Source organism: Aegilops tauschii, chromosome 5, assembly GCF_002575655.3.
Source record: "Aegilops tauschii subsp. strangulata cultivar AL8/78 chromosome 5, Aet v6.0, whole genome shotgun sequence".
Classification (NCBI taxonomy): domain Eukaryota; kingdom Viridiplantae; phylum Streptophyta; class Magnoliopsida; order Poales; family Poaceae; genus Aegilops; species Aegilops tauschii.
The window spans coordinates 257,610,592-257,682,510 of record NC_053039.3 but is presented as its reverse complement, the minus strand read 5'-3'; the positions used below and the strand labels follow the sequence as shown (position 1 = coordinate 257,682,510).

The 71,919-nt window shown below is 45.4% G+C and overlaps 3 protein-coding genes and 1 pseudogene across 7 annotated transcripts; 3 read left to right on the top strand and 1 right to left on the bottom strand.

Moving 5' to 3' along the window:
- Positions 1-34,586: 34,586 nt before the first annotated feature.
- On the top strand, positions 34,587-36,888 carry LOC109768995 (putative pentatricopeptide repeat-containing protein At1g77010, mitochondrial). The gene has a single exon (XM_020327739.4). The coding sequence runs from the start codon at positions 34,661-34,663 to the stop codon at positions 36,725-36,727; it is 2,067 nt and encodes a 688-aa protein (XP_020183328.1). The 5' UTR covers positions 34,587-34,660; the 3' UTR covers positions 36,728-36,888.
- Positions 36,889-37,663: 775 nt separating this feature from the next.
- LOC109769031 (probable staphylococcal-like nuclease CAN3) lies at positions 37,664-41,671 on the top strand (annotated as a pseudogene).
- Positions 41,672-47,965: 6,294 nt separating this feature from the next.
- Positions 47,966-51,697, top strand: LOC109769023 (probable staphylococcal-like nuclease CAN2). Of its 5 annotated transcripts, XM_020327764.4 has the most exons (8): positions 47,966-48,416; positions 48,738-48,852; positions 49,212-49,319; positions 49,448-49,635; positions 50,151-50,207; positions 50,278-50,437; positions 50,522-50,590; positions 51,342-51,697. In XM_020327764.4, exons 2-8 carry the CDS (start codon positions 48,805-48,807, stop codon positions 51,534-51,536), a joined length of 825 nt encoding a protein of 274 aa, XP_020183353.1. In that variant the 5' UTR covers positions 47,966-48,416; positions 48,738-48,804; the 3' UTR covers positions 51,537-51,697. The 5 variants fall into 5 exon arrangements, with proteins under 5 accessions (XP_020183353.1, XP_040245568.1, XP_040245566.1 ...); XM_040389634.3 differs by lacking the exon at positions 50,522-50,590 and having other exon boundaries at positions 48,155-48,416; XM_040389632.3 differs by having other exon boundaries at positions 48,155-48,416; positions 50,278-50,590.
- Positions 51,698-60,036: 8,339 nt separating this feature from the next.
- On the bottom strand, positions 60,037-62,185 carry LOC109769014 (putative pentatricopeptide repeat-containing protein At3g08820). Its single transcript, XM_020327757.4, has one exon. The coding sequence runs from the start codon at positions 62,152-62,154 to the stop codon at positions 60,211-60,213; it is 1,944 nt and encodes a 647-aa protein (XP_020183346.1). The 5' UTR covers positions 62,155-62,185; the 3' UTR covers positions 60,037-60,210.
- Between the last annotated feature and the right edge of the window lie 9,734 nt (positions 62,186-71,919).

Genomic DNA, 71,919 nt, shown 5'->3' with positions numbered 1-71,919 from the left:
TGGCTCCCACATATTCTACAAAGATCTTTATCGGTCAAACCGCATAACAACATACGTTGTTCCCTTTGTCATCGGTATGTTACTTGCCCGAGATTCGATCGTCGGTATCTCAATACCTAGTTCAATATCGTTACCGCCAAGTCTCTTTACTCGTTCGTAATGCATCATCTCGCAACTAACTCATTAGTCACATTGCTTGCAAGGCTTATAGTGATGTGCATTACCGAGAGGGCCCAGAGATACCTCTCCGGCAATCGGAGTGACAAATCCTAATCTCGATCTATGCCAACTCAACAAGTACCATCGGAGACACCTGTAGAGCACCTTTATAATCACCCCAGTTACGTTGTGACGTTTGGTAGCACACAAAGTGTTCCTCTGGTATTCGGGAGTTGCATAATCTCATAGTCATAGGAACATGTATAAGTCATGAAGAAAGCAATAGCAATATACTAAACGATCAAGTGCTAAGCTAACGGAACAGGTCAAGTCAATCGCATCATTCTCTAATGATGTGATCCTGTTAATCAAATGACAACTCATGTCTATGGCTAGGAAACTTAACCATCTTTGATTCAACGAGCTAGTCAAGTAGAGGCATACTAGTGACACTCTGTTTGTCTATATATTCACACATGTACTAAGTTTCCAGTTAATACAATTCTAGCATGAATAATAAACATTTATATGATATAAGAAAATATATAATAACTTTATTATTGCCTAGGGCATATTTCCTCCAGTCTCCCACTTGCACTAGAGTCAATAATCTAGTTCACATCGCCATGTGATTTAACACCAATAGTTCACATCACCATGTGATTAACACCCATAGTTCACATCGTCATGTGACCTACACCCAAAGGGTTTACTAGTGTCAATAATCTTGTTCACATCACTATGTGATTAATACCCAAAGAGTACTTAAAGTGTGATCATGTTTTGCTTGTGAGAGAAGTTTAGTCAACGGGTTTGCCACATTCAGAGCCGTATGTATTTTGCAAATATTCTATGTCTACAATACTCTGCATGTAGCTACTCTAGCTAATTGCTCCCACTTTCAATATGTATCCAGATTGAGACTTAGAGTCATCAGGATCAGTGTCAAAACTTGCATCGATGTAACTCTTTACGACGAACCTTTTGTACCTCCATGACCGAGAAATATATCCTTATACTACTAAGGATAATTTTGACCGTTGTCTAGTGATCTACTCCTGGATCACTATTGTACCCTCTTGCCAAACTCATGGTGAGGTACACAATAGGTCTGGTACACAGCATAGCATACTTTATAGAACCTATGACTGAGGCATAGGGAATGACTTTCATTCTCTTTCTATTTTTCTGCCGTGGTCGGGTTTTGAGTCTTTACTCAACTTCACACCTTGTAACACAGGCAAGAACTCCTGCTTTGACTCTTCCATTTTGAACTACTTCAAAATCTTGTCAAGGTATTACTCATTGAAAAAACTTATCAAGCGTCTTGATCTATCTCTATAGATCTTGATGCTCAATATGTAAGCAGCTTCACCGAGGTCTATCTTTGAAAAACTGCTTTCAAACACTCCTTTATGATTTCAGAAAATTCTACATCATTTCCGATCGACAATATGTCATTCACACATACTTATTAGAAAGGTTGTAGTGCTCCCACTCACTTCTCTTGTAAATACAGGCTTTACCGCAAGTCTGTATAAAACTATATGCTTTGATCAACTCATCAAAGCATATATTCCAACTCTGAGATGCTTGCACCAGTCCATAGATGGATCGCTGGAGCTTGTACATTTTGTTAGCACCTTTAGGATTGGAAAACCTTCTGGTTGCATCATATACAACTCTTCTTTAATAAATCCATTAAGTAATGCAGTCTTGTTATCCATTTGCCAGATTTCATAAAATGCGGCAATTTGCTAACATGATTCGGACAGACTTAAGCATCGCTAGGAGTGAGAAAATCTCATCGTAGCCAACACCTTGAACTTTGTCAAAAACCTTTTTCGACAAGTCTAGCTTTGTAGATAGTAACACTACTATCAGCGTCCGTCTTCCTCTTGAAGATCCATTTATTTTCTATGGCTTGCCGATCATCGGGCAATTCCACCAAAGTCCATACTTTGTTTTCATACATGGATCCTATCTCAGATTTCATGGCCTCAAGCCATTTTGCGGAATCTGGGCTCATCATCGCTTCTTCATAGTTCGTAGGTTCGTCATGTCAAGTAACATGACCTCCAAAACAGGATTACCGTACCACTCTGGTGCGGACCTTAGTCTGGCTGACCTACGAGGTTCGGTAGTAACTTGATCTGAAGTTACATGATCATCATCATTAGCTTCCTCACTAATTGGTGTAGGAGTCACAGGAACAGATTTCTGTGATGAACTACTTTCCAATAAGTGAGCAGGTACAGTTACCTTATCAAGTTCTACTTTCCTCCCACTCACTTCTTTCGAGAGAAACTCCTTCTCTAGAAAGTATCCATTTTTAGCAATGAATATCTTGCCTTCGGATATGTGATAGAAGGTGTACCCAACAGCTTCCTTTGGGTATCCTATGAAGACACATTTCTTCGATTTGGGTTTGAGCTTATCCGGTTGAAACTTTTTCACATAAGCATCGCTGCCCCAAACTTTAAGAAACGACAGCTTAGGTTTCTTGCCAAACCATAGTTCATACGGTGTCATCTCAACAGATTTAGATGGTGCCCTATTTAACGTGAATGTAGCTGTCTCTAATGCATAACCCCAAAAACGATAGTGGTAAATCGGTAAGAGACATCATAGATTGCACTATATCCAATAAAGTACGGTTATGATGTTCGGGCACACCATTACACTGTGGTGTTCTGGGTGGCGTGAGTTGCGAAACTATTCTGCATTGTTTCGAATGAAGACCAAACTCATAACTCAAATATTCTCCTCCACGATCAGATCGTAGAAACTTTATTTTCTTGTTACGATGATTTTCCACTTCACTCTGAAATTCTTTGAACTTTTCAAATGTTTCAGACTTATGTTTCATCAAGTAGATATACCCATATCTGCTCAAATCATCTGTGAAGGTCAGAAAATAACGATACCCACTGCGAGCCTCAACACTCATCGGACTGCATACATCAGTATGTATTATTTCCAACAAGTCTGTTGCTCGCTCCATTGTTCCGGAGAACGGAGTTTTAGTCATCTTGCCCATGAGGCATGGTTCGCAAGCATCAAGTGATTCCAAAAGCCCATCAACATGGATTTTCTTCATGCGCTTTACACCAATATGACCTAAACGGCAGTGCCACAAATAAGTTGCACTATCATTATTAACTTTGCATCTTTTGGCTTCAATATTATGAATAAGTGTATCACTACGATCGAGATTTAATAAACCATTCACCTTGGGTGTATGACCACAGAAGGTTTTATTCACGTAAACAGAATAACAATTATTCTTTGACTTAAATGAATAATCGTATTGCTATAAACATGATCCAATCGTATTATGCTCAACGCAAACACCAAATAACATTTATTTTAGGTTCAACACTAATCCTGAAGGTAAAGGGAGTGTGCAATGATGATCTTATCAACCTTGGAATCACTTCCAACACACATCATCACCTCGCCCTTAACTAGTCTCTGTTTATTTTGCAACTCCCGTTTCGAGTTTACTACTCTTAGCAACTGAACCTGTATCAAATACCGAGGGGTTTCTATAAACACTAGTAAAGTACACATCAATAACATGTATATCCAATATACCTTTGTTTACTTTGCCATCCTTCTTATCCGCCAAGTATCTAGGGTAGTTCCACTTCCAGTGACCATTTCCTTTGCAGTAGAAGCACTCAGTTTCAGACTTGGGTCTAGCTTTGGGCTTCTTCATGGAAGTGACAACTTGCTTGTCATTCTTATTGGAGTTCCCTTTCTATCCCTTTGCCCTTTTCTTGAAAGTAGTGGTCTTGTTAACCATCAACACTTGATGCTCTTTCTCGATTTCTACCTTCGCCAATTTAAGCATCGCGAAGAGCTCGGAAATTACTTTCGTCATCCCTTGCATATTATAGTTCATCATGAAGTTCTACTAACTTGGTGATAGTGACTAGAGAACTTTGTCAATTACTATCTTATCTGGAAGATTAACTCCCATTTTATTCAAGCAATTGTAGTACCCAGACAATCTGAGCACATGCTCACTGGTTGAGCTAGTCTCCTCCATCTTGTAGGCAAAGTACTGTCAGAGGTCTCATACCTCTCGACACGGGCATGAGTATGAAATACCAATTTCAACTCTTGGAACATCTTATATGCTCCGTGGCGTTCAAAACATTTTTGAAGTCCCGGTTCTAAGCCGTAAAGCATGGCGCACTAAACTATCAAGTAGTCATCGTACCGAGCATGCCAAACATTCATAATGTCTGCATCTGCTCCTGCAATAGGTCTGTCACCTAGCGGTGCATCAAGGACATAATTCTTCTGTGCAGCAATGAGGATAATCCTTAGATCACGGACCCAGTCCGCATCATTGCTACTATCATCTTTCAACTTATTTCTCTCTAGGAACATATAAAAAATAAACGGGAAACTACATCGCGAGCTATTGATCTACAACATAGATATGCAAATACTATCAGGACTAAGTTCATGATAAATTAAAGTTCAATTAATCAAATTACTTAAGAACTCTCACTTAGATAGACATCCCTCTAATCATCTAAGTGATCACGTGATCCAAATCAACTAAATCATGTCCGATCATCACGTGAGATGGAGTAGTTTTCAATGGTGAACATCACTATGTTGATCATATCTACTATATGATTCACGTTCGACCTTTCGGTCTCAGTGTTCCGAGGCCATATCTGCATATGCTAGGCTCGTCAAGTTTAACCCGAGTATTCTGCGTGTGCAAAACTGGCTCGCACCCGTTGTATGTGAACGTAGAGCTTATCACACCCGACCATCACGTGGTGTCTCAGCACGACGAACTTTCGCAACGGTGCATACTCAGGGAGAACACTTGTACCTTGAAATTTAGTGAGAGATCATCTTATAATGCTACCGCCGAACTAAGCAAAATAAGATGCATAAAGGATAAACATCACATGCAATCAATATAAGTGATATGATATGGCCATTATCATCTTGTGCCTTTGATCTCCATCTCCAAAGCACCGTCATGATCACCATCGTCACCGGCGCGACACCTTGATCTCCATCGTAGCATCGTTGTTGTCTCGCCAACTATTGCTTCTACAACTATCGCTACCGTTTAGTGATAAAGTAAAGCAATTACATGGCGATTGCATTTCATACAATAAAGCAACAACCATATGGCTCCTGCCAGTTGCCGATAACTCCGTTACAAAACATGATCAATCTCATATAATAAAATTTAGCATCATGTCTTGACCATACCAAATCACAACATGCCCTGCAAAAACAAGTTAGATGTCATATACTTTGTTGTTGCAAGTTTTACGTGGCTGCTACGGGCTGAGCAAGAACCGTTCTTACCTACGCATCAAAACCACAACGATTTTTTGTCAAGTATGTGCTGTTTTAACCTTCAACAAGGACCGGGCGTAGCCACACTCGATTCAACTAAAGTTGGAGAAACTGACACCCGCCAGCCACCTGTGTGCGAAGCACGTTGGTAGAACCAGTCTCGCGTAAGCGTACGCGTAATGTCGGTCTGGGCCGCTCCATCCAACAATACCGCTGAATCAAAGTATGACATGCTGGTAAGCAGTATGACTATTATCTCCCACAACTCACTTGTGTTCTAGTCGTGCATATAACATCTACGCATAGACCTGGCTTGGAAGCCACTGTTGGGGAACGTAGCAATTTCAAAAAAATTCCTACGCACACGCAAGATCATGGTGATGCATAGCAACGAGAGGGGAGAGTGTTGTCCACGTACCCTCGTAGACCAAAAGAGGAAGCGTTATGGCAACGCAGTTGATGTAGTCGTACGTCTTCACGATCGACCGATTCTAGTACCGAAAGTATGGCACCTCCGCGATCTGCACACATTCGGCTCGGTGACGTCTCACGAACTCTCGATCCAGCTGAGTGTCGAGGGAGAGCTTCGTCAGCACGAAGGCGTGATGATGGTGATGATGAAGCTACCGGTGTAGGGCTTCGCCTAAGCACTGCAACGATATGACCAAGGTGGATTATGGTGGAGGGGGCACCGCACACGGCTAAGAGATTAGTGATCAACTTGTGTGTTCTAGGGTGCCCCCTGCGCCCGTGTATAGAGGAGCAAGGGGGAAGGCCGGCCGGCCCTTGGGGCACGCTGCTACCTCTTGAGCATGCGTTGGTTTTCCCTTGAAGAGGAAAGGGTGATGCAGTAAAATAGTGTAAGTATTTCCCTCAGTATTTGAGAACCAAGGTATCAATCCAGTAGGAGGCCACACGCAAGTCCCTCGTACCTACATAAACAAATAAGAACCTTGCAACCAACGCGATAAAGGGGTTGTCAATCCCTTCACGGCCACTTGCAAAAGTAAGATCTGATAGAGATGATAAATTTTTTGGTATTTTTATGATAAAGATTGAAAGTAAAGATTGCAAAGTAAAAATAGATTGGAAACTTATAAGATGGAAAATAGACCCGGGGGCCATAGGTTTCACTAGTGGCTTCTCTCAAGATAGCATAAGTATTACGGTGGGTGAACAAATTACTGTCGAGCAATTGATAGAAAAGTGCATAATTATGAGAATATCTAGGCATGATCACGTCCGCGACAAGTAGACCGACTCCTGCCTGCATCTACTACTATTACTCCACACATCGACCGCTATCTAGCATGCATCTAGAGTATTAAGTTCATAAGAACAGAGTAACGCATTAGGTAAGATGACATGATGTAGAGGGATAAACTCAAGCAATATGATATAAACCCCATCTTTTTATCCTCGATGGTAACAATACAATACGTGTCGTTTCCCTTTCTGTCATTGGGATCGAGCAACGCAAGATTGAACCCAAAGCTAAGCACTTCCCCCATTGCAAGAAAGATCAATCTAGTAGGCCAAACCAAACTGATAATTCGAAGAGACTTGCAAAGATAACCAATCATACATAAAAGAATTCAGAGAAGATTCAAATATTTTTCATAGATAATCTTGATCATAAACCCACAATTCATCGGATCTCGACAAACACACCGCAAAAAGAGTTACATCGAATAGATCTCCAAGAAGATCGAGGAGAACTTTGTATTGAGATCTAAAGAGAGAGAAGAAGCCATCTAGCTAATAACTATGGACCCGAAGGTCTGTGGTAAACTACTCACACATCATCGGAGAGGCTATGGTGTTGATGTAGAAGCCCTCCGTGATCGATTCCCCCTCCGGCGGAGCGCCAAAAAAGGCCCCAAGATGGGATCTCACTGGTACAGAAGGTTGCGGCGGTGGAAATAGGGTTTCGTGGTGCTCCTGGTTGGTTTCGGGGTACATGGGTATATATAGGAGGAAGAAGTAGGTCGGTGGAGCTGTGAGGGGCCCACGAGGGTGGGGCGCGCCCAGGGGGGCAGGTGCGCCTCCCTGCCTCGTGGCCTCCTCGGTTGTTTCTTGACGTCCACTCCAAGTCCTCTGGATCACGTTTGTTCCAAAAATCACGCTCCCGAAGGTTTCATTCCGTTTGGACTCCGTTTGATATTCCTTTTCTGCGAAACACTGAAATAGGCAAAAAAAAAAAACAGCAATTTGCACTGGGCCTTGGGTTAATAGGTTAGTCCCAAAAATAATATAAAAGTGTATTGTAAAGCCCATTAAACATCCAAAACGGATAATATAATAGCATGGAACAATAAAAAATTATAGATACGTTGGAGACGTATCAAGCATCCCCAAGCTTAATTCCTGCTCGTCCTCGAGTAGGTAAATGATAAAAACAGAATTTTTGATGTGGAATGATACATAGCATATTTCTCAATGTAATTTTCTTTATTGTGGCATCAATGTTCAGATCCGAAAGATCCAAGATAAAAGTTTAATATTGACATAAAAAAATAATACTTCAAGCATACTAACCAAGCAATTATGTCTTCTCAAAATAACATAGCCAAAGAAAGCTCATCCCTACAAAATCATATAGTTTGGCCATGCTTCATTTTCGTTACACAAGATGCTCTCATCTTGCACAACCCCGATGACAAGCCAAGCAATTGTTTCATACTTTAGTAATCTCAAACTTTTTTCAACTTTCATGCAATACATGAGCGTGAGCCATGGATATAGCACTATGGGTGGAATAGAATATGATGATGGGGTTTGTGTGGAGAAGACAAAAAAGGAGAAAGTCTCACATTCACGCGGCTAATCAACGGGCTAGGGAGATGCCCATCAATTGATGTCAATGTAAGGAGTAGGGATTGCCATGCAACGGATGCACTAGAGCTATAAATGTATGAAAGCTCGACAAAAGAAACTAAGTGGGTGTGCATCCAACTTGCTTGCTCACGAAGACCTAGGGCATTTGAGGAAGCCCATTGTTGGAATATACAAGCCAAGTTCTATAATGAAAAATTCCCACCAATATATGAAAGTGACAAAACAAGAGACTCTCTATCATAAAGATCATGGTGCTACTTTGAAGCACAAGTGTGGAAAAAGGATAATAGCATTGTCCCCTTTTTCCTTTTTTTTCTTCTTTTTTTCCTTTTTTGGGCCTTTTTTTATTTGGCCTTTCTCCTTTTTTTATTTGGGACAATGCTCTATTAATGATGATCATCACACTTCTATTTATTTACAACTCGATGATTACAACTCGATACTATAACAAAATATGACTCTACATGAATGCCTCTGGCGGTGTACCGGGATGGGCAATGAATCAAGAGTGACATGTATGAAATAATATGCATGGTGGCTTTGCCACAAATACGATGTCAACTACATGATCATGCAAGGCAATATGACAATGATGAAGCATGTCATAATAAACGGAATGGTGGAAAGTTGCATGGCAATATATCTCGGAATGGCTACGGAAATGCCATAATAGGTAGGTATGGTGGCTGTTTTGAGGAAGATATAAGGAGGTTTATGTGTGATAGAGCGTATCGTATCACGGGTTTTGGATGCACCGGTGATGTTTGCACCAACTCTCAAGGTGAGAAAGGGCAATGCACGGTACCGAAGAGGCTAGCAATGATGGAAGGTTGAGAGTGCGTATAATCCATGGACTCAACATTAGTCATAAAGAACTCACATACTTATTGCAAAAATCTACAAGTCATCAAAAACCAAGCACTACGCTCATGCTCCTAGGGGGATAGATTAGTAGGAAAAGACCATCGCTCGTCCCCGACCGCCACTCATAAGGATGACAATCAAAGAACACCTCATGTTTCAAATTTGTTACACAACGTTTACCATACGTGCATGTTATGGGACTTGCAAACTTCAACACAAGTATTTCTCAAATTCACAACTACTCAACTAGCACAACTTTAATATCACTATCTCCATATCTCAAAACAATCATCAAGTATCAAACTTCTCTTAGTATTCAATGCACTTATATGAAAGTTTTTATTATATCCATCTTGGATGCCTATCATATTAGGACTAATTTTATAGCCAAAGCAAATTACCATGCTGTTCTAAAGGACTCTCAAAATAGTATAAGTGAATCATGAGAGATCAATAATTTCTATAAAATAAAACCACCACCGTGCTCTAAAAGATATAAGTGAAGCACGAGAGCAAAATTGTTTAGCTCAAAAGATATAAGTGAAGCACAAAGAGTATTCTAATAAATTCTGATTAATGTGTGTCTCTCCCAAAAGGTGTGTACAGCAAGGATGATTGTGGCAAACTAAAAAGCAAAGACTCAAATTATACAAGACGCTCCAAGCAAAACACATATCATGTGGTGAATAAAAATATAGCTCCAAGTAAAGTTACCGATGGACGAAGACAAAAGAGGGGATGCCTTCCGGGGCATCCCCAAGCTTAGGCTTTTTGGTTGTCTTTGTATTTTACCTTGGGGTGCCTTGGGCGTCCCCAAGCTTTGGCTCTTGCCACTCCTTGTTTCATAATCCATCAAATCTTTACCCAAAACTCGAAAACTTCACAACACAAAATTTAACAGAAAATCTCGTGAGCTCCGTTAGCGAAAGAAAACAAAACACCACTTCAAGGTAATGTAATGAACTCATTATTTATTTATATTGGTGTTAAAACTAGTGTATTCCAACTTTTCTATGGTTCATAACCTCCGATACTAGCCATAGATTCATCAAAATAAGCAAACAACACACGAAAAACAGAATCTGTCAAAAACGGAACAGTCTGTAGTAATCTGTATCAAACGCATACTTCTGAAACTCCAAAAATTCTAAAATAAATTTCTGGACGTTAGGAATTTATCTACTAATCATCTGCAAAAAGAATCAACTAAATAGAACTCTCTAGTAAAAAGTTGTAGCTAATCTCGTGAGCGCTAAAGTTTCTGTCTTTTACAGCAAGATCAAAAAGACTTCACCCAAGTCTTCCCAAAGGTTCTACTTGGCACAAACACTAATTAAAACATAAAAACACATCTAACCAGAGGCTAGATCAAAGGTTTATTACTAAACAGAACCAAAAAGCAGGAAACAAAAATAAAATTGGGTTGCCTCCCAACAAGCGCTATCGTTTAACGCCCCTAACTAGGCATAAATGCAAGGATAGATCTAGGTATTGTCATCTTTGGCTTTTAATTTTTTAGCGGAATCATGATCGAATCCGGGAGGTTCTTTACGTTTCCCTTCATATTCGGAATTTTTTAGATCTAAAGAATCCAACCGCTTATTGCAAAGGGTAATCAATATATTCATGCGGTGAAGATTTCCGCTAACACACTTAAGAGGTTCAAGAGACTTTTGTAATATCTTAGTTACTTCAAAAATCTTTTCAAAAACTTGTGTCTCTTCCTGGGTATGTTGTGGCCCCTTTTGTTGAGGTAGTGTTCCCACTACCCCCTCTATGATTTCATGCGCAATACTGGGATCAATTTCAATAAAATTTCCTTTGGCAACGCAATCCAAAAGTTGTCTATGGGACATATTTAGTCCAACGTAAAAATTGCGAAGCAAAATTCTAAAACTCACCTCTAAGGTGCAATTACGATAAGATTCCATCATCCTATACCAAGCATCTTTTAAATTTTTCTCCTTGTCTTTGTTTAAAGTGGAGAACTTCAAACTCAGGAGACAAAGGAGCAGATAAAGGACTAGCCATGACGGCACAAAGGACACAAGAGGCAAGCGAAAAAGAGGCGAACGGAAAGAGAGGGCGAATAAAACGGCAAGGGTGAAGTGGGAGAGAGGAAAACGAGAGGCAAATGGAAAATAATGTAATGTGAGGGATAAGAATTTGTGATGGATACTTGGTATGTCTTGACTTGTGCGTAGACTCCCCGGCAACGGCGCCAGAAATCCTTCTTGCTACCTCTTGAGCATGCGTTGGTTTTCCCTTGAAGAAGAAAGGGTGATGCAGCAAAGTAGCATAAGTATTTCCCTCAGTTTTTGAGAACCAAGGTATCAATCCAGTAGGAGGCCACACGCAAGTCCCTCGTACCTACACAAACAAATAAGAACCTTGCAACCAACGCGATAAAGGGGTTGTCAATCCCTTCACGACCACTTGCAAAAGTGAGATCTGATAGAGATGATAATATTTTTGGTATTTTTATGATAAATATTGAAAGTAAAGATTGCAAAGTAAAAATAGATGGGAAACTTATATGATGGAAAATAGACCCGGGGGCCATAGGTTTCACTAGTGGCTTCTCTCAAGATAGCATAAGTATTACGGTGGGTGAACAAATTACTGTCGAGCAATTGTAGAAAAGTGCATAATTATGAGAATATCTAGGCATGATCATGTATATAGGCATCACGTCCGCGACAAGTAGACCAACTCCTGCCTGCATCTACTACTATTACTCCACACATCGACCGCTATCCAGCATGCATCTAGAGTATTAAGTTCATAAGAACAGAGTAACGCATTAGGCAAGATGACATGATGTAGAGGGATAAACTCAAGCAATATGATATAAACCCCATCTTTTTATCCTCTATGGCGACAATACAATACGTGTCGTTTCCCTTTCTGTCACTGGGATCGAGCAACGCAAGATTGAGCCCAAAGCTAAGCACTTCCCCCGTTGCAAGAAAGATCAATCTAGTATGCCAAACCAAACTGATAATTTGAAGAGACTTGCAAAGATAACCAATCATACATAAAAGAATTCAGAGAAAATTCAAATATTGTTCATAGATAATCTTGATCATAAACCCACAATTCATCAGATCTCGACAAACACACTGCAAAAAGAGTTACATCGAATAGATCTCCAAGAAGATCGAGGAGAACTTTGTATTGAGATCCAAAGAGAGAGAAGAAGCCATCTAGCTAATAACTATGGACCCGAAGGGCTGTGGTAAACTACTCACACATCATCGGAGAGGCTATGGTGTTGATGTAGAAGCCCTCCGTGATCGATTCCCCCTCCGGTGGAGCGCCGGAAAAGGCCCCAAGATGTGATCTCACGGGTACAGAAGGTTGCGGAGGTGGAAATAGGCTTTCGTGGTGCTCCTGGTTGGTTTCGGGGTACATGGGTATATATAGGAGGAAGAAGTAGGTCGGTGGAGCTGCGAGGGGCCAACGAGGGTGGGGGGCGCGCCTCCCTGCCTCGTGGCCTCCTCGGTTGTTTCTTGACATCCACTCCACGTCCTCTGAATCACGTTTGTTCCAAAAATCACGCTCCCGAAGATTTCATTCCGTTTGGACTCCGTTTGATATTCCTTTTCTGCAAAACACTGAAATAGGCAAAAAAACAGCAATTTGCACAGGGCCTTGGGTTAATAGGTTAGTCCCAAAAATAATATAAAAGTGTATAGTAAAGCCCATTAAACATCCAAAACAGATAATATAATAGCATGAAACAATAAAAAATTATAGATACATTGGGGACGTATCACGCGCCAAGGAGGGGAGGAGTCCTCCTAGTAGGAGTAGGACTCCCCCTTTCCTAGTCCAACTAGGAGGAAGGGGGAAGAAGGAAGGAAGAGGAAGAGGAGAAGGAAAGGGGGGGCGCCCCCCTCCCTAGTCCAATTCGGACTCCGTATAGTGAGGGGGCGCGGCTGCCCCTTGTGGGCTGCCTCCCCTCTTCCCTATGGCCCATGTAGGCCCAACTTTCCCCCGGGGGGGGGGATCCGGTAACCCTCCGGCACTCCGGTTATCTCCGAAACCACCCGGAACACTTCCGGTGTCCGAATATAGTCATCCAATATATCAATCTTTATGTCTCGACCATTTAGAGACTCCTCGTTATGTCCGTGATCACATATGGGACTCTGAACTATCTTCGGTACATCAAAACACATAAACTCATAATATCGATCGTCACCGAACGTTAAGCGTGCGGACCCTACGGGTTCGAGAACTATGTAGACATGACTGAGACACATCTCCGGTCAATAACCAATAGCGGAACCTGGATGTTCATATTGGCTCCCACATATTCTACAAAGATCTTTATAGATCAAACCGCATAACAACATACGTTGTTCCCTTTGCCATCGGTATGCTACTTGCCCGAGATTTGATCGTCGGTATCTCAATACCTAGTTCAATCTCGTTACCGGCAAGTCTCTTTACTCGTTCCGTAATGCATCATCCTGCAACTAACTCATTAGTCACATTGCTTGCAAGGCTTATAGTGATGTGCATTACCGAGAGGGCCCAGAGATACCTCTCCGACAATCGGATTGACAAATCCTAATCTCGATCTTTGCCAACTCAACAAGCACCATCGGAGACACCTGTAGAGAATCTTTATAATCACCCAGTTACGTTGTGACGTTTGGTAGCACACAAAGTGTTCCTCCGGTATTCGGGAGTTGCATAATCTCATAGTCATAGGAACATGTATAAGTCATGGAGAAAGCAATAGCAATATACTAAACAATCAAGTCCTAAGCTAACGGAATGGGTCAATTCAATCACATCATTCTCTAATGATGTGATCCCGTTAATCAAGTGACAACTCATGTCTATGGCTAGGAAACTTAACCATCTTTGATTCAACGAGCTAGTCAAGTAGAGGCATACTAGTGACACTCTGTTTGTCTATGTATTCACACATGTACTAAGTTTCCGGTTAAAACAATTCTAGCATGAATAATAAACATTTATCATGATATAAGGAAATATATACTAACTTTATGATTGCCTCTAGGGCATATTTCCTTCACGTCGGTGGTTAGGGTTTCTCCCAGAGCCACTTGCCCCCACTGGCGGAGGCGAGATGAGGAGGGGGAGGAAGCGGCGGTCGCTAGGGTTTCTCCTCTGAGCCGCCTCCCACCAGGAAGGCAATGCGGGGGTCACCGTGTGTCGTGGGAGACCACGACCACCTATGGGACCAAGGGCCCCTTTTGTTTTGGCGGGGGGATGGGCACGTTGCACAAAGAGCGGAGAAGCGTGGCGCAGCACGGCAGAGATCACACAGGTAGTTTTACCCAGGTTTGGGCCGCCGCAAGGCGTAAAACCCTACTCCTGCTTTGGTGGATTGATGGTGGAAAGTGATGGAGAGGTGCAGCGCTCTTGCCCGGCAAGGTTGCCTTGGGGCGAGAGGGGGTCCGAATCCTCTCTATGTTTGCCATGGGCCTCCTTTTATAGATTAAGGGGTCACCACAGTGGCAAATTAGTCTTTACATACTGATTAGATAGCAAATAATGCTATCATACCTAACTCTGTAGGCTGACAGAGCACATTAAATGCGCCGCTCAACGTCACATCATGGCTGGCCCGGCAGTCCCTGCCGGGCTGTTTTGCCAGCTTCGCGCCTGCCTGCTTGACACGTCTCAGGACGGGTGTCGCTTGGAGGTATTTCTGTAGGAAGTGGCTGCCATGTGGCGAATAGCAGCCACTAAAGGAAATATGCCCTAGAGGCAATAATAAAGTTATTATTTTATTTCCTTATATCATGATAAATGTTTATTATTTATGCTAGAATTGTATTAACCGGAAACTTAATACATGTGTAAATACATAGACAAAACAAAGTGTCCCTAGTATGCCTCTACTAGACTAGCTTGTTAATCAAAGATGGTTAAATTTCCTGACCATAGACATGTGTTGTCATTTGATTAACGGGATCACATCATTAGAGAATGATGTGATGGACCAGACCCATCCGTTAGCTTAGCATAATGATCGTTTAGTTTTATTGCTATTGCTTTCTTCATGACTTATACATGTTCCTCTGACTATGAGATTATGCAACTCTTGAATACCGGAGGAACACCTTGTGTGCTATCAAACGTCACAACGTAACTGGGTGACTATAAAGATGCTCTACATGTGTCTCCGATGGTGTTTTTCACTCCGTGTATCGGAGAGTATCTCTGGGCCCTCTCGGTAATGCACATCACTATGAGCCTGGCAAGCAATGTGACTAATGAGTTAGTCATGGGATGATGCAGTACGGAACGAGTAAAGAGACTTGCCGGTGACGATATTGAACTAGGTATGATGATACCGACGATCGAATCTCGGGCAAGTAACATACCGATGACAAAGGGAACACCGTATGTTGTTGTGCGGTTTGACCGATAAAGATCTTCGTAGAATATGTAGGAACCAATATGAGCATCCAAGTTTCGCTATTGGTTATTGACCGGAGACGTGTCTCGGTCATGTCTACATAGTTCTCGAACCCGTAGGGTCCGCACGCTTAACGTTCGATGACGATTTGTATTATGAGTTATGTGATTTGATGAACCGAAGTTTGTTCAAAGTCCCTGATGAGATCACGGACATGACGAGGAGTCTCAAAATGGCCGAGACATAAAGATTGATATATTGGAAGGTTATGTTTGGACAGCGAAATGGTTTCAGATAGGTTTGGACATTTTCTGGAGTACCGGGGGTTATCGGAACCCCTCCCCGGGGAGTTAATGGGCCTTCATGGGCCCTAGTGGAGAGAGGAGGCGGTGGCGAGGTGGTGGCGCGCGCCCCCCAAGCCCAAACCGAATTGGACTAGGGTTGGGGGGCGCCCCCCCTTTCCTTCTCTTCTCCTCCTCCTTCCCTCCTTCTCCTAGTGGGATAGGAAGGGGGCGAATCCTACTTGGACCGGGAGTCCAAGTAGGACTCCCCCATGGCGCGCCGCCCCTTGGGCTGGCCACCTCTCCTCCCCCCTTTATATACGTGGGAGGGGGCACCCCAAAGGGACACCAAGTCTTCTCTTAGCCGTGTGCGGTGCCCCCTCCACAGTTACACACCTCGGTCATATCGTCGTAGTGCTTAGGCGAAGCCCTGCGTCGGTAGCTTCATCATCACCGTCGCCACGCCGTCGTGCTGACAGAACTCTCCCTCGGCCTCAACTGGATCAAGAGCTCGAGGGACGTCATCGTGCTGAAAGTGTGCCGAACACAGAGGTACCATATGTTCGGTACTTGGATCGGTTGGATCGCGAAGACGTTCGACTACATCAACCGCGTTACTAAACGCTTCCGCTTTTGGTCTACGAGGGTACGTGGACACACTCTCCCCGCTCGTTGCTATGAATCTCCTAGATAGATCTTGCGTGATCGTAGGTAATTTTTTTGAAATACTGCGCTCCCCAACAGTGGCATCCGAGCCAGGTCTATGCGTAGATGTTATATGCACGAGTAGAACACAAAGAGTTGTGGGTGATAATAGTCATACTGCTTACCACCAACGTCTTACTTTGATTCGGCGGTATTGTTGGATGAAGCGGCCCGGACCGACATTACATGACCGCGTTCATGAGACTGGTTCTACCGACGTGCTTCGCACACAGGTGGCTGGCGGGTGTCTGTTTCTCCAACTTTATTTGAATCAAGTTTGACTACGGGCGGTCCTTGTTGAAGGTTAAAAGGGCACACTTGACGAAAAAACGTTTTGGTTTGTGATGCGTAGGTAAGAACGGTTCTTGCTAGAAGCCCGTAGCAGCCACGTAAAACTTGCAACAACAAAGTAGAGGACGTCTAACTTGTTTTTGCAGGGCATGTTGTGATGTGATATGGTCAAGACGTGATGAGATATAAATTGTTGGATGGGATGATCATGTTTTGTAAAAGTTATCGGCAACTGGCAGGAGCCTTATGGTTGTTGCTTTATTGTATGAAATGAAATTGCCGTGTAATTGCTTTACTTTATCACTAAGCGGTAGCGATAGTCGTGGAAGCAATAATTGGCGAGACGATAACGATGCTGCGATGGAGATCAAGGTGTCAAGCCGGTGACGATGGAGATCATGACGGTGCTTTGGGATGGAGATCAAAGGCACAAGATGATGGCCATACCATGTCACATATTTTGATTGCATGTGATGTTTATCCTTTATGCATCTTATGTTGCTTAGTACGACGGTAGCATTATAAGATGATCCCTCACTAAATTTAAAGGTATAAGTGTTCTCCCTGAGTATACACCATTGCTATAGTTCATCGTGCCGAGACACCACGTGATGATCGGGTGTGATAAGCTCTACGTTCACATACAACGGGTGCAAGCCAGTTTTGCACACGCAGAATACTCGGGTTAAACTTAACGAGCCTAGCATATGAAGATATGGCCTCTGAACACTGAGACCGAAAGGTCGAACGTGAATCATATAGTAGATATGATCAACATAGTGATGTTCACCATTGAAAACTACTCAGTCTCACGTGATGATCGGACATGGTTTAGTTGATATGGATCACGTGATCATTTAGATGACTAGAGGGATGTCTATCTAAGTGGCAGTTCTTAAGTAATATGATTAATTGAACTTTAATTTATCATTAACTTAGTCCTGATAGTATTTGCATATCTATGTTGTAGATCATTAGCTTGCGATGTAGCTCCCCGTTTATTTTTTGATATGTTCCTAGAGAAAAATAAGTTGAAAGATGATAGTAGCAATGATGCGGACTGGGTCCGTGATCTAAGGATTATCCTCATTGCTGCATAGAAGAATTATGTCCTTGATGCACCGCTAGGTGACAGACCTATTGCAGGAGCAGATGCAGACGTTATGAACGTTTGGCATGCTCGGTACGATGACTACTTGATAGTTTAGTGCGCTATGCTTTACGGCTTAGAACCGGGACTTCAAAAATGTTTTGAACGCCACAGAGCATATAAGATGTTCCAAGAGCTGAAATTGGTATTTCAGACTCATGCCCAAGTCGAGAGGTATGAGACCTCTGACAAGTATTTTGCCTACAAGATGGAGGAGAATAGCACAACCAGTGAGCATGTGCTCAGAATGTCTGAGTACTACAATCGCTTGAATCAAGTGGGAGTTAATCTTGCAGATAAGATAGTGATTGATAGAGTTCTCTATTCACTATCACCAATTTACTGGAACTTCGTGATGAACTATAATATGCAAGGGATGGCGAAAACGATTCCCGAGCTCTTCGCGATGCTGAAATCGGCGAAGGTAGAAATCAAGAAAAGCATCAAGTGTTGATGGTTGACAAGACCACTAGTTTCAAGTACAAGGGCAAGGGAAAGAAAGGTAACTTCAAGAAGAATGGCAAGCAAGTTGCCACTCCCATGAAGAAGCCCAAAGCTATACCCAAGCCTGAAACTAAGTGCTTCTACTGCAAAGGAAATGGTCACTAGAAGCGGAACTGCCCCAAATACTTGGCGGATAAGAAGGATGGCAAAGTGAACAAAGGTATATATGATATACATGTTATTGATGTGTACTTCACTAGTGTTCATAGTAGCCCCTGGGTATTTGATACTGGTTCAGTTGCTATGATTAGTAACTCGAAAGAGGAGTTACAAAATGAACATAGACTAGTTGAGGGCGAGGTGACGATGTGTGTTGGAAGTGATTCCAAGGTTGATAAGATCACCGTCGCATACTTCCCTCTACCTTCGTGATTAGTATTGGACCTAAATAAATGTTATTTGGTGTTTGCGTTGAGCATAATATGATTGGATCATGTTTATTGCAATACGGTTATGCATTTAAGTCAAAGAATAATTGTTATTCTGTTTACATGAATAAAACCTTCTGTGGTCATACACCCAAGGTGAATGGTTTATTGAATCTCGATCGTAGTGATACACATATTTATAATATTGATGCCAAAAGATGAAAAGTTGATAATGATAGTGCAACATATTTGTGGCACTGCCGTTTAGGTCATATTGGTGTAAAGCGCATGAAGAAACTCCATGCTGATGGGCTTTTGGAATCACTTGATGCTTGCGAACCATGCCTCATGGGCAAGATGACTAAGACTCCGTTCTCCGGAACAATGGAGCGAGCAACTACCTTATTGGAAATAATACATATGGATGTATGCGATCCGATGAGTGTTGAGGCTCGCGGAGGGTATCGTTATTTTCTGACCTTTACAGATGATTTGAACGGATATGGATATATCTACTTGATGAAACATAAGTCTGAAACATTTGAAAAGTTCAAAGAATTTCAGAGTGAAGTGGAAAATCATCGTAACAAGAAAATAAAGTTTCTACGATCTGATCGCGGAGACGAATATTTGAGTTACGAGTTTGGTCTTCATTTGAAACAATGTGGAATAGTTTCGCAACTCACGCCACCTGGAACACCACAGCGTAATGGTGTGTCTGAACGTCATAATCGTACTTTATTAGATATGGTGCGATCTCTGATGTCTCTTACCGATTTATCACTATCGTTTTGGGGTTATGCATTAGAGACAACTGCATTCACGTTAAATAGGGCTTCATTTAAATCTGTTGAGACGACACCATATGAACTTTGGTTTGGCAAGAAACCTAAGCTATCGTTTCTTAAAGTTTGGGGTTGCGATGCTTATGTGAAAAAGTTTCAGCCTGATAAGCTCAAACCCAAATCGGAGAATTGCGTCTTCATAGGATACGGAAGAAGCCCAAAGCTAGACCCAAGCCTGAAACTGAGTGCTTCTACTGCAAAGGAAATGGTCACTGGAAACGGAACTGCCCCAAATACTTGGCGGATAAGAAGGATGGCAAAGTGCACAAAATTATATATGATATACATGTTATTGATGTGTACTTTACTAATGTTCATAGTAACCCCAGGGTATTTGATACCGGTTCAGTTGCTAAGATTAGTAAACTCGAAATAGGAGTTGCAAAATGAACAGAGACTAGTTGAGGGCGAGGTGACGATGTGTGTTGGAAGTGATTCCAAGGTTGATAATATCACCATCGCACACTCCCTTTACCTTCGGGATTAATGTTGAACCTAAATAAATGTTATCTGGTGTTTGCGTTGAGCATAATATGATTGAATCATATTTATTGCAATACAGTTATTCATTTATGTCAAAGAATAATTGTTATTCTGTTTACATGAATAAAACCTTCTGTGGTCATACACCCAAGGTGAATGGTTTATTGAATCTCGATCATAGTAATACACATATTCATAATATTGATGCCAAAAGATGCAAAGTTGATAATGATAGTGCAACATAATAGTGGCACTGCCGTTTAGGTCATATTGGTGTAAAGCGCATGAAGAAACTCCATGTGGATGGACTTTTGGAATCACTTGATTATGGATCATTTGATGCTTGCGAACCATGCCTCATGGGCAAGATGACTAAGACTCCGTTCTACGGAACAATGGAGCGAGCCACTGACTTATTGGAAATAATACATACCGATGTCTGCGGTCCGATGAGTGTTGAGGCTCGCGGCGGGTATCTTTTTTTCTGACCTTCACAGATGATTTGAGCAGATATGGGTATATCTACTTAATGAAACACAAGTCTGAAACATTTGAAAAGTTCAAAGACTTTCAAAGTGAAGTTGAGAATCATCGCAACAAGAAAATAAAGTTTCTACGATCTGATCGTGGAGGCGAATATTTGAGTTACGAGTTTGGCCTTCATTTAAAACAATGTGGAATAGTTTAACAACTCACGCCACCCTGAACACCACAGCGTAATGGTGTGTCCGAACATCGTAACGGTACTTTATTAGATATGGTGCGATCTATGATGTCTCTTACCGCTTTACCACTGTCATTTTGGGGTTATGCATTAGAGACGGTTGCATTCACGTTAAATAGGGCACCATCTAAATCCATTGAGAAAACACCGTATGAACTATGGTTTAGCAAGAAACCTAAGATGTCGTTTCTTAAAGTTTGGGTTTGTGACACTTATGTGAAAAAGCTTCAACCTAATAAGCTCGAACCCAAATCGGAGAAATGCGTCTTCATAGGATACCCAAAGGAAACTGTTGGGTACACCTTCTATCACAGATCCAAACGCAAGATGTTCGTTGCTAAAGAATGGATCCTTTCTAGAGAAAAAAGTTTCTCTCAAAAGAAGTGAGTGGGAGGAATATAGAACTTGATGAGGTAGTTGTACCTTCTCCCGAATTGGAAAGTAGTTCATCACAGAAATCAGTTCCAGTGATTCCTACACCAATTAGTGAGGAAGCTAATGATGATGATCATGAAACTTCAAATCAAGTTACTACCGAACCTCGTAGGTCAACCAGAGTACGATCTGCACCAGAGTGGTACGATAATCCTATTCTGGAAGTCATGTTACTTGACCATGATGAACCTACGAACTATGAGGAAGCGATGATGAGCCCAGATTCCGTGAAATGGCTTGAGGCCATGAAATCTGAGATGGGATCCATGTATGAGAACAAAGTATGGACTTTGATTGACTTGCCTGATGATCGGCAAGCCATTGAGATTAAATGGATCTTAAAGAGGAAGACAGACGCTGATAGTGGTGTTACTATCTACAAAGCTCGAATTATCGCAAAAGGTTTTCGACAAGTTCAAGGTGTTGACTACGATGAGAGTTTCTCACTCGTATCTATGCTTAAAGTTTGTCCGAATCATGTTAGCAATTGTCGCATTTTATGAAATTTGGCAAATGGATGTCAAAACTGCATTCCTTAATGGATTTCTTAAAGAAGAGTTGTATATGATGCAACTAGAAGGTTTTGTCAATCCGAAAGGTACTAAACAAAGTGTGTGAGCTCCAGTGATCCATTTATGGACTAGTGCAAGCATCTCGGAGTTGGAATGTACGCTTTGATAGTATGATCAAAGCATATGTTTTATACAGACTTTTGGAGGAGCCTGTATTTACAAGAAAGTGAGTGGGAGCTCTGTAGCATTTCTGATATTATATGTGGATGACATATTGTTGATTGGAAATAATACATAATTTCTAGATAGCATAAAAGGATACTTGAATAAGAATTTTTCAATGAAAGACCTCAGTGAAGCTACTTACATATTGGGCATCAAGATTTATAAAAAATAGATCAAGACGCTTGATAAGACTTTCGATGAGTACATACCTTGATAAGATTTTGAAGGAGTTCAAAATGGATCAATCAAAGAAGGAGTTCTTGCCTGAGTTGTAAAGGTGTGAAGTTGAGTAAAGACTCAAAACCCGACCACGGCAGAAAATAGAAAGAGAATGAAAAGTCATTCCCCATGCCTCAGTCATAGGTTCTATAAAGTATGCTATGTTGTGTACTAGACCTATTGTGTACCTCACCATGAGTTTGGCAAGAGGGTACAATAGTGATCCAGGAGTGGATCACTGGACAACGGTCAAAATTATCCTTAGTGGAATAAGGACATGTTTCTCGGTAATGGAGGTAACAAAAAGTTCGTCGTAAAGGATTACGTCGATGCAAGTTTTGACACTGATCCGGATGACTCTATGTCTCAATCTGGATACATATTGAAAGTGGGAGTGATTAGCTAGAGTAGCTCCGTGCAAAGCATTGTAGACATAGAAAAATTGCAAAATACATACGGCTCTGAATGTGACAGACCCGTTGACTAAACTTCTCTCACAAGCAAAACATGATCACACCTTATTACTCTTGGGTGTTAATCACATAGCGATGTGAACTAGATTATTGACTCTAGTAGAACCCATTCAGCATTGGTCACATGGAGATGTGAACTATGGGTAAAGATGTGAACTATTGGTGTTAAAACTCATGGCGATGTGAACTAGATTATTAACTCTAGTGTAAGTGGGAGACTGAAGGAAATATGCCCTAGAGGCAATAATAAAGTTATTATTTTATTTCCTTATCATGATAAATGTTTATTATTTATGCTAGAATTGTATTAACCGGAAACTTAATACATGTGTGAATACATAGACAAAACAAAGTGTCCCTAGTATGCCTCTACTAGACTAGCTCGTTAATCAAAGATGGTTAAGTTTCCTGACCATAGACATGTGTTGTCATTTGATGAATGGGATCACATCATTAGAGAATGATGTGATGGACAAGACCCATCCGTTAGCTTAGCATAATGATCTTTAGTTTTATTGTTATTGCTTTCTTCATGACTTATACATGTTCCTCTGGCTATGAGATTATGCAACTCCCGAATACCGAAGGAACACCTTGTGTGCTATCAAACGTCGCAACATAACTGGGTGACTATAAAGATGCTCTACAGGTGTCTCCGATGGTGTTTGTTGAGTTGGCATAGATCGAGATTAGGATTTTCACTCCGTGTATCGGAGAGGTATCTCTGGGCCCTCTCGCTAATGCACATCACTATGAGCCTTGCAAGCAATATGACTAATGAGTTAGTCACGGGATGATGCATTATGGAATGAGTAAAGAGACTTGTCGGTGACGAGATTGAACTAGGTATGATGATACCGACGATCGAATCTCGGGCAAGTAACATGCCGATGACAAAGGGAACAACGTATGTTGTTGTGCGGTTTGACCGATAAAGATCTTCGTAGAATATGTAGGAACCAATATGAGCATCCAGGTTCCGCTATTGGTTATTGACCGGAGATGTGTCTCGGTCATGTCTACATAGTTCTCGAACCCGTAGGGTCCGCACGCTTAACGTTCGATGACGATTTGTATTATGAGTTATGTGATTTGATGAACCGAAGTTTGTTCGAAGTCCCTGATGAGATCACGGACATGACGAGGAGTCTCGAACTGGCCGAGACATAAAGATTGATATATTGGAAGGTTATGTTTGGATACCGGAATGGTTTCGGATAGGTTCAGACATTTTCTGGAGTACCGGGGGTTATCGGAACCCCCCGGGAGTTAATGGGTCTTCATGGGCCCTAGTGTAGAGAGGAGGCAGCAGCCAGGTGGTGGCGCGCGCCCCCCAAGCCCAAACTGAATTGGACTAGGGTTGGGGGGCGGCCCCCCTTTCCTTCTCTTCTCCTCCTCCTTCCCTCCTTCTCCTAGTGGGATAGGAAAGGGGGGCGAATCCTACTTGGACCGGGAGTCCAAGTAGGACTCCCCCATGGCGCGCCCCCCCTTGGGCTGGCCACCTCTCCTCCCCCCTTTATATACGTGGGAGGGGGCACCCCAAAGGGACACCAAGTCTTCTCTTAGCCGTGTGCGGTGCCCCCCTCCACAGTTACACACCTCGGTCATATCGTCGTAGTGCTTAGGCGAAGACCTGCGTCGGTAGCTTCATCATCACCGTCGCCACGCCGTCGTGCTGACGGAACTCTCCCACGCCGTTGGTAGCTTGCACGATGAACTCTCCTTCCGCTTTCGGTCTACGAGGGTACGTGGACACACTCTCCCCGCTCGTTGCTATGCATCTCCTAGATAGATCTTGAGTGATCGTAGGTAACATTTTTGAAATACTGCGTTCCCCAACAGCCACTTAGTCACTTTGCGGCTTGACACCGCACTAATTGATGACCTGCGTCGCTGTGAGGTGGATCGGTGGAGTTTTTTTGCCTCCATAAGCCCCGGCAGGTCTACCGGGACGGTTTGGAAACTTGCTTCCGGGGCAAACCCACCCTTGCCAGGCTCTTCTGCACGACAAGGGAGGTTTTCCCTTTGGTTGTATCCAGTCTCTCTGGTTAGTCTTGATCTTCTTGTGATGCATGTTGGTCCTCCGAAGAACTGATCCCTTATGCTCTCATCTGATCTTGGTGCTTGTAATCTTGGTCTTGTGCATGTGCACAGTCTGGACAACCGACCTAGGGTTTGTTCTACCGACAGGAGCCCTCGGGCCTGGCCCGAACGCCCTGCCGGGCATCGTCGGGGTAGGCCCTAACTAGTGCACAGGCAGGGGCACAGAAGTAGCAGGCCCCTTGAGATCTTCTCTGCTTCTTCATTAATCTTGTGTCCGACTTCAGTTTCCGGTTCTTTCACGCGTCGCAAAGCCAATCGTGGTGGGGCCATTCTTGTAATGGCCCGTGAATGACTTTAGCGCACGGGCGAGTAACTGCCAATTCACTCTTCCCACCACGCCCTTATCCTTAGCCACGTATGATGCATGCAGCGAGCGGGGTAGATAACGGAGGCGCATGGTGCGAGAGAGCGTCAAGGTGGGGGCCCGGTCTCCTCGAATTGGTGGAGGGGGACGGCGGTTACTCATTGAGGGATCAGCTCTCCTCCCCGTCCCGCCTATAAAAGGAAAGGCGAGGGAAGAGCGGAGGCATCCACCCTTACATCTCTTCTCCTCCATCTTCTGCCTTCTACTGGCTATGATGAAGGTAAAAGCCTGGGGCCAAGCCCCAGGCAGCAGCTTGGGGTTGGCAATGTTGAATGCTCGTGGTGATGCTTGGGGAGTGAGCCTGGTCTAAGCCCAGAGGAGGTGCGATGGGAGAGCTGCCCATGGTGCAGGAGATATCAAGATTTCCCATGGCGGCGAAATGCTTCTCTTCTCCGCCTCGACCGGCCGCCGGTCGGAGGGCGTGGCATCTTGTCGCGAGCTACCGCAGCTCATCAATCTGGCGGCCAGGTTCTCTGAGCCTCTGATGCTTGTCCGGGGTGCAGGGCTTGGGGCCGTTGGTAAAAGGAGGGGCGCCCTCCTGCCCGCCAAGGTCGGAAGCGGCGCGCCCCGAGCCCCCTGGCCGTCTTGGTCGTCGGCCGCTTCTCCGGGGAAGGCGTTGGGCTGTGGGGCCGGCGTTCCCCTGGAGTGGTGTTGATGAAGATGAAGCTAGGGAAGATGGAGAAGGCGGGAGGTAGGCCGTCAGGTCGGATTACGATTGCACCGACGCGTTCATCTCGTACTGGCGACCTGCCGCCTCGTCTTTCCGTTCTTCCCTTCCCTCCCAGCACTGTCATCACCGGCCTTCTCAGCTGCCCCCGAGGGGCGACGATTTCTTGGTGCCTTCGCCTCCTCTAGCAGTCTTCCAGCTGAGCTCCGGCGGCCTCCCTTGTCGGTGCTTGTGTCGGGGTCTCCGACTGGTCCTGGAGATGGTGACCAGGGCACCGCCGAGCCGCTCCGTGCGCTCCTCCTTCGCAGCCTTGCCACTCCCGATCTTGTGAGGCTGCGCTCGGCAGCCCTGACGAGATTGGGATGGCGTCTGCTCAGGCGCCCCCTCTGCCCCCTTTCCTTCCCTCCGCAATACCTGGGATAAGAGGGACAGGGAGAGGAGTTTACGGAGCACTCATCTTTTTTCAATCTTAAATCTGTAGGCACTTGCAAAATTTTAGCTCAAATAATGTAGTCTCTTAAATCCATGTTTGTGTCCTGTAAGGTCTGTACTTGTTTGATCAGCATGCTTAATGAAAAAGATAAACCTTGCCAGGGTCTCGTGCATGTATATGTCCATGCAGAGGTGAAATGCCTCTATATTTATAAATAAACGAGTTTCCCCCAGCAGGCCATCCTGCCGGTACCCTCTGTCTTGCTGCCGGGGAGTTAGGCCTATCGGGCACAGAGTGCAAAGAGGGACCAGCCCCCTGCCAACCTTTTTTTCATCAAAGTCCACTGCGACCATCCTGACCGAAGTAACGTTCGAGTCAAGGGATGGGAGCACCTAAGCTTCAAAAAGCGGCGAGGTTTTCTTATGCACAAGTATTTACTTACAGAACACGTATGGATAAGAGAAAGAATTTATCGGTTTGGCTTGCCGAAGACCACAGCGTAGGCTTCATCTTTCCATCTCCTCTTGGAGGCTAAGTCTTTAGCAGGAGCCTGCAGTTTATGCAGATGGAAATGATTCCAGATGCGTTTTTATCTACATGAACATGCGATGCTCATGAAATCCTTATGCATGCATGCAACTTCTCAGGGGGCCCCAGCGCTTCATTTATTCCTCTGTTGCTCAGGGTCTGCGCCTGGCTTTGTACAAGGGGTTACATGCATGAAATTGAGCCAAGGCCTGTACAAAAGGGTGGCTGCTGGGCAGGGCCCGACAGCTGCACCTTACGGGTAGAACTTGCGGAGATGCTCAATATTCCATGAGTTTTGCAATTGAATGACATCTCCAGTCACCAGATGGACTGCACCAGGTCTGGTGACTCGTACTACCCGGTAAGGGCCTTCCCACTTCGGCGACAACTTGTTTGCACCCTTGGCAGACTGAACGCGCATAAGGACAAGGTCGCCTTCCTCAAAACACCGGGCATGGATCATGAGGCTATGATAGCGATGCATGGCTTGTTGGTAGCGTGCAGCACACGTAGCAGCCCGGAGACGGTTCTCCTCGAGAAGCACAATGTCGTCACGCCGGTGCTGATCCCGTGCTACTTCATCGTAGGCAAGCACTCGAGGGGACCCATAATTGAGTTCCATGGGGATAATTGCTTCTGCCCCATAGACTAGGGAGAAGGGAGTCTATCCGGTAGCTCGATTTTGTGTCGTTCTGAGGGACCAGAGAACTACCGGCAGCTCATTGATCCATCTCCCGCCGCATTTCTTCAGCTTATCAAATGTTCTTGTCTTGAGTCCTCGCAACACTTCAGCGTTCACTCTCTCAGCTTGTCCATTGCTTCTGGGATGTGCAACAGAGGCAAATGAGATCTTACTTCCGAGGGCATTAACATATTGCATGAAGGCGCGGCTCGTGAACTGGGTGCCGTTGTCGGTGATGATCCGGGCAGGGACCCCGAAGCGGCATACCAGTCCTTTCAAGAACTTGATAGCTGACTGAGGAGCCACCTTTCTCACGGCATCTACTTCCGGCCACTTTGTAAACTTGTCGATGGCAATGAACAAGAATTTAAAGCCCCCGACAGATCGGGGGGAAGGGCCGAGGATATCGAGCCCCTAGACCGAAACGGTCATGACAAAGGGATTGTTTGAAGAGCTTGGGCAGGCAGATGGATGTTCTTGGAATGGAACTGGCAGGCTTCACATTTGGTGAGTAGCTCAACCGCGTCTTGGAGGGTTGTGGGCCAATAGAATCCTTACCCGAATGCTTTCCCAACTAACGCCCTTGATCCAATGTGGGAGCCCCACATGCCTTTGTGTATCTCTGCCTGCAGTTCCTTTCCCTCTTCCCGACAAATGCACTTCAATTTCACACCGTTGGGTCATCTTCTGTATAGTGTGTCATCGACAAACTGATACATACCGTCCCTCCGGGCTACTCTTTCAGCTTCTTCTTGCTCTTCAAGAAGTTCTCCAGTTTGGAGGAAGCGGACTATGTGCCTTGCCCAAGTTGGTGCCTGGGGTTCGGCAACAAGGACTAACGGCACCTCCCCGCTCGCGGGGGTGCGTTCCTTGACCGCGGGGACTAGTGGCCTGGCAGGAGGGTGTAGCCCGGCAAGTGATGGGGAGTTGTTTTTGGCAGGGTCCCTGCAGGAGCCCCGGAAGGCTCTACTGGGAGAGGCTTACCGGAGTCCAATTTCCTCCTCTTTCGGGCCATTGTTGCTGGGGATACGGAGGGCCGAGTAAGATGGAGAGCAAAAGTTCCTGGTTCCACAGGAAGTTTTTGCGCAGCACACTTTGACAGATGATCAGCAATGCTGTTTTCCGCACTGGGTATGTGCTCTATTTGTAATCCGTCAAAGTGCTCCTCCAATCTTCTCACTTCCTCAAAATATGCCTCCATCAATGGACTTTGGTAATCCTTGTTAACTTGTCTCACCACAAGTTGCGAATCTCCTCGAATGATCAGCTTCTTGATCCCCAATTTAGTGGCAATCATAAGCCCGACAAGGAGCTCTTCATACTTTGCTGTATTGTTGGTAGCCTCCTCCGGGGGAAAGTGCATTTGCACGATGTACTTCAAGTGCTCTCTAGTGGGAGCAACGAGAAGCACGCCAGCCCCTGCACCTTGTAGGGAGAAGGCACCATCAAAATACATAATCCATTCTTGGGGTGCTTCCTTGCCGGGGATAACTATCTCCAGCACCTCTTCATCAGGGGTTGGCGTCCATCCTGCAATAAACTCTGCCAATGCCCTACTCTGTATTGTAGATATGCTCTCAAACTTCAGGCCAAAGCTGGATAATTCCAATGGCCACTCCACTATTCTTCCGGTAGCCTCAGGGTTTCGGAGTATCCTTTGCAATGGAAAGCGGGTGACAACCATGATCTCATGGGCTTGGAAGTAGTGGCGCGGTTTCCTTGAGGCCATGATGAGGCCAAAAATCAATTTTTGCATGCCGGAGTACCTGGATCTAGCCCCATGTAGAAGGGAGCTAACGAAATACATTGGGCGCTACACCACTTTCTTCCTTACCGCGTCCTTGGGGTTGTCTCCGCTGCCGTGCTCTTCTTTGTCCTAGTCCATATCTAACCCTATCGAGTTGTTCTCACTCTCTGTTTCTTCCAGTTCCCGTTGTGCCACTAAGGCTACACTAACCACTTGATTAGTTGCCGCTAAGTATAGCAGCAACGGCTCTTGCGGTTTGGGAGCAACCAAAGTAGGCACAGAGGACAAGTAGGCCTTCAAGTCTTGTAGCGCTGCATCTGCTTCCGGAGTCCACTTCATAGGTCCTGCCTTCTTCAAAATTTGAAGAACGGCAAGGCACGCTCGGCAAACTTGGAGATGAACCTACTAAGTGCAGCAACGCATCTCGTCAGATGCCTCACATCTTTAACTGACCTGGGCGCTTGAATCTGCTCGATAGCCTTGATCTTATCGGGTTGGCCTCTATCCCACGATGGGATACGAAGAACCCAAGGAGCTTGCCGGAGGGAACACCAAACACACACTTCTCCGGGTTTAGCTTCAAGTTGATCTTACGCAGATTAGCAAACGTCTCTTCCAAATCCTGGATAAGGGTCAACCTGTCCTTGGTCTTGACCACAATATCATCCATATAGGCCTCAATGTTCCTGTGCAACTGTGATTCAAAATCAATGTGGACTGCTCTTGCAAAAGTGGACTCGGCGCTCTTTAACCTAAAAGGCATGCGCACGAAGCAGTATGTGCCACACGGGGTGATGAATGAGGTCTTCTCTTCGTCTTCCTTGTACATAAAGATTTGATGATATCCAGAGTATGCATCCAGAAAAGAGAGCAAATCACAACCTGAAGTGGGGTCCACAATCTGGTCGATGCGCGGCAAGGGGAATGGGTCCTTCGGGCAAGTCTTGTTGAGATCTGTGAAATCTATACAAAGTCTCCATTTCCCGTTAGCATTGCGTACGACCACCAGGTTTGCTAACCACGTTGGATGCAACACTCATCTGACCAAACCAGCTGCCTCAAGTTTCTTGATCTCTTCTACTATGAATTGTTGCCGTTCCAAAGCTTGCTTCAGAACCTTCTGCTTGACGGGTCGGGCATGTGGGCAGACAGCAAGGTGGTGCTCGATTACCTTCCTGGGAACACCGGGGATGTCAGATGGTTGTCAAGCAAACACATCGACATTCGCCCGCAGGAAGGCAACGAGCATGCTTTCCTATTTGTCATCAAGGGTGGCACTAATAGTAAAGGTACCATCAGCACCAGCCAGCCCTGCCGGGACCTTTTTCACATGAGGTGCAGCAGCTTTGGATCTCTTGCTGTTGGAACTTTCCGGCAAGTCATCAACAGGTGCAGTGCACTCCAAAGAGATACGCTTCCCGGACTCCTTGATGGTGTCCCTACTGTCCTACTTCTTTCCCTTGACTTCCTTGGCGGGGACTGTGGCTTCTGCGGCCTCTGCCGCGACAGCGTCCCGATACATCTTATCTATGAAAATAATTGCGTCCTTCTCGGCTGATGGAATGGAAATGACTTCCACTGGCCCTGGCATCTTCAAATTGTGGTAGGCATAGTGGGATGTCACCATGAACTTTGCCATAGCTGGGCCTCCAAGAATTCCATTGTACGGCAGGGGAAGTTGACCACATCAAACACAACCTTCTCATTTCGATAGTTCAACTCTCCTCCAAATGTCACAGGCAACGTGATCTTTCCCTTAGGATGACTCCTACCGGGGTTAATTCCTTGAAACGTGCCCATGACCTTGAGTTCTTCCTCTGCTATCTGAAGCTTGCTGATAACCTTTAGGGAAATCAGATTCAATCCGGCCCCGCCATCAACCAACATCTTTGTGACTTTGAGGTTGCGAATTGTTGGTGAAACCAACAACGACAAGCATCCTACCGCGGTGTTGAGGTCAGGATGGTCCTCTTCGTCAAAAATGATGGGCGTGCGTGACCATTTGAGCGGCCTCCGAGACTCTGCCATTGGCTCCACGGCATCGACCTCACGCGCCCACCGTTTAAGTTGGCGGTGAGAGGAGTGCAAAGATGCACCCCCGTCAATACACAGGGCGTCAGTGGCCTTCTGGAATTCCTGCTCGCTGGTTTCCTCTTCATCCCCTCTATTACTTTCCTCATTGCAATCCTCCTTCTCTCGGCTCCCTGGTGGGTTTTCCTTGGTTCTGAAGGGCTTTGCCAGGGCGATTTGCTTCACCGCCTCGGCCGTTCCCGCCAGCGCCATTCTGACCTTTTTCCTTATCATGCTTCTCATATTCAGCCCTTTGCTTCTTGCCGAGCTGCTCGACCTGATGACATTCCTGGAGCTCGTGTCCCTTGGTTCGATGGATCTTGTAATACGGTCCATCACCTTTCCCAGCTTTCTCGGCAACCGCAGCCTCCCGGCAGTCAGTGCACGCGACAACTTCCTTGCCGGGGGCTTCGGCCTTAGCCTTCCTGCCGGTACTAGGCATGCCCGATCCCTCAACTGTCAGCACTGCTTCATCCTTGCGCTTCTTGTTCTTCTTCTTATTCTTCTTTTTCTGACTAATGGACTTGTCGTCATCCTCCGAGTCGATGTCGACGCAATCTTCCTCTCCAGGAAGTTTCCTCCCTTCCTCCACCCGAGCACACTTGTCCACCAAGGTGTAAAGCTCCTTCATAGTCTTGGGCAACCAAACATTCATCTTGGAACGTATTCAGTGGTTGCACATATTGGACTGGAAGGCAGCTATCCAGCTGCCGGATGGATATCTGGAATATTTCTGTGGACTCTGCTGAATCTCTGCAAATACTTCTGTAGAGTCTCTCCTTCTTTTTGCTGGAGAAGCTGCAAATCGCTAGGCCGCCCTAGTTCTTGATGGCCGCCCGTGAAGGCGCCAATGAACTCATGGCACAGGTCAGCCCAGGTCGAAATGGAGTTCTCCGGCACGTGCATCAGCCAAGACCTCACGTTCGGTTTGAGTGCCAAAGGGAAGTAATTGGCAAACACCTTCTCATCTCTTCCCCCGGCAGCTTGAACAACGATGGTGTAGATGCTCAAGAACTCTGTCGGGTTTATTCTTCCATCATACTTCTCAGGTATCTCTGGCTTGAACGTGCGAGCAGATGGCCAACGGACTTGCCGCAACTCACGAGTGAAGGCGGGGCATCCAACCTCGAAAGGTAGGCACCCGCTAGCCTCGAGCGCGGGCTCGTCGACGTCGAGGCCATTGCATCCATTGGTCTAGCGGTGGTTTTCGTGGCGTCGCTCGATGACGACGTGCGCACCTTCTCTCCGCCCGTCCTCCGGAGCTCGCCGTCGGCCTTGACGTGCTCGAGGGTCGGAAGAGGCCATCGAGACGTCATCGGGCTCTTGATTTCGCAGTTCCCGTGCTGATTGCCGCGGCGGGGACTGCACCGTGAGGGTGGTCCCTTCCGCATGGCCAGTGGCACGAGCCGCTGTCGTCGTCTAGGGAGGCCGTGACGGGTCAGCTCGCTACGAGCCCCCAGCCTCAGCAAAGCCGATCAAACTTTGAATGGTGGCTCGCCACTCATCCATCTAATCAGCTGCCGGCGGAAATCTCAACAGGAGGCCCGCGCCATGGCCTCCGATGCGGTGCTTGGCATTGGTGAGGATGATGTAGACTGCAGCGTCGCTCGGGTCCTGATGGTGCCAGCGGTGGCTGCGCCGGGTTCCCGTCATCGGGATCTAGTCGCTGGAGTGGCGTGGTGACGAGGTGATGGCGTGCGCAGACCAATGACTTCGTTAGGGGCATTGGCTGGGCCATTTTGCTCCGGGGGCGGTGCATGTCCTGCGACCGCACCCATGGCGGGGGCGGCCGTACGATTGCAATTCGCCTCATGATGATCGTCACTGCCGTGGCTATGCCTCTCGGTCGTGCCAAGAGGGACAGATGGAACAATATCTCTACCTGTACCTCGCAAAGTGTGGTCGCCGGGATGTTGTTGGTGTAGCTCTTCTCCGGTGCCTCCCGCTCTTGCTTCGGTCGCGGGGAAGGTGGTGATAGCGCCGCCTGCGCCGACCACGTCCCCCGCAGTGCCCATGTCCTCGTGCGCCTCTGCATTCCCTGCAGCGTCGGCGGCCGCGGGCGGCGGGGCCTTCGAGGTGGATGGGTGAGCTGCAGCACTGGACTTCTTCTTAGGCGCCATGGTCGATGGAGCCGTTGATGATGAAAATGGCGGTGAAGATGACGCGCTGCTCACGCTCTCGGGTTCGCGCAAGTGATCCCCCTACCTGGCGCGCCAAAGATGTCGTGGAAGACCACGGCCACCTATGGAACCAAGGGCCCCTTTTGGTTCGGCGGGGGATGAACACGTTGCACAAAGAGCGGAGAAGCGTGGCGCAGCGCGGCAGAGATCACATAGGCAGTTTTACCCAGGTTCGGGCCGCCGCGAGGCGTAAAACCCTACTCCTACTTTGGTGGATAGATGATGGAAAGTGATGGAGAGGCGCATCGCTCTTGCCCGGCAAGGTTGCCTCGGGGCGAGAGGAGCTACGCGCGTATGAGTGTGAGGGGGTCCGAATCCTCTCTACGTTTGTCATGGGCCTCCTTTTATAGATTAAGGGGTCACCAGAGTGGCAAAATTAGTCTTTTACATACTGATTAGATAGCAAACAGTGCTATTATACCTAACTCTGCAGTCTGACAGAGCGCATTAAATGCGCCACTCAACGTCACATCATGGCTCGCCCGGCAGGCCCTGCCGGGCTGTTTTGCCAGCTTCGCGCCTGCCTGCTTGACACGTCTCAGGACGGGTGTCGCTTGGAGGTATTTCTGTAGGAAGTGGCTGCCATGTGGCGAATAGCAGCCACTTAGTCACTTTGCGGCTTGACACCGCACTGATTGATGACCCGCGTCGCTGTGAGGTGGATCGGTGGAGTGTTTTGCCTCCATAAGCCCCGACAGGCCTGCCGGTACGGTTTGGAAACTTGTTTCCGGGGCAAACCCACCCTCGCCAGGCTCTTCTATCGAGGTTTTTTCATTGGTTGTATACAGTCTCTCTGGTTAGTTTTGATCTTCTTGTGCTGCATGTTGGTCCTTCGAAAAACTGATCTTTTGTGCTCAGATCTGATTTTGGTGCTTGTAATTTTGCATTTGTGCTTGTGCACAGTCTGAACAACGGACCCAGGTTTTTTTTTCACCGACACCGTGGCAGCCGCTCTGTCAGTATACGTGTTGATTTGTACAGCACACCCGTGAGTCCAACAGCCCAAAAACTTCGCACTTTCTGGGGTTTAACTGAACCCCCATGCCCCACGTCAGAGCCTCATGGCCGTCGCCGTCGACGTCCGCGGCTCCATCCAGCTCCTCCGCACCTGCGGCGCCGTGGCCGGCCAGCAGCTGCACCAGGTCCTCCTCAAGTCCGGCCATGTCCCGTCCTCCCTCCCGCCCTCCAACTCGGTCCTCCTCATGTACGCCCGTTTCTCCCCGACCCACCGCCGCGACGCACGGCGATTGTTCGACGAAATGCCCGGCAGGAACTGCTTCTCCTACAACTCCCTCGTCACCGCCCACCTCAACTCCCGGGACCACGCCGAGGCGCTCCGTCTCTTCCGCTCCATGCCGGAAAGGAACAACTTTTCCTGGAACGCAGTGATCACAGGCATGGTCTCTGCAGGGGATTTGGACACCGCCCATAGTCTGCTGGACGAGATGCCCGTCAAGGATGCTGTGGCTGTCAACGCTGTGATGCATAGGTATGTCCGGTGTGGCCGTGTGGATGAGGCGTTTGCTTTGTTCAGAGAGATTGGTTCGGCATGTGGTGGTGCAGCGGACTCCTCGCCGTGCAATGATCTTTTTGTGCTTGCTACGGTTGTTGGTGCTTGTGCTGACCGGATGAAGCGCGATTTTGGGAGGCAAGTGCATGGTCGAATGGTGACTGCCAAGATTGAACTGGATTCAGTTTTGAGTTGCGCATTGGTGGACATGTACTGCAAGTGTGGGGATGTGGACTCTGCTCGGCGTGTCTTCGATGGTTTAGCACAGATTGACGAGTTCTCTGTTTCTGCCCTCGTCTATGGCTATGCTTCACGTGGACAGCTAGATGAGGCGTTACATATTTTTGACAGGGTGGAGAACCTCAACATTCTTTTGTGGAATTCTCTCATCAGTGGCTGTGCATTGGCCTGCCTTGGAGATGATGCTTTTGCTCTTTTTGTAAGGATGATGCGGTCAGATGCGTTGCCTGATTCTTCGACGTATGCCAGCGTTCTGAACGTGTGTGGTTTTTCAGGAATGCTCAAGTCTGGGCAGCAGATGCATGGGTGTGGTCTAAAGAGTGGGACTGTCAATGACATGATAGCAGCAAGCGCTCTCATTGACTTCTACTCAAAATGCAGCCTATGGGAGGATGCCTGTCGAGCTTTCAGTGAGCTTAGGTTTCATGACACTGTGGTGCTCAATTCAATGATCACCGTGTACTCAAACTGTGGGCGGACAGAAGAGGCGAAAAGAGTTTTTTCGATGATCACTAGCAAGAGTGTCATATCATGGAATTCTTTGGTTGTTGGGTTGAGCCAGAATGGACATGCAATTGATGCCATGGAGCTGTTCTGCAAGATGCATCGCCTTGGTGTGCGGCTCGACAAGGTTGCTATAGCTAGTGCTCTGAGTGCATCAAGTAATATTTGCTCCATAAGTTTTGGGGAGCAGATTTTTTCTCTTGCTACTGTTCTTGGCTTGCAGTCTGACCATGTTGTAGCCTCTTCAGTCATCGATCTGTATTGCAAATGTGGCAACTTGGCCAATGGTTGCAAGATTTTCGATGGAATAGACAAGCCCGACGAAGTCATGTGGAACTCAATGCTAATTGGTTATGCTTCCAACGGGCATGGACGCAAGGCACTAGAACTCTTGGAGCTGATGAGAGTTAGCGGTGTAAGACCAACCGAACGGACATTTGTTGGTGTCCTTTCCGCGTGCTGCCATTCTGGACTTGTGGAAGAAGGACTGACATGGTTTAAGCAAATGCAGGAGGATTTCTGTCTGATCCCATCAGCTGAGCATTATGCATGTGTGACTGACCTGTTAGTCCGGGCAGGTCGGCTAGATGAAGCAGTCGAGTTCATAGAGAATATGCCCTTTAAAGCCGATACAGTAAGTTGGACTACAGTTGTCGGTGGTTGCAAAGCTCAGGGCAATGAGGCTCTGATCCAGAAGATGTCGAAGAGGCTGAAGCAGATGGAGGAATCAGGGTCACCACATTCGAGTCTGTATGTGCAGCTGTCCAGCGTGCTCGCTGCTAAAGGGGATTGGGCCAAATCAGCAGAAATGAGGGGTATGATGCGTGAGAGAAGAATTGCGAAAAATCCTGGTTGCAGTTGGATTGACAGTTAGAAATTATGTTTTGATCAGCTGTTGTGTTGGAAATTGTAGGAGCATGTTGTTTCTGCATTTATCTCAGAGAAGTTGTTTTCCCACCGCAAACCATCTCTGTAAACAGATGAGCCAGAAACAAATTTTGCTGCTGGAAAAACACAAACAAAGACACCTAGAAATGTTGCCGTCTCTATACAAACTGATTCTTTAAATTTTACTAACCACAAATAAACTCCAGTGGGGAAGATCTTGCTCTACGTTTGCTCTATTGATTACCCAGAACCTGAAAAATTGGAGGAACCAGGTTCTGGTTAGCAGTAAGAAATCTGCAGGTAATTCTTTTCTAAAACGATTTTTCCCCCTCACTGATACCATTTTTCTGCTGTCAGTACTACAGGCAGGCTGGATGACATTCCAGTTGGATACTGGTTGGAATGACTATTTTGGGCAAGCAAGCAGCCAATTTAACTATCCGAATGCTCTAGGAGACAAACGGTCCAAAATAATAATTCACATATTAGATGAAAGAAACCAAGATTAATTTTACAATTTTCTTTTCTAGTGGTTTTTTTAATGTTGTAAAATGAGTTTTCATTTGCAATCTAAGATCAGAAATCCTTGAGTCAATGAAAAATTATATCCACCTCTTAAATTGTTTATGGAGAAAGAAAGTGCAGTCTGAAGCCACCCACGGTTAGTTCTTTTATTGCTGTTCCAAAAACTGAACGGAGTACCCCGTCATTCAGATTGCAACCGAGGGAGTATAAATTGGATGGAGGAGTGGTACATATACTTCCAAAGTTGTAATTTGGGAGGGACACCTGTGTTTGTTTTCCTTATAACAACCACGAAAAGGGAAACCGCTCACGAGCAGTACAGCACCGGTGCCTAGAACTAGACTAGGCCCCACCACTCTCTTGACTGCCGTGCCGTCAGCTCCATCACTCTACCACTCGTCTTGTCTTGTCAAGCAGAGCAAACAGAAGCAGCATATATGCACACCGTGGGAAGAAAAAGGGGAAGTAGCATAGAGCAGCGGAGGCGGAGGAGAAGGGATCCATGGGGAACATCCTGAGGTCCCATCAGCCCCAGCAGCAGCAGCAGCAGCAGCAGGAACCTCTGGATCCCCATGGCCTCGCGCCGGACGCCGCCGCCATTGCCGCCCTGACGCGCGACCTCAGCAGCTTTGAATCCGCATCCATGGTAACACATTGGTTCCTATCACTATCAGCATGCATGCGTGGTGGTCACTCTTATCACAAATCATGTACTAGTAGTAGGTTATACGATTATTCACTGTGTAGTGTGTGCGTCTGTCTGTGTGTGTGTGAAATTGGGGGGTGGGGTGATCTTTCAAAAAAAAAGAAGTGGGCGTTGGGGTGAGAATACGAGAAACTATGGAGGTTGTGCAGCATTGTAGCCTCTATCAATCTTTGCCCTTTCTACTACCATTCAAAGGTTTTTTACCCTACACCGCCAGCAAATTTTGCCTCCTGAACGGACTAATCGGCTGTTTCTGAGGCTAGCTAGAGCAGCGCTTGCACTACTTTCTACTGAGATTTGGTCCCAATGCATGTGCAAGATTTGGTCATTTTGGTACGGGAGAAGTTTCAGACGTCAACGCTTATTTTCAGTACACGATTCCACTTCTCTGTCCCTCGGTCCAATGCACGTGCATGTGTGCATACTGGACTTGAGGCAGTATGCCACATTGCGGCTACTAGCAATTTCTATGAGCGCTCACCTATTTTTATTTATTTGTTAACATTCTGATGACGCATCAGGCAAGCTAAATGCTTTACCTCCTCTTATCCTATGATGTGGCGTGCACCTTCGGATGCAGAGGCTCCGAGGCTGGGCTTTCTTCCATTATCTAAAAATGCACACATGGAAATTTATGCTTCATATTTTAGGTTCCGGAAGGGCTCGGACAGCACGTCACTTCATCCAAGGAAGCACAGATTAATTGGTAAGGGGTAGCTTCAAAAGGCTGTGTTTGTAGAAAAATAATAATAAATATTTATTCATGTGGTGTGCCTGTTGATGTGAAATTTTGTTTGAGTTTAGTAGAATTAAAGGCACCTATGGTTGTTAGAAAACAGAAAGTTCCGGTACTGACTTACTCCCTCCGTTCCTAAATATTTGTCTTTTTAAAGATTTCAAATGGACTACCATACACGGATGTATATAGACATATCTTAGAGTGTAGATTCACTCATTTTGCTCCGTATGTAGTCACTTGTTGAAATCTGTAGAAAGACAAATATTTAGGAACGGAGTGAGTAGATTTTACTAGTTCTTGGTTTCAGAATGACTTTAAATTTCTTCATAGGACCCCCATCCAAATGTTTTTTTTCTTACTCTTCTTATGATAAGGTGCTCAATACTTATCCAAACATAGAACACGCCATACTTTTAAATGGTAAAACAAGAGCAGAACAAACTTGCAAGCAAATTGGTGTCTTCTTAAAAAACTGAAAATTGTGAACTTGCTTGACACAGATAATAGGAACGAAAAACAATGTTTGCAAGCAGTATAGCCAAAAAATATGTAGGATTACTTGGCAGTTTATATTGATTAATGATGCTTTGATTGTTTACTGGGTTTACTTCTGTGGCATTCTTCACAAGATTGAGACTGGATTCCAATTCCACAGTGCACACATGCTGACTTCATCTTTTGCCGTTTATTTGATTTATTTGTATCAGTAAGGTAAAGAACAAGAGGGATAGTATTTGACAGATCGTACTTGCAACATTTTTTTTTCAAAAGTACGTCCTGCTGGCAACAATTGGTATATGATACACTTATTTTGACTTGAACACTTTGATTTTTTAATTTACACGAGAACAGGTACAAGTGTATTTTGGAAGCATACAGGAACACAACCCCACCGAGAACACCAGCAGAGGCTGACCAGCTAGCTGCGACAGCCCTAAACTGGATCCCAAGAGTTGATTTGGAGGTAACTCGTCTCTCTTGGATCCAAAAATAGTTCAGCAGGAGTGTGTAAGGGAATGATGCAAGGATCAATTGTCATATTTGTGTGCGTGGGATGTGGCATATATAGCTACAAGTTTGCAAACTTTGTTAAAAATAATGTAGGTTTTCACACTAGTATCAGTTTTGTTTGTATAATCCAAAATGATAAACCCAAGAAATTCGCTGCAGTTTGCGTTATATTTTTGCTGTTCCAAGTGAATATATATGTCATACTCACCCCACTAACAATGCTTTTTCCTCAGGGTATTCTTTAATTTTACAACTTCCCGATCCCAACAAGCACTGCAGCATCCTCAAACCAACTTCCAACGTCACTTCCAGATGGGGTGCAGTTTGTGCTGAACACTTTGCCGGTCAGATGTGATAGACTGAAAAATATGCTTACACTCAAAATATGAACAGTGCATTACACCAGCATGGACAAATGCTGTCTCTCATAATCACTATGGCTCTCAGGTTAATGCAAAGTGCATTGGAGATGGTGATGGCTTTACTGCTTATGTTGCTGTAATGGATGATCCCAGGGAGTCAGCAAATGTACCACAAAAAGTGTATGACATGGTGACTGAAAGGACTCAAGCACGCATCCGTAGGGATTGCGACACGGCTAATACTCTTCGAAATACCATTGACGAAGCTGGATACAAGTATTAAAACCGTACCTTTCCTTATTCCCAGTCTTTAATACCATAATTTACTGTAACAGGGAATGTTTCCTTTTTTAGAAAAGGAGGTTAACACCCCCTGCCTCTGCATTATTTTGGTGCACACAGCCATATTTATTTATTATTGAGAGTATGACTAATATCATTTGGTACATAGAAAATCCATGAAGGAGAAAAAGATAAAAGCCACAACCGGCGTATAACAGAAATCTACACACATATCCTATTATTGGACCGCCATCCAAACCGGTTGAATGTATCCCGTGTGACCGTCTATGTTTGATATTTTATATGTAGACTCATTAAGTTTGAATTCCACTTAAGAAGCTGAAAAAATAGTGTTGTGATTTTTCCTTAGAACTATTTTTTCAATTAAGAAACGCAAGATAATAAGTCATGAAAATAAAGTTGCGTTTATGTTGACTCACAAATAAGAAACACAAGATAATAACGTTAAACCACAAAAAAAATACATTGACTTCCGCCGGAAGACAAAATTTATATGATTAGCGTGACCCTATCAGTTTGATTTAGGTTCTTGCTTTGATCTAATCATATATTATCTGGAATCATAACTTACTAATAATTTTTGTGAGCAGGATAATGATCCGTTCAGGCAGTGAGATCCTTGCAAGGAAATACCGAATCAGAATGAGGTATAATGCTGCTCTAGTTTGCATCTTCAAATTCAGTAATAATGGGAAATAATGTCGTGAAGTGCACAATCTTTCATGAGTAAAGGGGAATAGATGCACCGGAGCTGAAGATGACATATGGGAAGGAGTCAAAGGATGCTTTGGTGAAGCTCATTGGTGAGAAAAGCACCAGAATTTATGTGTATGAGCAGGACCAATTTGGCCGATATGTTGGCGACATCTATTGCGACAGTGTGTTCATCCAGGTGAACTAGAAACTTTCCTGTAAAAAGAGAGAAGCTATTGAACACCTCACATGCTTTTCAGGCTTTGGTTATCGCTCCAATCCTGATTAGAGTGATTGTGTGTGTCTCGGTCCTTCAGGAGCAGATGCTGAAGAATGGTCACGCATGGCATTTCAAGAATTATGATTCACGCCAAGAGTTTTCTGAAGTAAGAAAATCTACTACACAAAAATGTACTCGCAGAATATGTTTATATCGGCTGAAAGTTCTGTGCGTGTGCTCTGATTGTGCAGTGGGAGAGAAAGGCAAGAGCTGCATGCCAAGGGCTTTGGGCGTTAAATAACCCTAAGAAGCCGTGGGACTGGAGAAGAGATGAGCGCAATGGAAGACACATCACCATTAAGGTCTATTAATCATATCTTTATACGCACCGTGGGGTGTTACTTCTTCATTTTTACTTAAGCACTGCACACTCACTTCCACTTATGCCACCACGCAAACACACGGCCGCATGGGTAAGCATCCACTAGAAATATTACGAAAGCGCGAGAGCCTTCACACGTGGCGGGCACGCACTTTATCACTGAGTGTGCACACGTGTGTGTACTCTGAATTCAGCACACCATGTTCTATGCTCACTCGGGATCAAACCTGGGTAGGGCGTGGGCATCCTCGTCCCCACCGCTATGCCACAAGCCCATCAGTATTATTTGTGAAATTTAACTGTTGTGGTTTTCGAGGGAAAATAAAAGAAGCAGCGGCAAGATATGAGCCCTCATATTTGAAATGTTACTACAAATGCCCTAACTCCTATGAGTATTATTTGGTCAAAGTCAACTTGTAGGAAAAAATATCAACATCTACAATACTAAAGCTATATGGTATGAAAATTAATTTCATGATTCATCTAATAATATTGATTTCATATTGTGAACCTTGATATTTTTTTCTATAAACTTAGTCAAAGTTGACAAAGTTTGACTTTAACCAAATTTTATATGCAGACAAAAGAAACGGAGGGAGTAAAATATAAGATCACTCTAAATTAATTTACATGGCATATAGTTGGAGTATGGAAACATAATGGTGCAGTGCAATAGCTATCCTCTAAGCATGTAAAATATAGATAACATGAGTCTAAATCAATACTATTATCTATTTAACCGTTGGTGTGTGTAACCTGCAGTTGTTATATCCCGCTCCACTTCTTTTCAAGAGTACACAAACAGATTGGGCAAAGAAAACAGATCAGTTCTGTTTACCTTCGCATCTGTTTGGCCATAAATAGGAGGAATATACATATCTTTTTTTCCCTTAATTAGAATGCAATGCATCATCCTTTCCAATTTGTTATCAGCACAAATAGCGCTATTTTACCCTTTTTAATCTGTTTGATGATGCATGCTTTCTGTATGCAAGTATTTTATTTGCACTAACCAAATACTGAACTTCAGCAGAAGTTGTTCGCAAAGGTTGCTTGGTTGGGAGCCTTGCTACTTGGAGGAAGATATTTGAAGGTAGTTTCTTTTCTGAAGGGCTTTATTTGAATTTTCCGCTGTCTCTGTTCGGGCACTATGTAGTAATACTAGAAACACAATGGCGTATGAAGGCAAGCTTGTTAAAACATATTGTGCAAAATCATCTCATGTATGCAGAAATTGGCGATCTTCTTTTGGGAGAAGATCGTCATGGGGGGTCACGCGGATTAGGAGAAGGCAACAAAGCTTTACAAGGCGGGGAGGTGGGCGTACAACCAGCCCATGGGACCCCAATTTTGCTACGCATTTCACATGATGTGTGCGCCGAACTGGCGGTCGTAGTTTGTTGTTTGTTGGCTCGTAGACTTCAGTTGGTCCTTGGTATGCAATAGGTTAGTTGCTGCGATGATGATGAGGTGAGGCTCATTTCTATTGTGTTGGGACGGCTAGATTTCACAAGCTAGTGATACTTCACTTGTGAAATTTCCATGTAACTCTGGCAACTTGTTGTATCTTGGGCCTGTGGCTCTCAACATAAGGGCAACTCCAAAGCCGTGCACCAAAATGGACACTGACACACCAAGTGTTTGGGGACAGCGGATAGGGGGTCGCCATTCAACCTGGTGTATCAAACGTGCGCCCCATTTCAAACGGATCTTTAAAAAAATTGACGAAATTCATGCAAACTAGATGGTATTTATTAAAATTTGATATATTTACAACCAAAAGAATGTAAGTTAACAAAGTTTAGCTAAATTGAAGAAAATTTAAACTAAACTAAGTGTGGTACCGAACGGTTGAAGCCGCTGGCACCCTCGTCGTCATTGTCGTCGACCTAGAACAAAAAGCTCCTTTGGCAGCCTGGATAACGCATGGTCAGGCCCAACTAAAGGGCCCCGGCATCGGCCTCTCTACAGCCCAGGGTTATTCTCGAAAGCCACGAAAACGGCGGCCTCGTGGCTTCGAGCCCATACGCGACAAGAGTCGTGGCGACAGAAGCTGAGGACCTCTCCCCTGTCCCGGAGACGCCACACGAGGCTTGAAGACTCAAAGGATCGAACCAGTAGGTCGCACATTCATGGAGGCCCTGGTATGCCAGAAGCCGGGTGCATGACGGGCAGAGGAGCCCGTCTGGGTTCTCATTGCTTAAGGACAAATCAATTCTAACTCCAGACACGCTCGGGGGTTACTAAGGTGGCTTACCAAGGGGAAGCCCGACAGCAGGCCTGCCACAGGGCTGGACGGCTTAAAGGAGCCTGGCGATAGGTGGAGGCCCGGAGGCCTGCGATCATCTTGGAGAGCAAACTAAGGATGGCGGCAGCCTAAGGTCTGTTAGATCCCATGTAAACCTTAATCCTCGTCATCTATATAAGACGAGGAGGGGGTAGGCTAGATCCATCCACTCTTGTAGAAAGCATACTCTCGGTAGTGAATACTTCTTTCACATTGTACTCCCTCGTGTGAGGTACTCCACCATGAATAGTAACAAGAAGCAAGTTGTAGGGTATTACCTCTCCCAGAGGGCATGAACCTGGGTAAAACCCTCGTGTGACCTCCGATATGGTACCGACCACGTTCGCCGCCCTACCGAGGGTACTGATGACTTTACGCATCGTCATGGAGTCGTGGAACGAAAGAGGAGCAAGCCGAGGTGGATCCGGCGACAGAGCAGCCCGGATTTTGCATGGAGGACATGCTGGTAGAGTTCGAGGTCGCCCAAGAGAAGGAGCTAGCGGAGCAGCAAAATCATCCTCGACTCCATCCAGTCCGAAGCGGAGGTGGTGGTGAACCATCGCTTCCTCCACGAGGCAGAAATGAAGCATGTGCAACTCTTCTTGGACGAGGAGGACGCGCCTGAGTTTCGCCCCGCCGCCAATGGCCACGAGGCCAGCGGCTTTGGCTAGAACGTCATCGACATGTCCAATGACGAGTAGTTAAATTTTTTTAGCTATGTTATCTATGCATGTAGAGACACGTAGTAATATGAATATAAGGATTAAGACATGAGGACTATGGTTGCAATGTCCGCGACATAAGAGGTGACCAGTCATTGTTCGTGAACATGCACAAGACGTAACAGCGGCCCGGATTTGTGATATCCCATTGTAGATGTTCTCGAAGGCCATCTAATATTTTTCTTTTGAAAAGAACGTCATTTGATCTAGGAGACTAGGATAATGTGCCCAAGGATTTTATATTAGCCAATTGACAATGCAAATACAAATAGACTATTACTTAGGCTTTAAGTCAGTCAGTAGTCTTTTCTAGTAGTATGGCCCAGCACCTTTCTTTCCATCCTCCACCGTCCTCTTCACCCACTCCTAGCCTCTGTCACTCACTCTGGCACACTGTCACAGACCCACAGTACCCGAGCTTCGAGCTCCTCGGGAATCAAAGAAGAGGACAAGCGAAAGCAACGCCAATAGCTCCATCCATCCATGGGGAACGCCCTGTGGTGCTGCTGCAAGGGAGAAGACGACGATGATGGATATGTCTATCTTGGTGGCGACAATGATCAGCATGCCTACTACTACCCGGCCCCGGCCGCCGCCTCCAGGCCGCACTACCAGCCTGCTGCGGCGTCTTCCCCGACTCAGGGGAGCAGCCTCCTCTGGCCCCAGTCTCCTCCGGCTCCGCCATCCAGGCCCCGACCGCAGCTGCATGCTCCTCCATCTCCTCCTCCTGCCTGCTCAGCCGCCGCTTCGACGAGCAGGGGAAGCCTGATTCTCCGGCCCCAGCCACCTCCGGCGGCTCCCACCCCCAGGCCCAAACGGCAGCTGCATGCTCCTCCCGTCCCTCACGGCGTCGCCTCCTCAACTTCGGCGAGCAGGAGCAGCATCCTCCCGCCCCAGCCTGCTCCGGTTCCAGCCTCCAGATCCCAAAAGCGGGGGCCGCAGCAGCCTTCTTCTCCTGTGACCCATGGGCATGGCGTCGCCGTCGCCGTCGCCCTTTCAACTTCGACATGCATGCTCCTCCGCCCCCAAAAGCAGAAGCCGCGACCGCCTCCCCCGATCTCCCATGGCGTCGACTCTCCAACTCCGACGACGAGCTGCCTCCTCCGTTTCGAGCAAGACCTCCTCAACTTCGTGCTCACCAAAATGGCAACATGCAACTCCCTATCCCCAAGCTACATTATTCTTGCCCGTCTTGTACTCCCTCTGTTCCGAAATATAAGTCTTTTTAGACATTTCAAATGGACTACAATATACCTAGACATATTTAAAGTTTTACTTGGGAGTATATGTTAGATGTATATTCGAGATCAGTTTTACTTGGGTACACCCCCCTCCCTAAAATTTTGCACAAATGTTAAAGTTACTTAAAAAGGTTATCGGCATATTAGCATGCAGATCAAACATATTGAGTAGATTGATTTTGCATGCAAAAGACTAATTATTTTTTGTTGAAGGGCTACCTTCTAATCTCCATCTTTAATCTGCATTGAAACCGTAACTTTTTCTAAGGGGATGTACCAAAGCAAAGTTTGAGATGAGATATGTTCGTCACAAAGAAAATGTGTGTAACTAAAATTTTAGTTACTTGACCGTAAAAAAGGAAGTTACCTCGCTAATTGCAAGGTTTGCTGTAGCACCATACTGTAATGTCGGTTACAAATTGCAACACTTGTAATGTCTGTGTCAAAAAGTCATATGCTATATTAATTGATTAGAATCTATTTGTTTCTGTGGGGATTTTTGGATTAATTAGATTCTGGCCCATCAAGTATCATATTAGTAAAAAAATCCTACCTACCCGTGCCTCGCTATGAAAGTTAAATGCTCTTGTATTGCTATCAAAGTTTTTTTATTGCATGAGTTTATAGGCTTTGGGCCACAAAATACACATAAATCCAATCGACTAGTCAAAATATACATCTGTCCGCTACATACAATGCATGATAATTGTTGTCATTCAAATATACATCTGTCTGCTACATACAATGCATGATAATTGTTGTCATTCATTTTTGAGGGGCTGGGCGTCCACCCACCCGCTTGCCCGCTTCTGCTCTGCTCTGCTGCTGCAACGACAAGAACACAACAGAACAGAGCAAAACAAAACAAATTCATCTTCTTCTCTTCTGTTAACCCGCACCCCCCGCGTCGCCCCCGCTCGGGCGACTCGGGCGGGACACAACCCTAGCCGCCGGGGGCTCCCCGTCCTTTTACCCTTCCCTCCGCCGCCGCCAAAGGACGCCACCGGCCTATAGCCCGGGGGCTGACGGCGGTGGCGGGGGCCTTCCCTCTCTCCTGCACCATGGGGACGGTGCGGAGCCCCGCGGTATGTGGTGGCACGGCCGATCTGGCCTTGGTGGCGTTGCGGGCCTGCCTTCCGGCGGCGGCACGGCGGCCGCCTCGGCCTAGGGCGGATGGTGGCGGGTGCGGCGGCTGGCCCTGCTTCGGGCAGCGGCCTTAGCTGCGTTCGGCGGCGGCGGCCGGGTCGGCGGCGATGGACCATCTGACCTCGGTTCGGCAGTGGCGGCATGGAGGGCCTGGTGGTTGGGTCGGCGCCATGTGTGGTTTGCCCTTCGGACAGATCTGATCTGGCCGGTGCGACCTGCTCAATGTGCGGCGGCTCAGATCGGCGGCGACCCGTGCACACGATGCTTGATGGAGGTTCCTCGAGCGGATCCGGGTGAAAACCTAGTTCTCGGCTTGATGCCAAGACCGGCGTTGGCAGCACTCTTTTGTGTCATTACCTTCTTGAAGGCATCGCCGTGGAGAAGCTCCAGACCTCTATCCGCTACCTCCAGGGGAAACCCTAGATCAGTAGATCAGATGACGGCGGCGCGTTGGTGTCGTTTCCTCCTTGGGGGCGTCATTCTTGGAGGCGTACACGGGATCGAGGGACCAGTGGGCGGCTTTTTTGGTGGAGCGATGCTTCATCCTACACATTGATGACGGCGGATCTCGGCGGCGTGGTGCAATGGAGACTCGGCGCCCGATGCGTGGTGATGGACTCGCGCAGGAGGAGGTTGCTGTCTGACGTCATGGTGGCGTCGATGGCAGAGTGGTCTGACAAGGTAGAAGCCTCAATATCTGCTCTGAAGACGGACAGGTGGAAGATGGCGGCGACGACACATGTGAGTGCGTCAGACCAGTTTATGCCTCAGACCCGGTATGTGGCTCGGCTGGGGCTTCTGGCTTTTGATGATAGGCTTAGGTGAGTGGACTGGGTATTCGGCCCAGCTAGCGCCCCTTCATCATATGGATAGGAGTAGTGGCATATGATGCCAAGACGGTGGATTTAGGCATATCGTTGTAATACTTTGTAAGATCCTCAAGAATAATCAATAAAGTGGCCGTATGCATCTCCCAGATGCAGAGGCCGGGGGTCATCCTCCTTTTCTAAAAAAAATTCATTTTTGAGGGGTAACTTGCTCCGAAAGTGAACGAACCACTACCAACTCAAATCTTTATAAGAGCAAAGATAATTTTAATTATATGAGCGTACCTCAGTAGGTTGGTGGTGCTGATGCACATGGTTTGAGTCATTTTCAACTCTGTACTCTAGTTCCGCATGGTTAATAACCACGAACAAAAATCACATTATGATTTGTGGCAACATTAACCCAGTCTCTAGCTTTCCTATGATGCAAGTGTTTTTTCCAATGATACTGTTAGGTTCCTGAAGGGCTTGGAGAGCATGTTACATCATCCAAGAAAGCACAAGCTAAATGGTATGAGCATATGAGAAAAGCAGCTTGTGAACACTTGTTTGTTTTAATACAAATTGAAATTGGTACATTTCTTATGCAAAAATTATTCCAAAGTTGGCTTCATTTCTCAAGAGTTCAATATCAGACATGCTAATGAGTATAGGAAAGTAATTGTAACTTTGATTAATATAAATATTGATCCTTTGCAAAATATAAGGATTCTCACGGTACGGCCCTCTTTACATTGGTGTTAGTACAACAGCACATACTACAGAATCTTTGTTTCGATTTCACCAAAAAAATTAATGTGTCAAATTTAACCCGTACTTTGAACAAGAACAGGTATAGGAATATCTCTGAAGCTTATGTAAAAACAGAACCCCCTCCTAGAACATTGGCAGAGGCTGCCATGCTAGTTGCTACAGCTCTGGGCAGGATCCAGGGAGCTAATTTGGAGGTAACATTTTTTCAGAACATAGAGAGACCTACTAGTTTGAACTTTTTTCCAAAGGCTTGTTTCTCTCTTCTTTCAGATTCTAATTAGTACTCCCACAAAGAGGTATTTAAAAAGGCTATGAAAATTTGATTATTAGAGATGTATCAAGTACAAGTCTGCACACTTATTCAAAAGCTTATGTCAAGATTTTAGCCTTTTATCCTAAAAAGGAAGATTCAGCCTTGTCGTGATGCTATAATGTTCTGCAAAAAGAAAAAAAGTTACCAGTTGCATTGTTTTGTTACCACGTACCACTAGAAGTTAGAAGTGACACTATGTTTGTTAACCTCATTACTCATGGAAACAATGTTTGTCCCCAGGGCGTCCTTGCCTACTATGGCTTCCCGATTCCAATGCCCCCTGTAGTCACCACAGAGCACCATCCAGCATCACTACCAGACGGGCAGTTCGTCCTGAAAACTTTGCCGGTCAGACATGGGTCATGTGGCCAACCATTTTGAGCTAAAGATTTAACATAAGCATCACATTTTTCGATGATGCTTTACATTCAAAATCGACAAATGATGATTTTCCTGCCAACCACTACTTTTATCAGATTTATGCAAAGTGCATTGGAGATGGTGATGGCTTTACTGCTTATGTTGACACAGCAGATCCAACCGAATCAGCAAATGTGCCACAGGAAGTGCGTGAGGCTGTCAATGCAATGTCACAAACACCCAAGCATAGGAACAGCCAACAGAAAAGTGTACTCCAAAGTAAGCTGAACAAAGCTGGTTATAGGTAAAAAAATACTAAACCATTCATGTCCCTTTCTTTTATATTACTGATCATTGCAGCATAAATGTGCTTAGTTTTCAGAATTTCTGGTGTGTACTTGTTTCATTTAAATTGAATGTCACCTCTTTTCAGAGAAAAAAGGGGAAAGGGACTTCACCCAAAAGGCCAAATGAAGTGATAGTACCAATGCTGTCTGTAGAAAAAAAATCATGTGTATAGGTTTGACTAATAACCGAACAGGTTGTAAAGAAAAATTTCTTGCCTGACACAGATTATCAATAATTGACAGAATTATCCCTTTTTCTATCAAAATCATGCAAATTGATTATGTATTTCCACGCAACTTCAAATCAAGACTGACATAAATTATGAGGCAGCTATTATCACACACTATGGGGACAATCTATAATTTTGGTTATGCGTGGTTGATGTTATTTTAAATCATAAACTTTAAAATTTGTGGTAGTTTTATTGTGAGTTATATAAGCATACCATATACTAAAAATATCTATGAACAGGATAATATATACTTCAAAAGATGAGATCCTTGCAAGGCAATACCGCTTCAGATTGAGGTATACATTCCACCTTAACATAAATCAAATAAACTGTTGTGAAAATGCATGAGCTTGATTTAGTAAACAGGGGCATTGATGCACAGGAGATGGGAATGCAATATGGGAAGGAGTCCCAGAATGCGCTGGTGAACCTTATCGCTGGCAAAAGTGTCATGGTTTACGTATATGGGCAGGACCAGTATGATCGCTGTGTTGGAGATATCTATTGTGATGGTGTGTTCATCCAGGTGAAACAGAAATGCATCTTATTTATCTGTTGGTTTACTTTGATGATAATTGTGATTGTGCATTATCATATATTCATCTCTCAGGAACAAATGCTGAAGGAGGGTCATGCATGGCATTACAAGATTTACGATAAATGCAAAGAATTTGCAAAAGTAAGAAATGATAGTGCATTTAAATGTCTTTTTGGTATAGTGCCACTTGTGATATGAAACACCTTTCATATCTAAAATGAACTTGGCATGCTTACAAACTATTGGTCATTTGGTTAATACCTAAGAGGGCATATCTACCAGCTATATTAAACCATGAATTAAGTGCACCCATGAAAAGCACTTGGGTCTTATTAGTAAATTAATATAATAATTGTGAAAAAACACTAACATATTTCTGAATTTAGAACATCATGGTGTAATTTAAAGTTCTGAATTCATTTTGTGTCAGGAGTAAACCATTAAGATTTATATACTGTAAAAGTATATAGTAAGAAACAATAGTTTTTGCATAATGTCTCACTTTTTGGCCTGGTAACGCATGAGTTTAAATCTGATTTTAGTGAAGAGGTTTGGATGATAGCACCTAGCAGCTAATGATTTGTAATGGTCACCAGATATGTCCCAATTACTCCCTCCATTCCTAAATATAAGACCTTTTAGACATCCCAATATGGACTACATACGGAGTCAAATGAGTGAATCTACACTCTAAAATATGTTTATGTACATCCGTATGTAGCCCATATTGAATCTCTAAAAGGGCTTATATTTAGAAACGGAGGGAGTAGATCTTAAGATCAATTATTTGCTAAAACAATTCGGAAGATAGGACAACTAAAATGGCCAAATTCAAAGGTTCATACAGATGAGCGCGTGTTTCTCATGTCTTGTTTACACTTTGATTGTAAAGTGGGAGATGAAAGCACGAGATGCACGTCGAGGGCTTTGGGCATCTGATAACCCTGAGAAGCCGTGGGATTGGAAAAGGAAGCACAACGTGAGAAATGAGGCATCTGATAACCTTGATAAGACATGGGAATGGAGACGGAAACCGCACAATGCAAGACACCAGAACACCCCAATTCAGGTGACATTGTGTACCTGAATCTCAAGTGATGAGCTCTTGAATGGTGAGGAAGTCAAACAGCCTGCTGGAGATGTAAATTTAGTGAAAGCGTCTGAAGCAAAATTTGCCATTCACTTATTCGGAAGGGACAATTCCATTTATCCCCCTAACTTAAGCCACCATCTGGCATTTGCCCCTAATTTTCAGGTATGCTCAAAAATACCCCTCTTCCGTCAAGTCACCTTACAGAAATGCCCTTGCCGTCCGGTCAAAGGGGTTTGACCGTCTGGTGAATAGTAACATGAGAAACAGTAAATTCAAAAAAAATAGCAAAAAATAAATAAAAAAATCTGAAATTTTGTGGGATCGAAGATACTTAAGGGCGCAAGGTGTGTGCAAATTTTTGCGTTGTTTGGACATTCCAGGAACTCGTGGGAAAGGAAAAAATGTAAATCTATACGCTGTGAACAGTAAATTAAAAAAAATAGCAAGAAATTTTTAAAAAATATGAATTTTATTGGCATCAAAGAGGCTTGGGTGCGCAAGGGGCTTGCAAATTTTTGTGGTCAAATGGCATGCGAGGTGCTCTAGCAAAAAAAACAAAATAGTGCATTTTTTCAAAGTTTTTTTCTGCGCCAAATTTTGTTTTTTCTCCACGAGCTCCTATAGTGTCGAAACGCAAAAAAATTGCACGCACCTTGCGCACCCCAGCCTCTTTGATGCCAAAAAATTTCATATTTTTTTGAATTTTCTTGCTATTTTTTTTGAATTTACTGCTCAGAGCGTACATTTTAAAGTTTTTCGTTTGACACGAGCTGCTGGAATGTCCAAACTGTGCCAAAATTTGCACGCGCCTTGCTCCCTTGAGTATCTTTGATCCCACAAAATTTCAGATTTTTTTGCTATTTTTTTCGAATTTACTGTTCACCATTTACTATTCACCAAACGGTCAAACCCCTTTGACCAAACGGTAGCGACACAGAAGGGCATTTCTGTAAGGTGACTTGATGGAAGAGGGGTATTTTTGAGCATACCTGAAAATTAGGGGCAAATGCCAGGTGGTGGCTCAAGTTAGGGGGATAAATGGAATTGTCCCTATTCGGAATCTCTATGGAGTTTGAGCTGAGAATGTATAGATTAACTATGATGAGTACTGTGTTGAAATATTGCAATAATGACTAATTTGTGCCAGTTCAGGCAGCATAAATATGTCGTCCAAACGCCAGAATCTGAAAGTAGCACAACCTACAGTAAACTCAATGATGTATGGCAACAATTTGTGGAAGAACAGTGATGCAGAAGACGAAACTGGTAAGGTCTACAGGGTTGACAATGACATGAGTTATGCTCTAAAACGCTCAACCATCAACCTAACACCTAAAGAGAGGCACAAATTTTCAGAAATATTGACACATTTTTTTATTTCTGTAATAACTTGAAGCTACACACAAGAACAAACATACCAGCGCGTTCAGATAGGGCACTCAATCAAGCCTATACATCCATGAATTTAGCTCCAAATCAAAGACGACTTGCTTTGCTGCAATTCTTTGGCCAGGGCTTGATTTGATTTTGGCGATAGAAAGGCCATATGATTTACTTTCTGGTGCCGGTCCCTTCACAAAGATAGAAGAATGGACGCCCGCTGGCGCGTGACGTACGCCGCGGACCTGGTGACCGCGCGACGGATCTCGCTGGACGACGGCGTGGTCTGGCTTCGTCACGAGGCACTCCGGATCGTGTTGCTCGACGAACATGGGCGCACGGTGGACACGCGTTTCCTTCGCGAGGGTGAATCGATCGAGATCGGGGGTATTCTCTCCTTCCCGTGCCATTTTGCTAGGGTTCATGACAGGATTCCGGTGGCTACGGCGATGGCCGGATCCAGCGCGCCACCGTGCGGAGCAGAGGGGCACGGGCGCGTGGGGGCGGCCACGTCGGCTGCGGTACACGGGATGGCCGGGCGTGCGAGGCCGACTCACCGGTTTTCTCCTACCCCGACCACTGGACCGGGAATTCTGGGGCACGGACCGGCCCGCCATGGGACCGATGGTCGACACGTGGTGGACGAGAGATCTGACCGCCATGGATCGGGCGACGCTAGGGTTTGCGGGAGCGAGGCAGGTATAAAAAGCACAGGCGCTCCCACCTCCCCCATTTTAGATCTCGACGAGTGCTTCTCCCACTTCTGGGACGCGCCTCCTCCGGTTAGATCTAGGGTTCAGCAATCTTTCGGGTGGTGGGAAGGAAAAATTCATGGTGATGCCCGTTCATTTGCTCAAGTAGTTGCTTCCCCTCCCACTTTTCCTCCACCCAAACAACCACACACCAGCAACTCCATCAAAATGAGAGGGGATGGTTTTGGGGCGGGCCGCCATGGCCGGGGAGCTGGGCGCTTCGACCGTGGCCGGGGACGCGGCTTCGACTCCAACGTTTGGAAGAGGAAGGTGGAGACGGGGAATTCGTCGTCCACGAGGGCTTCTGGATCTGGTGAATCCGGATTTGACAGATGGGATGAGGCGACTGACGGGAGGCAAATCGCTCCCAACAACCAGGAGAAGTGGTGTGGGGGCGATACGGATCTGGGCTCCTCGCTAGGCGCTGCTGATGCAAGCGGGAAGCATGCTGCTCCTGCTCGGCAAGAAAGGCGTGGGGGAGGGGATGGCGCTCACCGTGCTCCTGGGAGGAACCCTACTCCACTGCATGCCCGAGATCCTCCTATGCAAACAGGTAATATCAATCCTTCTCATGAACCCTGTCAGATTTGCAACTTGATGGGTCATGTTATTGCTAGATGTCCTCAAGCTATCTGCGGTAGATGTAAGAAGAAAGGGCACCTTGCTGTTGTTTGTTCTGAATTTCTTCCCTGGGAATATGTGCCTGCGATGTGTGCTTTTCAAGCCAAGGGGCAAGGGTTTCATTACATTCCTGATTTCAGTATTGATAGACAGGCTAGAGAGAATATTTTCAACATTGTCGTCACTATCGTTGAGGGTTCTGCTCCTACTAAGGATATTGAACATGAGCTTAGTGTTTATGTGGGGCAAGGGTGGCGTTGCTCTGCTAGGTTTTTTGCACCTCAGAAATTTGTGATGAGGATGCCTAATCCTAGGGAAGTAGACCGGGCTCTGTTTGTGGAGTATGTGAGGCTGAAACAATGCAATGTTAATGTTAGATTTTCTCCATGGTTTGAGGACATTGATTCTGATGGACTATTGGAGGTCGCTTGGGTGAGGACTGGGAGAATCCCTATTAACAAAAGATGTGATAAGACTGTTGCTTATGTTGGGGGCCTGGTGGGGATCACTCTGGAGGTGGATATGTCTACCATTAATCGCCCCTCTTCAGTCCGAGCCAAGATTGGCTGCAGGCTAGTGGATAAACTCCCCAGCTCAGCTGAGGGGGTGCTGGGGGGCCGTTTTTACAGATTTACTTATGAGGTTGAGGAGATTTTGGTTAAGAACCCTGTTGTGGAGGATGTTAATGCTCATATTTCCAATGATGAACCTGCTAAGCATGATCAAACTCCAAAGAGGAAGCGTGATGATCCTAAAGATGGTGATAGTCGCTCGAACTTCCCTGATCGTGACAGAAGTGGTACTTCCCGTGGTGGTAAAACCTGTCGTTTACTGCCAGTGGAGAATGAGATGTCTGCCTCCTCTGAAAGTGAGGTGGACGGATCCTTGCTCATTGAGACTTTGGCTAGAGAGCATGGTATGTATGATCTGGAGGATGCACATGGTGCCTCAAGCTGGCTGGTGCCAGTCGGCCCAACTGCGATCCGGGGAAATGTGATACCTGGGACTGATTCCCACAAGGTGCAGGTAAACAACAAATCTGTGGTTAACCGCAGTTTATCTTATGCTGCGGCTGTTACTAATATTACTCAGGTTGTGGAGGTTGATGGAGAGGTGGATCCGAAGCTGAAGATATCTACTGATTATGTGGTACAACTCCCTTCACCTGACCGTAATGAGGAGATCATACTCACTCCACCACTCGCCCCGGAAGGCATACACAGATTCAGCAAGCGTAACGCTCGGGGCATGCAGGAAAATGTGGAAGCTAGAGCTATGAGGATGGCCAATGAGAAAGATGTGGCAGGTAACAAACCAAACCTGTATAAAAATTCTTTTGCAGTTCTTTCTGATAATGATTTGATGATAAGAGCTTCTAGAATGGGGGTTTGTATCCCTGACAATGACTTTACCTACATTGATGTGCTTCGTGAGTTGGAAATAGTCAGAGGGAACCTAGAAGATAAGAATAGTAGAGAGGACGAAAGGCAGGGTGATGATGATGAAATTATTGTCACTAATGGGCTGGGGAAGAAAGCTCCTGTCAACCTTGATTGGTTAGAACAGGACGAAACTATAAACGAACAATGCTCTGCTGGCAGATCCAATAAGAAAAAGCAACACAGATCTGCGGTTAAGCTCTCTAGGCCTGTGACTAGGAGCCAGAGGAAGAAGAACCCCATAGGGGATGAATTTTGTAACCCTACATTGCCTCCTGGTAGGGTTACTAGGGCCCAACATCATAAAAAACGTTATAAATGAAAGGTGTCATATGGAATTGCAGGGGGGTAGGCAAGAAGGGAATGGCCACCTGCCTCTCTGATATGATTAGTGACCATTCTGTAGATTTCCTGGGTCTGCAAGAGACCATGAAGAAAAACTTTTCCCCTGGTTGTTTGAGGAAAATTGATCCCTTTAGCATTTTCAGTTGGAACTGGACTCCCTCTGTTGGGAAGTCCGGGGGTATCTTATGTGGTATTAGGAATGATAATCTGGATATCGTCTCCTGTGATAAGGGCAAACATATATTACAGCTAGTGTTGTACGATAAGAAGAAGAAAACCAATTGGGGTCTACTAATAGTCTATGGATCTGCTCATGAGGAAATGAAGGAAGAATTCCTTATTGAGCTTGCCACGATGTGTGGCTGTATGCAAGTTCCGTATATTGTGGGTGGGGACTTTAATATTCTTAGGCATTCTGGGGAGAAAAACAAAAAAATGTCAAGTCACAAATCATCTGATATTTTCAACTCAATTATCAATACCCTGGCGCTTAGAGAAATTCACATTAGTGGTGGCAAGTACACCTGGACTAATAATCAAGCTCATCCCACTCTGGAAAAGCTTGATCGCATCCTGATGTCTGAATCCTGGGAGGATTTGTTTCCTTTGGTCTCTGTCAGGAAGCTGGTTCGTGAAATTTTAGATCACAATCCCTTGTTGCTGAACACGGGTGAGGAGGGGCGTGAGGCTCCGAAACCAAGAGAGTTTCGGTTCGACCTGGCCTGGGTAAAAAATGATAGATTCCTGCCGTTGGTTCAGAAAATTTGTTCACGCAGGGTTTTTTCTTCCGACCCCATTGATGTTTTAAACATCAAGCTCAAGAGGTTTAAGTCTTATTTTAAAGGGTGGGGCTCGGATAGATTTGGTCATGATAAGAAAAGAAAGGAAGACCTTCGGATGGAGCTGGAAATGTTGGAAGAATTAGAAGAAGAAGCCCCTCTTTCTCCTGAGCTGTACAGTAGAAAGATCGATGTCTGTTTTGAACTTCATGAGTTGCTTGTCAATGAGGAAATTTTTTGGTTACAACAATCGCACGAGCGATGGTTGCTCAAAGGGGATTTGAATACTGATTACTTCGATCGTATAGCTAATGGACGTAAACGGAAAAACACGATCCACTCCCTTAAGGTTGGCGACATGGAGATAGAGGGCACCGATAAGCTGATTGTGCACGCCACGGAGTTCTATAAAGAATTGTTCGGCCCAGCTCCTGGAAACCAGTTTCACCTAGATCCTGACACATGGGCACCAGAGGAAAAACTTAGTGAGGAGGATAATACTGACCTGTGTAGAGAGTTCTCGGAGGAGGGGGTCAAGGAGGCCCTGTTTGACATGGCCTCCAATAGGGCCCCTGGACCCGATAATATCCCGGTAGAATTCTACCAAGTGTGTTGGGATATTGTCAAAAACGATATCATGGCCTTGTTTAGACACTTTCATCAAGGGACGTTGGATGTTCAGCGGTTGAACTATGGGATCATCACGCTACTTCCGAAGCTCTCGGGGGCTGACAAAATCCAACAGTTCAGACCCATTTGCTTGCTTAGATGCCCCTATAAGCTTATCACAAAAGTCCTAGATCGCCGAGTCTCGGTGTATGCTGACAAGCTAATTAGTCATGTTCAAAATGCCTTTGTCAAAGGGAGGAGCATTATGGATGGTGTTCTCTCACTTCATGAAATCCTTAATTACACTCACATGAAAAAGAGGGTTGGCGTGGTGTTGAAACTGGATTTCGAGAAAGCTTATGATAAGGTTAACTGGGATTTCTTATTAGAATGTCATAAACTGCGGGGATTCAATGAAACCTGGTGTGGGTGGATTAACCAGATTCTTCGGAATGGCACGGTTAGCACTAAATTGAATAACTGTGTGGGGCCGTACTTCCAAAGTGCTAAAGGGGTACGGCAAGGCGACCCTCACTCTCCATTCCTGTTTAACTTAGCTGCCGAATGCCTCACGAAAATGATCAAAAATGCCCAACGTAATAAGCTGCTGGTTGGTTTAGCTGCGGATCTGATCCCCGATGGAGTTGCGATTCTCCAATACGCATATGACACAATTATCTGTCTCGAACATGACATCGACAGAGCAGTCAACCTGAAGTTGCTGTTGTATATGTTTGAAATGATGTCTGGGTTGAAAGTCAACTTTCAAAAAAGTGAGATTTTGACTGTGGGGGGAGATGATGCTGTGATTAAGCAATATGCTGACCTCTTCAATTGTGATATAGGTAGCTTCCCCATCAAATATCTGGGCATGCCCGTTAGTTATACCACCTTGAGAAACTCTGATTGGGAGTTCATTGTCTGCAAATATCTAAAGAGATTTGAAGCTTGGGTGGGCAATGCTGCCTCCACGGGAGGGAGACACACTTTATTAGACTCTGTTGTCACCCAGTTATCGCTGTATCATATGTCTATGTGGTTGATGAACAAGACGTTCATTGAAAAATTGGATAAGCATAGAAAAAGATTCTTCTGGCAAGGGTGTAACAAGAAGAAAAGATATTACCTTGTGAAATGGAGTAGAATCTGCAGATCTAAAGAGAAGGGCGGTCTAGGGATTAAAGACCTGCGCAAACAGAATATCAGTCTGATGGTAAAATGGTGGTGGAAGCTAGAAACACAAAGTGGGGTGTGGCAAGATATTGTTCGTGCTCGTTACTTGCGGAATAGGACAGTAGCTGATGTTGGCCTAAGATTTTCTGACTCTCCTTGTTGGAAAGCCCAGTCAAGGAAATTTATATGGCTGGTAGGAAGATTAATATTGAATCTGGGAACATTGCTAGGGTGTGGAGTGATCCTATTAACGGACTGCTTCCGTTCAAGGATCAATACCCTCAGCTATTTGACATTTGCAATATTCCTGAATGTACTATCAAACAAGTGTTCGCTGTGGAAACTGGTTCCTTTTTCAGACGAAGGCTCACTCCTGCTTTACATGAACAGTGGGGGGTCGTTTTAGATATCTTACTGACAAAGAGGATCGGGTGGTTTGGAGCTTGAACCAGAATGGTAAATTTAGCACCAAATCTGTTTATAAGTGGCTTGAAAAACCTCTCAATGGGTGTCATTATAAATGGATTTGGAAGGCCAAAATTCCACTTAAGATCAAAAAAAAATTTGTGGCAACTTTCTCAAGACGCGGTGCTGACTAGGCAGGTGATGCGCCATAGGAAATGGCCTGGGAACCTTGTGTGTTCATTTTGTAACGAAATAGAGACTTCCCAGCACCTGTTCTTTACCTGCTCAGTTGCTAGAGTGGTGTGGCGATCTATTGGGGTGGCTATTGGCACCGATAAATGTCCTGATAACTATTGGCAATTTTTTGCTTGGTGTTATACCTTTCTTCCAGGAGGGGAGAAATACTATACGGTTGGTCTTGCAGCCGCTTGCTGGGCAATCTGGCTTGCTCGCAATAAGGCTACCTTTAAGAAAAAGCAAATTAAGTCTCCTTTTGAAATCGTGTTCTCCATGTGTTCTTTTCTGTTGTATTGGACAGGGCTGCAGAAGGGTGACGACGCCGACAAGCTACGCTCAGGTGCCGAGATGATCAGGGCCAACACGATGCAGCTGATGAGACTTTGCGGGGCTGCCGCCCAGCCGATTGGAGGAGCTTGAAATGCGCTGTGGACTCATGCTGCTTTGGCGCGGGACGAAATGGGCGTGCTGCTGGGAGGGCCATCTTCCTTCATAGTAGCTTTTCTTTTTCGCTTGTGATACTTTGGTGTGTTAGCCTGTATCTCTTTCTGGGTTTGCTGGAGCTTGGTGCTCTTGGACTGTATGTGTTACCAGGTTTTCGCCCCACAGCGTTCGAGTCGACGGCGACCGAATGACAGTGGGTTTCTTGGTAATGCTTGAACTCGCCTTACCTCTTTCCCTTTTCCTGACTCTGTATTCGGAACTGGTTGTATTTCCGTTGTTTTTGCAATGGAAAGGGGTAATGCCCGGTTCAAAAAAAAAAAAGATAGCCCCTTCTTGCTCTTATTCTTATTCTCATTTGGTGGAATACAAGAGTCCTAAAGCTCTTGTTTTCCAAGTGAAAATTGCCTATCTAGCTGGCTCAAATTTAGTAGTCAAAGGGACTCCAACCTGCTCAAAATTGTAACTACACACCACTTCTCTATTTCTACCAGTAGTCATTACAAGAGCAACAACCATCTTTGAAACAATGAAACCGATTGTTATCCCGAACAATGATCTCCCGATGAGTTATCCTTGATATTAGTTTGATAGCAGTGTGACAGTCGGTGCATACCCTAAGGTTCTTGGTGACCCTAATGACCTCCCCTGGTTGGGTAGTGAGAAGGCAAAATGCAATGGCAAGTTTCTCGCTGTGATAAACTAGAGTGTGCTCCTTCTCCTCATCTTCAACGTCGAACATCACCACATCTGTAGTTGGTTTGTAACCCATAGTTTTCATTTCCATGCCTAATTCATCTAGCTTTTGGTAAATCTGATCCATGTGGGGATGCGACTTGTCTCCAACACGGAACTCGTGGACCTTACCACTAAACTCAACCCAGCTATATGCACGGACCTTTTCAACCCCTTTCACCTTCATGTCCGATCTAAGCTTTGCAGCATCCTCCCATCTGTTGCTGTTAGAGTATATGTTCGAGAGCATGACATAATTCCCTGAATTCCGGGGCTCAAGCAGGATGAGCTGCTTCAAGACATGTTCTGCAAGCTCTGCGTCTCGGTGAATCTTGCAGCCACCAAGAAGTGCTCCCCACACGACAGCGTTTGCCTGCATTGGCATATCATCAATAAGCTGATGGGCTTCCTGGAGCAACCCAGCGCGACTGAGCAGGTCGACCATACAACCATAGTGCTCAATCCTAGGTGTGATGTTGTATAACTGAGTCATGTTATGGAAGTACCGCCGTCCATCTTTTACAAGGCCGGTATGAGTACAGTTGCAGAGAATGCTGATGAAAGTATTGTCATTCAGTTTCATGCCTGACTTCTCCATATGGCCGACAAGGGCAAATCCAACCTTACCATGCCCAGTCAGGCCCAGCCCCAAGATCATCGCGTTCCAAACAACAATGTCCCTCTTCCTCATCTGCTGGAACACAACCCATGCCTCGCCTGTGCTCCCACACTTGGCATACATATCAATTAGCGCAGTCCCTAGAACTGGGTTGTCAAGAAACTCATCCCAGTCCATCGTCCTGACTGCCTGCCGTCCCATATCAAGTGCACCCAGCCGTGTGCAAGCTGAGAGCGCCCCTACCACCGTGTAGCAATCTGGCTTCACTCCCTGAGTCTGCATTGCAAAGAAGAGCTCAAGAGTCTCTTGGGGGTGCCCGTTGGAAGCATATCCCCCGACCATAGCACCCCAAGCTACAGCATCCTTCTCCGGCATCTTGTCGAACACCTCCCTTGCCCTCGCCATCTCGCCGCACTTGACATACATATCTACCGCCGCAGTTGCCACAAACACGCTGCCCGCAACCCCCTCTGCTTGTGCCGCCCTCCACACCGCCTCCCCAGTGCCCAAGTCCGCGACCCGGGCGCATGCCGTCAGGACCCGCACGGCCGTGAAGCTGTCCGGGCGCATCCCGCTCGCGAACGCGTCCCTCGCGACGGCGACGGCCTCCCTGACGCGCCCCGCGTTCATGTACGCGGTGATGAGCGCGGTCCAGGAGACCGTGTTGGGGCAGCGCATTTCGTCGAACACGCTCCGCGCATGGTCCAGGAGGTCGCATTTCGCGTAGAGGTTGAGGAGGGAGGTGAGGACGTAGGGGTTGGAGTGGGAAGGGAGCTTGAGGGAGCGGGCGTGGAGCTGCTCGCCGACGGGGAGAGGGTTGGGGAGGCGGGAGGCGGACTTGAGGGCGCATGGCAAGGTCAGGTGGGAGGGGACGGGAAGGAGGGAATGTAGGCGGAGGGCGTGGACGTGGAGGCCGGAGGAGGAGAGCGCGCGGAGGAGGAGCGGGGAGAGGTCGGCGAGGAGGTCGAGCCGGAGGAGGCTGCCGTGGAGCAGTTTTACGGTGAGGGGTGGGAGGCGATCGCTGGAGCTGACGCCCTGGAGGAGGACGCGGTGTATCGCCGCGGCGGCGCTCGACATGAAATTGCCAAGCTCCGGGGTTGAATGCTTTGTGGGACTGGTTTTGTACGGAGTTAATTGCATGTTGGTACCACGCTTGCGCATCTACTCACGAGTCAGTACGAGTACTCGTGCATGTCGCAGTTCAGTATCACTGTTCGGTCTAACTGTTACAAACTGGACCGACAGCCGTATAAGTGAGTATTGACCACGTATCTGACAGACGAGGCCCACCTGTCAGGTGACACGGTGGCCAGTCGGCGCGTGCCCGGCGCGCTGACTAGGACGAGGCCGGTGCGGTCGGTCTATATGGGCTCGGTCGGCTCGGTCGATGGTCGGCCTCACTCTCGCTCGACCTCACTCTCACTCTCGCTCTCCCTCCTCTCTCCGATTCGCCGCCGCCCGCCGCCGCCGCCACCTGAACCGGCTCGCCGTCGCGCCATGGAGGACGAGAGCAGCCAGGACTCAAGCGTGCAATATATGAACCTCTCCGACGACAAAGCCATGCATTACCGGGTGAGTTGTAGAGTTAGGGTTAGGGTTGGGTTATCTGATTTGTGGGGATTGGATTTGATTTGGGGATTTTCTTTTCCTTTTGATCCTGTAGATCCCTGCTAGCATTGAAGACCAAGACTACAGTGGCATTGAAACATCACCCAGAGTTCTTTGCCATCAACATGGTGTGGCGGTTGAGAGGCGTGTAGCATTTGAAGCATTTAACACGGGCAGGAGGTTCTTAGTCTGTCCTAAGAGTGTAAGATTCTGTCGAAACTCTGTGTTAATTGTATTGTTTAATCTAGCCATGTGCATATCCAGTCGAGTGCATAGAATTCATGTTCTTTAATCTAGTCATGTGCTGATGCACATTGTTTAATGAGTACTCTTGTTTAATTGGGTAGCTGTGATGGTCATTTTGTAGCCATTTAGTACTACTGATGCTAATCAGTGGATTAGAAAATTTGTTGATGCTTTCCATGTATATTTAATTTGGCCAGTAATTTTATAATTGGTCAACAGCTTAGTTTGCAGTGCAGTGCAGATAATCATTGTTTAGCTCACAAGAATACTCAAAGTTCATTGTTTAAAGCCAGTTTATTGCTTAAATAATTTGCCTAGGAGATTGATTTTGCACATGCTATGGTTGTTTATATTGCAGGAAGATAACAACTGTGGTATTGTTCTCTGGGTTGACCCAGAGTGGCCTCCTACATTGCAGAATGCCTTGTTGAAGCTATGAGAAATGTATCATGATAGCAAGAGTGATAGGAGGAAGGATAACCTACAGAGTTCACTCACTATTCACCATTTGACTGAAGAAAAAAAATAATCTAGAGGCCAACTATGACAAATTGGTTGAAGATGTGCACCAACTATTCAATGCTCAAGAGGATAGGATGGTAGATTTCAGCTATTTGCAGGCTAAGATGCAGAATGTGCATGTTTCTGATTCAGTTGTATCTGACATGAAGACAGAGATGGGGAAGAAAGATGCAGGAGAAGTATAAAGTATTGATGAACCTGACACAATCTCAAGGCACTTGCATCAGGAACCTGAAGTTCAATCATCTAAAAGAGAAGGAAGTGTTTAGTACATCCACCAGGAACCTGCAATTCCAGGTTGATGAACTCAAAAAATCTAAGGAAAAGCTCACCCAGGAGAACACCCAGCTGCTCCTTCACATGGGTGATCTCAAGAAGGGGCATGACAAGCTCACAGCAAGGAGGTATCAGCTAAAGATTCAGATTGCTGAACTGTTGAAGTCAGAGGAGAAGAACACGCAGAAATTGAAGGGGATCCTGGACATCTTGTCAGAATGAAGATGTAGAGGAAGAGCAAGAGCAAGATCCAGATCAACATGAAGAAGAAGAATGCTTGCTCTGCTGACCTTTTGTGAAGTATGGTGTTGTTGTGAACTAAGTTATGTACTATGGATGTGTAGTTGTTGTGAACCACTATGTTGTTGCTTTAAGTTGTTGTGAACCACTATGGTGTTGTGATGAACCACTATGTTGTTGCTGTGAACCACTATGTTGTTGCTTTAAGTTGTGGTGAACCACTATGTTGTTGTTGTGAACCACTATGTTAACTCTTAGTTGGTGTGAACCACTATGTTAATCAATATGTTGTTGTTGTGAACCAGTATGTTAACTCTTAGTTGCTGCTTGTCTTAGTTGCTTGAACCAAGATATTGAACTCTTTTATGATTTTAGTTGCTTGTCTTGTTGAACCAAGATGTTGAACTCTTTTATGATTTGAGTTGCCGTCATAGTGGGGCTGCCTCATAGTGGTTACTCTACTCATTTAGGGTCCGTCGACGTCGAGAACCCCCTAAACCAAAGTGGTTAGGCATTTAGGCTCCGTCGATGTCGAGAACCACCTAAACCAAAGTGGTTAGGCATTTAGGCTCCGTCGACGTCGAGAACCCCCTAAACCAAAGTGGTTAGGCATTTAGGGTCCGTCGACGTCGAGAACCCCCTAAACCAAAGTGGTTAGGCATTTAGGCTCCGTCGATGTCGAGAACCCCCTAAACCAAAGTGGTTAGGTATTTAGGCTCCGTCGACGTCGAGAACCCCCTAAACCAAAGTGGTTAGGCATTTAGGCTCCGTCGATGTCGAGAACCCCCTAAACCAAAGTGTTTAGGCATTTAGGCTCCGTCGATGTCGAGAACCCCCTAAACAAAAGTGGTTAGGTATTTAGGCTCCGTCGACGTCGAGAACCCCCTAAACCAAAGTGGTTAGGCATTTAGGCCCCGTTGACGTCGAGAACCCCCTAAACCAAAGTGGTTAGGCATTTAGGCTAGTCATCAAATTTCATCACCAAACATTGACAAGGCCAACAAAACTAATCATCAAATCATTATCAAACCTTAACATTGCCAAGAACACTAATCATCAAATCTCATAATCAAACCTTAACATTGCCAATAACACTAATCATCAAATCATCATCAAACCTTAACATTGCCAAATTGATAGCATAACATTGCCCATAACACTAAGATAGTTGATAGCAATTCAGTACACTCAAACATAATCATCCAACCAGTTTGACTTGTTGGTTCAGTACAATCAAACCTAAGCATCCAACCATGGTTCAGGACACAAAACATTGATCAGTACCATAGTTTTGAGAAACAACAACTCATTACACTCATCTGTTACCACTAGGAGAAAACCAGGTCATCCAACCAGTGTGACTTCTTGGAGCAGAAGATGTAGAAGGAGTTGCATATCTTGGGGCAGCGAATGGCCTTGCACCACTAGTTGATGGCTTTGAACTTGCACGAGACCTTGCTCCAGATCTTGCACCAGTCCTTGCACAAGACCTTGCAGGTGGAGGCTGTGATCTTGGTGCAGGCTGGGATCTTGCAGGTGGAGGCTGCTGCTGTGATCTTGCAGGTGGGGGCTGTGATCTTGCAGGTGTAGGTTGCTGCTGTGACCTCTTGGTCTTGCAAAAAGAAGTGAGATTGGTATTAGTAGACAACATTAAAATATTAACAAATGCACTAGTCAACTAATACAAAAGAAGTGAGATTTGGTATTACCACATGCTTGTTTTTCCTCATAGCCAAATCTGGTTTCAATTGCTTCAGGCAGTTGGTGTATCTATGGCCTTGGAGACCACAGTTAGAGCATGCTATTGTGGCCATTCTACTGCTGTCCTTTGGCTTTGGCACTTCAAACTTGCCATTGATCCTCTTCTCTTGCTTTCTTCCTCTCCTAACATGAAATTCTGGTGGCTCTATGTCTGGTCCATGTGTCCTTATCCAGTCATGTTCACCAGGAACAGGAAAGATTATAGGTTCATATGCTGCCACATAAAATGGTTTTTTGAAGAATTTACAAACAAAGTCCTCTGGAAACCTCTTGGCCTTGTTAATTGTTGAAATTGCATGGTTGCATGGTAGGCCACTGAGGTCCTATTTTCTGCAACCACATGTATGATTATCCAAGTTCACAGGGTGTGTTTGCTGCCCACTGGTCACTTGCCATAAATTAACACCAGCTTGAATGGGTTTGCAGTATCTGGCCCTCTCCTTTTCCAGCTCTAGCTTCTCAGCATAATATGGTGTGATCTCCCAGAAAGCTGCCTCTCCTCTCTCTCTATTCCTATGCCACCTCACCATTTGCTTGTCCTTAATACCATCAACCATAGTCCTAATAGGCTTTTTCCTAAAATCAAGGATATACTTATTGAACACCTCATATAGGTTGTTAACAACCAAATTTGTCTTGCAGTTAGTGCCAAAAGCATGGCTAGCCCATGTTTTCTTAGGAATTGCATTAAGCCAGATCCAAGCATCCTCACACTCATTTCTCAAATCATTCATAGCAATATTAAACTTATGTTCATTGTAAGCATAACTGGCATTATCCATGCATTTCTTTAGATCTTCCCCCCTAAAACCAGCATTCTGGAAATTTGCATATAAGTGTCTAAGACAATATCTCTGGTGGAAGTTTGGAAATACTCTATTCACTGCATTGAGTAGCCCCTGTTGAAATTACACAGCAAACTAAGCTACTGACTATAGTTGAAGATAGACAACAAACTATGTACTTACCTTCTGTCTATCTGACATGATGATATAAGGACCAAATTGGCCAACTTCTCCTCCTAGACATATCTTGAGTTGGTGCAGAAACTAACACCAATTTGCTGTATCCTCCTGACCAACAATGGCAAATGCAATTGGAAAAATGTTATTATTGCCATCTTTGCCAGTGGCAGCAAGGATCTGTGCACCTGTGGTCAGCTTAATAAAGCATCCATCAACACCTATTTTGCAAAAAAAAAGAACAAATTATGTCAGTACATAGCAAAGAAACTAAAGCAAAGGTTTAATCATGTACATAGCAATGAAACTAAAGCAAAGAAACAACTAACTAACCAATGAAAGGTCTGCATCCATTGAGAAATCCCTCCCTTGCTCCATTTAAGCAGAAAAACATTGCATGAAACCTTGGCCCTGGATGTGGTATTTTTTTTGTTGCTTTAGGAACTAGAGTTGTAACTACAACCCTACTTCCAGGGTTTGTCTACATGATGGTTGCTGCATAGTCCCTTAGCCTGGGATACTGCTTCTTGTGCTCTCCTAAGACAGCTTCCACAGCTAGGTTTTTGGCCCTATAGGCCATGTGCTTAGGAACCTCAACACCATACTTCTCCTAGCAGGCATCAATCAGAGTTTGTATGCTAGTGGTTGGATCAGACCTGAACTATGACTCATATGTCTTTGCAAGCAACTTTGCACTAAACCTGGAAGACTCTGTAGTTGTAGGGCAAGTGTGCTCCAGGTTCATTTTTTATAGCAAAGGTCTTTTCACCTTTGATCACAGCAGCAACAATGTGGAACTGACAGTGCTCATTTCTGCAACATGCAATGATCTTTGGTCAGAGTTTCTATGATATCTGAAATCTCTTGCCTGTGAAATGTGCAAGCTCAACAGAGCATCTCTGAATTGCTGCTGATTTGTGAAGCACATGTACTTACATAATTGCTGGTGTGGGTGCTCCATTTTTTCATTGAACCATATCCTAGGTTTTCTTTTCTGTGCCCTACTCTTCTTTCCTGTAGGACAAATTGCAGTGGCTCATGCCCATCATCTTCACTATCCATCAGCCAACTAGTTTCTTCTTCATCTGATGAAGGAATGAAATATTTCTTCACCTCCTTTAAAACACTAGAATGTGTTCTAGTGGTGGGGCACCTCCTAATTGGCAGCTTCTGTCTCTTCTTTGGAGGTTCTACCTGCAACTGTTGAGCTAACTCCACATTCAAGCTCTCCTCCCTCTCTTCATCCCCACTCTCTTCCTCCTCCCTCTCAAACAGATCCTCAACCTCAGTGTCACCCTCATAATGCAGTTGTTCCTCCTCTTCTGACTCATCATCTGAATATTCATCTTGATCATCTGCTAGTTGTTCCTCATCTGCTTGTCTCTTTCCATCTATTATCTCTGTGTCTTGAGAAATCATGTACTTCTCCAAGTAGTTGTCACTGTCATATGCCCCTTCTGAATTATCACTACTGTAATATCCCTCCTCCAACAAAACTTCATCCTCCATCACAGATTTCAGCTTTTGTTTACCTAGATTTTTGCTCTCTTGTGTGCAAAAACCACTAGCTTCAACATTGGTACTACTGCTGCCCTGACTATTAAAACAACCCCTTGGTCATCAACAGCAAGCACAGCTGGCTCACTGAGATCATACACAATGGGTGGTGCATAAAGAATGGTTTGTAGTTCAGCATTTCTCTGAATTGCAGCACTCTTAGTGGCTGTTGCTCTAACTAACAGATTCAAAACTAAAGTATGCTCATGCTGCTTCTTAATTTGCTGCAATTTAATGTTTGTGTCAATCAAGTCTAGGCCATGCTCTCTCTGCTCTCCTATGCATGTGTTCTCCATGTGATACAATTCATCAAAGAATGTAAATCCTTGTGTATGCAACAGTGCATACAGATTGAGAAAAGTGACATCAGAACTGCATATCTTCCTATCCAAATTATGTAGGGCATCAAAGTGAATCCTAACATCCCAGATAGCCTCCTCCACACTACAAGTGCCAACAAATTTGGACATTTTCGTTAACACTAACCCTAGCCCCCAAATTGGAAGAAAGAACAGAGGAGAGGGAGGAGGACTTACAGCACTCCACCACATCCATGGGTCCAGTGATGGCTCGTGAAAGGGTTGGCGACCCAGATCTCTGCCATCCGCAGGCGCTGCTCCATGGTCAGTGGGGTCTCCTCCATTTCTTCCTCGCCGCTCGAGTAGTACGACGAACTGTCGCCGTCGCCCTCAGCCAATCCTGGGTGCACATCGGCCCCGAGGCCAGGAAGATCTCCGTACCCGCCCACACCGCCACCGCTGCTCGAGCCGCCGCCTACACCGCCGCCGCCCGGATTCACCGTCGCCATTGACACAGAGGACCACGGGGAGGAGAGGGAGAGGGGAATGAGAGTTAGGGTTCGAACCGGCGGCTCGGTTCGACCTAGCCCGTTAGGTCGGACTCGTCCGAGTTAGCGACCCGTCCACGCGCCGATTCGGCCAGCGTGTCACCTGACATGTGGGCCTGACCTGTCGGATACGCGGTCAATATGCGCTTATACGCTCCTTAGCCCGTTATGCACCACTTAGGCCCTGAGTTGGTACTGAACTGCGACATGCAAGAGTAGTGGTACTGACTCGTGAGTAGGTGCGCAAGTGTGGTACCAACATGCAATTAACTCTTTTGTACGGAAATTCTATTTTGTACTAGTACATGCATGCAATGACCCACTGTTTTTTAGGGGTGAAATCACTTTATTTTTTTGCGGGGGAAAGGAAATTTTTCATTACTCAAGGAGGCTTCTCAACCGCACAAAGGTTTACAACGAAGTCCATCCCAGAGTACAACCACACTGCGATCCGTGGGGTGCTTCGGCCATACATGGCCAGCTCATGGCTAACTTTATTCTCTGAACGTCTACAACGACTAAACAAGATCTCCCTCTTCGTTGACATGGCTAGGCTCCATATCTCCTCCACGAGAATACGATGCTGCGATCGATCCGCCACATGTGTTGTGAGCATACATACCGCTTCAACACTATCCAGCTCCACCAAAATGGGCAGGCTAGTCCGGTGCATGATACGTCTCCAACATCTCTATAATTTTTGATTGCTCCATGCTATATTATCTACTATTTTGGACATTATTGGGCTTTATTATTCACTTTTATATTATTTTTGGGACTAACCTATTAACCGGAGGCCCAGCCCAAAATTGTTGTTTTTGCCTATTTCAGAGTTTCACAGAAAAGGAAAGTCAAACGGAGTCCAAACGGAATGAAACCTTCGGGAACGTGATTTTTAGGAAGATTATGATCCGGGAGACTTGGACCCTACGTCAAGAAACAAAGGAGGAGGCCACGAGGTAGGGGGGCGCACCCACCCCCCAGGGCGCGCCCTCCACCCTAATGGGCCCCCTGTTGCTCCACCGACGTACTCCTTCCTCCTATATATACCTACGTACCCCCAAACGATCAGATACGGAGCCAAAAACCTAATTCCACTGCCGCAACCTTCTGTACCCACGAGATCCCATCTTGGGGCCTGTTCCGGAGCTCCGCCGGAGAGGGCATCCATCACGGAGGGCTTCTACATCAACACCATAGCCTCTCCGATGAAGTGTGAGTAGTTTACTTCAGACCTTCAGGTCCATAGTTAGTAGCTAGATGGCTTCTTCTCTCTTTTTGGATCTCAATACAATGATCTCCCCCTCTCTCGTGGAGATCTATTCGATGTAATCTTATTTTTGCGGTGTGTTTGTTGAGACCGATGAATTGTGGGTTTATGATCAAGATTATCTATGAACAATATTTGAATCTTCTCTGAATTCTTTTATGTATGATTGGTTATCTTTGCAAGTCTCTTCGAATTATTATTTTGGTTTGTCCTACTAGATTGGTCTTTCTTGCAATGGGAGAAGTGCTTAGCTTTGGGTTCAATATTGCGGTGTCCTTTCCCAGTGACAGTAGGGGCAGCAAGGCACGTATTGTATTGTTGCCATCGAGGATAACAAGATGGTTTTTTTTATCATATTGCATGAATTTATCCCCCTACATCATGTCATCTTGCTTAAGGCGTTACTCTGTTTTCATGAACTTAATACTCTAGATGCATGCTGGATAGCGGTCAATGAGTGGAGTAATAGTAGTAGATGCATGCAGGAGTCGGTCTACTTGTCTCGGACGTGATGCCTATATACATGATCATACCTAGATATTCTCATAACTATGCTCAATTCTGTCAATTGCTCGACAGTAATTCGTTCACCCACCGTAAAATATTTATGCTCTTGAGAGAAGCCACTAGTGAAACCTATGGCCCCCGGGTCTACTTTCCATCATATTAATCTCCCTACAACAAGCTATTTCTGGTGCCGTCTTTATTTTGCTTTCTTTACTTTGCATCTTTATTACAAAAATACCAAAAATATTATCCTATCATATCTATCAGATCTCACTCTCGTAAGTGACTGTGAAGGGATTGACAACCCCTTATCGCGTTGGTTGCGAGGATTTATTTGTATTGTGCAGGTGCGAGGGACTCGCGCGTAGCCTCCTACTGGATTGATACCTTGGTTCTAAAAAACTGAGGGAAATACTTACGCTACTTTGCTGCATCACCCTTTCCTCTTCAAGGGAAAACCAACACAATGCTCAAGAGGTAGCAAGAAGGATTTCTGGCTCCGTTGCCGGGGAGGTCTACGCAAAAGTCAACATACCAAGTACCCATCACAAACCCTTATCTCCCACATTACATTATTTGCCATTTGCCTCTTGTTTTCCTCTCCCCCACTTCACCCTTGCCGGTTTATTCGCCCTCTCTTTTTCGTTCGCCTTCCTCTTTTTGCCCTTCGCTCTCTGTCGTTAAGTCTGAAATTGGGGAAATTATTGCCGATATGGAAAATAATAATATCATAGAAAATTCTGATGCTCCTGCTGAAGAACCCCCTACCTTGCATACAAAAAGATTTCAAATTGGTAGTGGTAATATCATTGGAAAAGGAGTTATCCAAGATTTCTTTACTTGTGCTGGTGCTTTGCCTTCTATGGGCGGTTCTATTCTCCATAGAACTAGTAGTCTTGCGGACGCTATTGCCATGCTTATAGTTGAACTTGAAAGGCAATTTATGCACATGCATCCTTGCATACAAAGAATTTTCCTAGAATTCTCTAATATTGAGCATTCTTCTGTTAAGCGTGCCGCCACTATCTTTTTGGCTCATGAGTTTA

What these genes read in the sequence shown, in the direction of transcription:
- LOC109769014 (XM_020327757.4), bottom strand. Translation starts at nt 62,154, where the DNA reads ATGTCGAGCGCCGCCGCGGCGATACACCGCGTCCTCCTCCAGGGCGTC.
- LOC109768995 (XM_020327739.4), top strand. Translation starts at nt 34,661, where the DNA reads ATGGCCGTCGCCGTCGACGTCCGCGGCTCCATCCAGCTCCTCCGCACC.
- LOC109769023 (XM_040389632.3), top strand. Translation starts at nt 48,805, where the DNA reads ATGCTAGTTGCTACAGCTCTGGGCAGGATCCAGGGAGCTAATTTGGAG. An exon ending in TCCAGGGAGCTAATTTGGAG is followed by an intron (nt 48,853 to 49,211) that starts GTAACATTTTTT and finishes GTTTGTCCCCAG; the next exon opens with GGCGTCCTTGCCTACTATGG. An exon ending in CAATACCGCTTCAGATTGAG is followed by an intron (nt 50,208 to 50,277) that starts GTATACATTCCA and finishes TTTAGTAAACAG; the next exon opens with GGGCATTGATGCACAGGAGA.